The sequence below is a fragment of the Triticum urartu genome, chromosome 6A (genome assembly GCF_056163025.1).
Source record: "Triticum urartu cultivar PI428250 chromosome 6A, HENAU_Tu73, whole genome shotgun sequence".
Taxonomy (NCBI): Eukaryota; Viridiplantae; Streptophyta; class Magnoliopsida; order Poales; family Poaceae; genus Triticum; species Triticum urartu.
In genome coordinates this window covers 582782972-582855060 of record NC_141878.1, presented here as the reverse complement: position 1 = coordinate 582855060, position 72089 = coordinate 582782972, and the positions used below count along the sequence as shown (strand labels likewise).

Sequence of the window (72089 nt, the reverse complement as noted above, 5' to 3'; positions counted from 1 at the left end):
CTTATGAAGGGTAAATAGAAGTTGACAAATCACGTTGTGGCTTTTACGCAGGTAAGAAAACGTTCTTGCTAGAACCCTATTGCAGCCACGCAAAACTTGCAACAACAATTAGAGGACGTCTAACTTGTTTTTGCAGCAAGTGCTTTGTGATATGATATGGCCAAAGTTGTGATGAATGATATATATGTGATGTATGAGATCATGTTCATGTAATAGGAATCACGACTTGCATGTCGATGAGTATGACAACCGGCAGGAGCCATAGGAGTTGTCATTATTCTTTTATGGCCTGCGTGTCAATGGAAACGCCATGTAAATTACTTTACTTTATTGCTAAACGTGTTAGCCATAGTAGTAGAAGTAATAGTTGGCGAGCAACTTCATGGAGACACGATGATGGAGATCATGGTGTCATGCCGGTGACAAGATGATCATGGAGCCCCAAGATGGAGATCAAAGGAGCTATATGATATTGGCCATATCATGTCACTATTATTATTTGATTGCATGTGATGTTTATCATGTTTTGCATCTTGTTTACTTAGAACGACGGTAGTAAATAAGATGATCCCTCATAATAATTTCAAGAAAGTGTTCCCCCTAACTGTGCACCGTTGCGACAGTTTGTTGTTTCGAAGCACCACGTGATGATCGGGTGTGATAGATTCCAACGTTCACATACAACGGGTGTAAGACAGATTTACACATGCAAAACACTTAGGTTATCTTGACGATCCTAGCATATACAGACCTGGCCTCGGAACACGGAGGAACGAAAGGTCGAGCATGAGTCGTATAGAAGATACGATCAACATGGAGATGTTCACCGATGATGACTAGTCCGTCTCACGTGATGATCAGACATGGCCTAGTCGAGTCGGATCATGGTTCACTTAGATGACTAGAGGGATGTCTAATCTGAGTGGGAGTTCATTAATAATTTGATTAGATGAACTTAATTATCATGAACTTAGTATAAAATCTTTACAATGTGTCTTGTAGATCAAATGGCCCACACCAATGTTGCCCTCAACTTCAACGCGTTCCTAGAGAAAACCAAACTGAAAGATGATGGCAGCAACTATACAGACTGGGTCCGGAACCTGAGGATTATCCTCATAACTGCCAAGAAAGATTATGTCCTAGAAGCACCGCTAGGTGAAGCACCATTCCCAGCAAACCAAGACGTTATGAACGCCTATCAGTCACGTGCTGATGATTACTCCCTCGTTCAGTGCGGCATGCTTTACAGCTTAGAACCGGGGCTCCAAAAGCGTTTTGAGCAACACGGAGCATATGAGATGTTCGAGGAGCTGAAAATGGTTTTCCAAGCTCATGCCTGGGTCGAGAGATATGAAGTCTCCGACAAGTTCTTTAGTTATAAGATGGAGGAAAATAGCTCTGTCAGTGAACACATACTCAAGATGTCTGGGTTGCACAACCGCTTGACTCAGCTGGGAGTTAAACTCCCGGATGACGCGGTCATTGACAGAATCCTTCAGTCGCTTCCACCAAGCTACAAGAGCTTTGTGATGAACTTCAATATGCAGGGGACAGAAAAGACCATTCCCAAGGTATATTCAATGCTGAAATCAGCGGAGGTGGAGATCAAAAAGGAACATCAAGTGTTGATGGTCAATAAAACCACCAAGTTCAAGAAAGGCAAGGGCAAGAAGAACTTCAAGAAAGACGGCAAGGATGTTGCCGCGCCCGGTAAGCAAGTTGCCGGGAAGAAGTCAAAGTATGGACCCAAGCCTGAGACTGAGTGCTTTTATTGCAAAGGGAAGGGTCACTGGAAGCGGAACTGCCCCAAATACTTAGCGGACAAGAAGGCCGGCAACACTAAAGGTATATGTGATATACATGTAATTGATGTGTACCTTACCAGTGCTCGTAGTAGCTCCTGGGTATTTGATACCGGTGCTGTTGCTCATATTTGTAACTCAAAGCAGGAGCTGCGGAATAAGCGGAGACTGGCGAAGGACGAGGTGACGATGCGCGTCGGGAATGGTTCCAAGGTCGATGTGATCGCCGTCGGCACGCTGCCTCTACATTTACCTACGAGATTAGTTTTAAACCTCAATAATTGTTATTTAGTGCCAAGTTTGAGCATGAACATTGTATCTGGATCTCGTTTAATTCGAGATGGCTACTCATTTAAATCCGAGAATAATGGTTGTTCTATTTATATGAGTGATATGTTTTATGGTCATGCTCCGATGGTCAATGGTTTATTCTTAATGAATCTCGTGCGTGATAATACACATATTCATAGTGTGAATACCAAAAGAATTAAAGTTGATAACAATAGTCCCACATACTTGTGGCACTGCCGCCTTGGTCACATTGGTGTCAAGCGCATGAAGAAGCTCCATGCTGATGGACTTTTAGAGTCTCTCGATTATGAATCATTTGACACATGCGAACCATGCCTCATGGGCAAAATGACCAAGACTCCATTCTCCGGAACAATGGAGCAAGCAACCAACTTATTGGAAATCATACATACTGACGTGTGCGGTCCAATGAGCGTTGAGGCTCGCGGAGGATATCGTTATGTTCTCACTCTCACTGATGACTTGAGTAGATATGGGTATGTCTACTTGATGAAACACAAGTCTGATACCTTTGAAAAGTTTAAGGAATTTCAGAATGAGGTAGAGAATCAACGTGACCGAAAAATAAAGTTCTTACGATCAGATCGTGGAGGAGAATATTTAAGTCACGAATTTGGCACACACTTAAGGAAATGTGGAATCGTTTCACAACTCACGCCGCCTGGAACACCTCAACGTAACGGTGTGTCCGAACGTTGTAATCGCACTCTATTGGATATGGTGCGATCTATGATGTCTCTTACTGATTTACCGCTATCATTTTGGGGATACGCTCTAGAGACAGCCGCATTCACTTTAAATAGGGCACCGTCTAAATCCGTTGAGACGACACCGTATGAATTATGGTTTGGGAAGAAACCTAAGCTGTCGTTTCTAAAAGTTTGGGGATGCGATGCTTATGTCAAGAAACTTCAACCTGAAAAGCTCGAACCCAAGTCAGAAAAATGCGTCTTCATAGGATACCCTAAGGAAACCATTGGGTATACCTTCTACCTCAGATCCGAAGGCAAGATCTTTGTTGCCAGGAATGGATCCTTTCTAGAGAAAGAGTTTCTCTCGAAAGAAGTAAGTGGGAGGAAAGTGGAGCTTGATGAAGTACTGCCTCTTGAAACGGAAAGTAGCGCAGCTCAGGAAAATGTTCCTGTGGTGCCTGCACCGATCAGAGAGGAGGTTAATGATGATGATCAAGATACTTCGGATCAAGCTCCTGCTGAACTTCGTAGGTCCACAAGGACACGTTCCGCACCAGAGTGGTACGGCAACCCCGTCCTAGAAATCATGTTGTTAGACAACGGTGAACCTTCGAACTATGAAGAAGCGATGGCGGCCCCGGATTCCAACAAATGGCTAGAGGCCATGCAGTCCGAAATAGGATCCATGTATGAAAACAAAGTATGGACTTTGACAAACTTGCCCGATGATCGGCGAGCGATAGAAAATAAATGGATCTTTAAGAAGAAGACGGACGCGGATGGTAATGTTACCATCTATAAAGCTCGACTTGTCGCTAAGGGTTATCGACAAGTTCAAGGGGTTGACTTCGATGAGACTTTCTCTCCCGTAGCGAAGCTGAAGTCCGTCCGAATCATGTTAGCAATTGCCGCATACTATGATTATGAGATATGGCAAATGGACGTCAAAACGGCATTCCTTAACGGCTACCTTAAGGAAGAACTGTATATGATGCAGCCGGAAGGTTTTGTCGACCCTCAGAATGCTAACAAGGTATGCAAGCTCCAGCGATCCATTTATGGGCTGGTGCAAGCATCTCGGAGTTGGAACATTCGCTTTGATGAGATGATCAAGGCATTTGGTTTTATGCAGACTTATGGAGAAGCCTGCGTTTACAAGAAAGTGAGTGGGAGCTCTGTAGCATTTCTCATATTATATGTAGATGACATACTTTTGATGGGAAATGATATAGAACTTTTGGACAGCATTAAGGCCTACTTGAATAAGAGTTTTTCAATGAAGGACCTTAGAGAAGCTGCTTATATATTAGGCATCAAGATCTATAGAGATAGATCGAGACGCCTCATCGGTCTTTCATAAAGTACGTACCTTGACAAGATATTGAAGAAGTTCAATATGGATCGGTCCAAGAAGGGGTTCTTGCCTGTATTGCAAGGTGTGCGATTGAGCACGGCTCAATGCCCGACCACGGCAGAAGATATAGAAGAGATGAGTGTCATCCCCTATGCCTCAGCCATAGGATTTATTATGTATGCCATGCTATGTACCAGACCTGATGTAAACCTTGCCGTAAGTTTGGTAGGTAGGTACCAAAGTAATCCCGGCAAGGAACACTGGACAGCGGTCAAAAACATCCTGAAGTGCCTGAAGAGGACCAAGGATATGTTTCTCGTTTATGGAGGTGCCGAGAGCTCGTCGTAAAGGGTTACGTCGACGCTAGCTTCGACACAGATCTGGATGACTCTAAGTCACAAACCGGATACGTGTATATTTTGAATGGTGGGGCAGTAAACTGGAGTTATTTCCCTTGCGAAGGAGCCCAGGTTTCACAGGAAGACCAGGCATATCAAGCGTCGCTTCAACTCCATTCGTGAAAGTGTTCAAAATGGAGACATAGAGATTTGTAAAGTACATACGGACCTGAATGTGGTAGATCCGTTGACTAAACCTCTCCCTAGAGCAAAACATGATCAACACCAAAATTCCATGGGTGTTCGATTCATCACAATGTAACTAGACTATTGTCTCTAGTGCAAGTGGGAGACTGTTGGAAATATGCCCTAGAGGCAATAATAAAAGATTATTATATTTCCTTGTTCATGATAATTGTCTATTGTTCATGCTATAATTGTGTTGTCCGAAAATCGTAATACATGTGTGAATACATAGATCACAATGTGTCCCTAGTGAGCCTCTAGTTGACTAGCTCGTTGATCAACAGATAGTCATGGTTTCCTGGCTATGGACATGGGGATGTCATTGATAATGGGATCACATCATTAGGAGAATGATGTGATGGACAAGACCCAAACCTAAGCATAGCATAAAGATCATGTAGTTCGTTTGCTAGAGCTTTTGCAATGTCAAGTATCATTTCCTTAGACCATGAGGTTGTGCAACTCCCGGATACCGTATGAGTGCTTTGGGTGTGCCAAACTTCAAAACGTAACTGGGTGGCTATAAAGGTACACTACGGGTATCTCCGAAAGTGTCTGTTGGGTTGGCACGAACCGAGACTGGGATTTGTCACTCCGTATGACGGAGAGGTATCTCTTGGGCCCACTCGGCAATGCATCATCATAATGAGCTCAAAGTGACCAAGGGGTTGGTCACGGGATCATGCATTACGGTACGAGTAAAGTGACTTGCCGGTAACGAGATTGAACAAGGTATTGGGATACCGACGATCGAGTCTCGGGCAAGTAACGTACCGATTGACAAAGGGAATTGAATATGGGATTGATAAAGTCCTCGACATCGTGGTTCATCCAATGAGATCATCGAGGAGCATGTGGGAGCCAACATGGGTATCTAGATCCCGCTTTTGGTTATTGACCGGAGAGGCGTCTCGGTCATGTATGCATGTCTCCCGAACCCGTAGGGTCTACACACTTAAGGTTCGGTGACGCTAGGGTTGTAAAGATATGAATATGCAGTAATCCGAAAGTTGTTCGGAGTCCCGGATGAGATCCCGGATGTCACGAGGAGTTCCGGAATAGTCCGGAGGTAAAGAATTATATATAGGAAGTGTTGTTTCGGCCAACGGGAAAGTTTCGGGGTCACCGGTATTGTACCGGGACCACCGGATGGGTCCCGGGGGTCCACCGGGTGGGGCCACCCATCCCGGAGGGCCCCATGGGCTGAAGTGGGAGGGGGAACCAGCCCATAGTGGGCTGGTGCTACCCCCTTGGCCCACCCCCTGCGCCTAGGGTTGGAAGCCCTAGGGTGGGGGGGCACCCCACTTGCCTTGGGGGGCACTCCACCCCCCTTGGCCGCCGCCCCCCTTGGGAGATGCAATCTCCAAGGGCCGGCGCCCCCCCAGGGGCCTATATAAAGGGGGGGAGGGAGGGGGCAGCCGCACCCTTGCATCTTGGCGCCTCCCTCTCCCCTGCTACACCTCTCCCTCTCGCGCAGACGCTCGGCGAAGCCTTGCTGCGGTGACAACTGCATCCACCACCACACCGTCGTCCTACTGGATCTTCATCAACCTCTCCTCCCCCCTTGCTGGATCAAGAAGGAGGAGACGTCATCCGCTCTGTACGTGTGTTGAACGCGGAGGTGCCATCTGTTCGGCGCTTGGTCACTGGTGATTTGGATCACGGCGAGTACGACTCCATCATCCACGTTCTAGTGAACGCTTCTGCTCGCAATCTACAAAGGTATGTAGATGCAATCTGAATACTCGTTGCTAGATGAACTCATAGATCGATCTTGGTGAAACCGTAGGAAAATTTTCGTTTTCTGCAACGTTCCCCAACAGGATGCCACTGTTGGGGAACGTAGTAATTTCAAAAAAATTCCTACGCACACGCAAGATCATGGTGATGCATAGCAACGAGAGGGGAGAGTGTGTCCACGTACCCTTGTAGACCAGAAGCGGAAGCGTTAGGACAACGCGATTGATGTAGTCGTACGTCTTCACGATCCGACCGATCAAGTACCGAATGCACGGCACCTCCGAGTTCTGCACACGTTCAACTCGATGACGTCCCTCGAACTCCGATCCAGCCGAGTGTTGAGGGAGAGTTTTGTCAGCATGACGGCTTGGTGACGATGATGATGTTCTACCGACGCAGGGCTTCGCCTAAGCACCGCTACGATATTATCGAGGTGGATTATGGTGGAGGGGGGCACCGCACACGGCTAAGAGATCAAGAGATCAATTGTTGTGTCTATGGGGTGCCCCTGGCCACGTATATAAAGGAGTGGATGAGGGGGAGAGGGCCGGCCCCGATGGCGCGCCCTGGAGGAGTCCTACTCCCACCAGGAGTAGGATTCCTCCCCTTCCAAGTAGTAGGAGTAGGAGACAAGGAAGGGGGGGAGGGAAGAGAAGGAAGGAGGGGGCGCCGCCCCTCCCCCTAGTCCAATTCGGACTCGTCATTGGGGGGGGTGCGGCCTGCCTCTCTCTCTCTCTCCCCTAAAGTCCAATAAGGCCCGTATACTTCTTCCCCCGTATTCCCGTAACTCCTCGGTACTTCGAAAAATACCCGAACCACTCGGAACCTTTCCGATGTCCGAATATTTTCATGCAATATATCGATCTTTACGTCTCGACCATTTCGAGACTCCTCGTCATGTCTCCGATCTCATCCGGGACCCCGAACTACCTTTTGTACATCAAAACACATAAACTCATAATATAATCGTCATCGAACTTTAAGCGTGCGGACCCTACGGGTTCGAGAACTATGTAGACATGACCGAGAGACGTCTCCGGTCAATAACCAATAGCGGAACCTGGATGCTCATATTGGCTCCCACATATTCTACGAAGATCTTTATCGGTCAAACCGCATAACAACATACGTTGTTCCCTTTGTCATCGGTATGTTACTTGCCCGAGATTCGATCGTCGGTATCTCAATACCTAGTTCAATCTCGTTACCGGCAAGTCTCTTTACTCGTTCCGTAATACATCATCCCGCAACTAACTCATTACTTACAATGCTTGCAAGGCTTATAGTGATATGCATTACCGAGTGGGCCCAGAGATACCTCTCCGACAATCGGAGTGACAAATCCTAATCTCGAAATACGCCAACCCAACAAGTACCTTCGGAGACACCTGTAGAGCACCTTTATAATCACCAAGTTACGTTGTGACATTTGGTAGCACACAAAGTGTTCCTCCGGTAAACGGGAGTTGCATAATCTCATAGTCACAGGAACATGTATAAGTCATGAAGAAAGCAATAGCAACATACTAAACGATCGAATGCTAAGCTAACGGAATGGGTCAAGTCAACCACATCATTCTCTAATGATGTGATCCCGTTAATCAAATGACAACTCATGTCTATGGCTAGGAAACTTAACCATCTTTGATTCAATGAGCTAGTCAAGTAGGGGCATACTAGTGACACTTTGTTTGTCTATGTATTCACACATGTATTATGTTTCCGGTTAATACAATTCTAGCATGAATAATAAACATTTATCATGAAATAAGGAAATAAATAATAACTTTATTATTGCCTCTAGGGCATATTTCCTTCAACAGCAAGCTCCGACGTAACAGACACAAACGCCGAAGCAATGGTGATAATACCGACGACACAATAGTCAACGCTGGATTCAGCGGTTCCAAATCCGGCCAGCGGAAGAAACCGTACAAAAGAAACAATCCAGGACTGTCCAGCTTGGACCGCATACTCGATTTACCGTGCCAGATTCATGGCACCCCAGACAAACCAGCCAATCATACCAACAGAGATTGTTGGGTTTCTAAACAGGCCGGCAAGTTAAACGCCAAGAACAAGGAAAAGGGATCACAAAGCGAGGACGATGACGAGGAGCCCCGGCAACCGAACACAGGGGGACAGAAGAAGTTTCCCCCTCAAATCAAAACAGTGAACATGATATATACTACACACATCCCCAAAAGGGAGCGCAAGCGCGCACTTAGGGACGTCTACACGATAGAGCCAGTCACCCCAAAATTCAATCCATGGTCGTCATTCCCGATCACCTTTGATCGTCAGGATCATCCGACTAGTATCGTTCATAGCAGTTCAGCTGCACTGGTCCTCGACCGAATAATTGATGGATTTCACCTGACACGAGTCCTCATGGACGGTGGTAACAGCCTCAATCTACTCTATCAAGACATAGTGCGCAAAATGGGCATTAATCCATCACGGATCAAGCCAACAAAGACTACCTTCAAAGGAGTCATACCAGGTGTAGAGGCCCGCTGTACGGGCTCAATCACACTAGAGGTTGTCTTCGGATCCCCGGACAATTAACGAAGCAAAGAGTTAATCTTCGACATCGTCCCATTCCACAACGGTCATCATGCACTGCTCGGACGGACCGCATTTGCTCGGTTCAACGCAGTGCCGCACTATGCTTATCTCAAGCTCTAGATGCCCGGTCCATGTAGCGTCATAACGGTCAAGGGAAACACGGAACGCTCCCTCCGTACAGAGGAGCACACCGCTGCCCTAGCAGTAGAAGTACAGAGCGGCCTCCTCAAGCAGAACCCTAATTCGACTGTCGAGCCCCCGGACACCACTAAGAGGGTCCGAACTACCCTGCAGCAGGACAGCTCGGCTCGTCAGGAGCTCAATTATCAATTCGGCCTCCGTCTCAGTCCCGATCAAGTGGTGGCATTCATATCGTGCGTACATAACTACGCACTCAAAATTCCATGGGCATAGACAGAGGCGTAGCTAGCTTGTGATCCACAGCACGGCTCAACCGGCACCGGATACACACATACTTTCACTTTGCCTCTTTTCCCCTTTTCAGGTTTCAATCCTGAGGACTCCATCTGACAGCCTGATCACCGGTCCTTGATGACCCACAAGTGTAGGGGATCTATCGTAGTCCTTTCGATAAGTAAGAGTGTCGAACCCAACGAGGAGCAGAAGGAAATGACAAGCGGTTTTCAATAAGGTATTCTCTGCAAGCGCGGAAATTGTAGGTAACAGATAGTTTTGTGATAAGGTAATTTGTAACGGGTAGCAAGTAACAAGTGTAAATAAAGTGCGGCAAGATGGCCCAATCCTTTTTGTAGCAAAGTACAAGCCTGGACAAACTCTTATATAGAGAAAAGCGCTCCCGAGGACACATGGGAATTATCGTCAAGCTAGTTTTCATCACCCTCATATGATTCGCGTTCAGTACTTTGATAATTTGATATGTGGGTGGATCGGTGCTTGGGTGCTGTCCTTACTTGGACAAGCATCCCACTTATGATTAACTCCTATTGCAAGCATCCGCAACTACAAAAGAATTATTAAGGTAAACCTAACCATAGCATGAAACATATGGATCCAAATCAGCCCCTTACGAAGCAACGCATAAATTAGGGTTTAAGCTTCTGTCACTCTATCAACACATCATCTAGTTATTACTTCCCAATGCCTTCCTCTAGGCCCAAACAATGGTGAAGTGTCATGTAGTCGACGTTCACATAACACCACTAGAGGAGAGACAACATACATCTCATCAAAATATCGAACGAATACCAAATTCACATGACTACTTATAGCAAGACTTCTCCCATGTCCTCAGGAACAAACGTAACTACTCACAAATCATATTCATGTTCATAATCAGAGGGGTATTAATATGCATAATGGATCTGAACATATGATCTTCCACCAAGTAAACCAACTAGCATCAACTACAAGGAGTAATCAACACTACTAGCAACCTACAGGTACCAATCTGAGGTTTGGATACAAAGATTGGATACAAGAGATGAACTAGGGTTTGAGAGGAGATGGTGCTGGTGAAGATGTTGACGAAGATTGACCCCCTCCCGATGAGAGGATCATTGGTGATGACGATGGTGATGATCTCCCCCTCCCGAAGGGAAGTTTCCCTGGCAGAATAGCTCCACCGGAGCCCTAGATTGGTTCCGCCAAGATTCCGCCTCATGGCGGCGGAGTTTCGTCCCGAAAGCTTGCTTATGATTTTTTCTCGGATGAAAGACTTCATATAGCAGAAGATGGACACCGGAAGCCTGCCAGTGGGCCCACGAGGCAGGGGGCGCGCCCAGGGGGGTAGGGCGTGCCCCCCACCCTCGTGGCTAGGGTGTGGGCCCCCTCTGATGGATTCTTTCGCCAGTATTTTTTATTAATTCGAAAAATAACTTCCGTGAAGTTTCAGGACTTTTGGAGTTGTGCAGAATAGGTCTCTAATATTTGCTCCTTTTCCGGCCCAGAATTCTAGTTGCCGGCATTCTCCCTCTTCATGTAAACCTTGTAAAATTAGAGAGAATAGGCATAAGTATTGTGACATAATGTGTAATAACAGCCCATAATGCAATAAATATCAATATAAAAACATGATGCAAAATGAACGTATCAACTCCCCCAAGCTTAGACCTCGCTTGTCCTCAAGCGAAAGCCGATAACGATAAATATGTCCACATGTTTAGAGATAGAGGTGTCGATAAAATAAAATACGGACATGAGGGCATCATGATCATTCTTATAACAGCAACATATACGAATATTGTCATGTGATTTCTTATAGTAAAGTAACAATCTATTCACAAGGTCAAGTATGAGTCAGAAACTTCATTGAAAACCAACAAACTATAATCTCAGTCATTGAAGCAATTGCAATTTATCATAACATCAGAAAGAGTCTAAAGAGGTTTTCAGCAAGTCCACATACTCAACTATCATTTAGTCTTTCACAATTGCTAACACTCACGCAATACTTGTGGTTACGGAGTTTTAATCGGACACAGAGAGAGGGGCTTATAGTTTCACCTCCCAACCTTTTACCTCAAGGGTAATGTCAACAATAATAGCCCATGCTAACTTACATCCAATTGGATATATATATCAGGATCATTCCAACACAATGTGCTTGCCAAAGGATAAAATGTAAAAAGGAAAGGTGAAGATCACCATGACTCTTCATAAGGTAGAAGATAAAAGTAAAAGATAGGCCCTTTGCAGAGGGAAGCAGAGGTTTTCATGTGCTTTTATGGTTGGATGCACAAAATCTTAATGCGAAAGAACGTCACTTTATATTGCCACTTGTGATATGGACAATTATTTTGCAGTCCGTCGCTTTTATTTCTTCCACATCACAATATCGTATAAAGCTTATTTTCTCCACACTAATAAGTCATACATATTTAGAAAGCAATTTTTATTGCATGCAACGATGACAACTTACTTGAAGGATCTTACTCAATCCATAGGTAGGTATGGTGGACTCTCATGGCAAAACTGGGTTTAAGGGTATTTGGAAGCACAAGTAGTATCTCTACTTGGTGCAAAGAATTGGCTAGCATGAGGGAGAAAGGCAAGCTCAACATGTTGGATGATCCATGACAATATACTTTATTTCAGATATAAGAAAACATAACCCATTACGTTGTCTTCCTTGTCCAACGTCAACTCTTTAGCATGTCATATTTTAATGAGTGCTCACAATCATAAAAGATGTCCAAGATAGTATATTTATATGTGAAACCTCTCTTTCTTTATTAATTCCTATTAATTGCAACAATGACCAAAACTATGTTTGTCAACTCTCAACAACTTTTAATCATCATACTCTCTATATCTGAAGTCATTACTCTCCATAAGATCAATACGATCTATTTGTTTCTTTTTATTTTTTCTCTTTCTTTTATTCACTCAAGATCATAGCAAGATAATCAAGCCCTTGACTCAACACTAATCTTTATTAAATATAGCTCACAGACTCGATTACAAAGAAAGATCATAAAGGAAAACTCACAACTAGATCATGCTAAACTTTATTCTACTAGATTAAGATATTACCAAAAGGATCGAACTAAGAAAAACAGTAAAGATAGGAGTGTGATGGTGATACGATACCGGGGCACCTCCCCCAAGCTTGGCAGTTGCCAAGGGGAGTGCCCATACCCATGTGATTATATTTCCTTCTTCGGAGGTGGTGATGTGACATTCTTGGCAACGAAATTCCTCAGAATACGATTATCTTCCTCAAGCTTGTTGAGTTGCTGCTTGAGATCCATTATCTCCTTACGGAGCTTACCCGTGACAGTTAAAGCTTCTTGCACCCATGGATGTTGCATAGCTGCGGGAGAACAAGTAACACTCTTCTTCATATTTTCATAAGAAAGAAATCTAACATTTGAAGGGATAACCGAGTTTGGATTAGCCGAGCTCTGTAGTTCCACCATTGTGAATCTGGCCCGGTAGCGAGAAGTGACTTCTTGATCCTCCTCCATGGCATCTATCCTGTTCAAATCGGCCTCCATCTCTTCCTCCGTTGCTGGCCCAAAGAGGTCAGCATCGCTGCTTGTTCCTGGTCCCGGTGTCGGATTAGACACTCGACTCTCCCCGACCGACTCTTGAGAAGACATCTTGCTCTAATCTGCGGCAGAAACACCTCGAAACAAAAACAGAGGATATTTGCGTGATACGAGAGTCGAAACCTTCGGGAGATTATATAATGAATTTTTACCGACCAAAAGAAGTATCGTGCAAGAAAACGGAGTCCGGAGAGAGCACGAGGTGCCCACGAGGCAGGGGGCGTGCCCAGGGGGGTAGGGCTCGCCTCCCACCCTCGTGGGAGCCTCGTGTCCTTCCCGGACTGCTTCTTATTTTCCTATTTTCTTAAATATTCCAAAACGGAGAAAAATTTCCATTAGAACTGTTTTGGAGTCGGTTTACTTACCGTACCACATACCTATTCCTTTTCGAAGTCTGAAACGTTCTGGAAAGTGTCCCTTATGTATTCCTCTGGGGTTACGGTTTCAATAATATTAGTTTCAACATTTATTGGATTACCTGAGATATAATGTTTGATTCTTTGGCCGTTTACCACCTTCGGATTTGTGCCTTCGAAGTTGTTGATTTTATGGCACCGGAACGATAGACCTCCTCGATAACGTAAGGACCTTCCCATTTAGAGAGAAGTTTTCCTGCAAAAAATCTTAAACGAGAGTTGAATAGCAACACATAATCACCTACATTAAACTCACGCTTTTGTATCCTTTTGTCATGCCATCTTTTAACTTTTTCTTTAAATAGTTTGGCATTCTCATAGGCTTGGGTTCTCCATTCATCAAGTGAGCTAATGTCAAATAGCCGCTTCTCACCAGCAAGTTTGAAATCACAATTGAGCTCTTTAATAGCCCAATATGCCTGATGTTCTAGTTCGAGAGGTAAGTGACATGCTTTTTCATAAACCATTTTATACGGAGACATACCCATAGCATTTTTATATGCAGTTCTATAGGCCCATAATGCATCATCAAGTTTTTTGGACCAATTCTTTCTAGATCTATTAACAGTCTTTTGCAAAACTAATTTGAGCTCTCTATTGCTCAATTCTACTTGACCACTAGACTGTGGGTGATAAGGAGATGCAATTCTATGATTAACATCATACTTAGCAAGCATTTTACGAAAAGCACCATGAATAAAATGTGAACCACCATCAGTCATTAAATATCTAGGGACTCCAAACCTCGGAAAAATAACTTCTTTAAGCATCTTAATAGAGGTGTTATGATCAGCACTACTAGTTGGAATAGCTTCTACCCACTTAGTAACGTACTCAACAGCAACGAAAATATGTGTATACCCATTAGAGGAAGGAAACGGTCCCATATAATCAAAGCCCCAAACATCAAATGGTTCAATAACAAGTGAATAATTCATAGGCATTTCTTGACGTCTACTAATATTACCAATTCTTTGACATTCATCACAAGATAAGACAAACTTACGGGCATCCTTGAAGAGAGTAGGCCAATAAAAACCGGATTGCAATACCTTATGTGCAGTTCTATCTCCAGCATGGTGCCCTCCATAAGCCTCGGAGTGACACTTGCGTAGGATCTGTTCCTGTTCATGCTCAGGTATACAACATCTAATAACACCATCAACTCCTTATTTATAAAGATGTGGGTCATCCCAGAAGTAATGTCTTAAATCATAGAAAAACTTTTTCTTTTGCTGGTATGTGAAACTAGGTGGTATAAATTTAGCAATAATGTAATTAGCATAATCAGCATACCATGGAGCAGTACGGGAAGCATTTATGACAGCTAAATGTTCATCAGGAAAGCTATCATCAATACGTAGTGGGTCATCAAGAACGTTCTCTAACCTAGACAAGTTATCTGCAACGGGGTTCTCAGCTCCCTTTCTATCAATAATATGCAAATCAAATTCTTGTAGCAAGAGAACCCATCTAATAAGTCTAGGTATAGCATCTTTCTTTTCCATAAGATATTTAATAGCAACATGATCAGTGTGAATAGTAAGTTTAGAATCAACAATATAAGGTCTGAACTTATCACAAGCAAATACAACTGCTAAGAATTCTTTTTCAGTAGTAGCATAATTTCTCTGGGCACTGTCTAGAGTTTTACTGGCATATTGGATAACATTTAATTTCTTATGAACTCTTTGCCCTAGAACAACACCTACAGCATAATGCTACCTCTTGAGCACTGGTTGGTTTTCCCTTGAAGAGGAAATCGTGATGCAGCAAAGTAGCGTAAGTATTTCCCTCAGTTTTTGAGAACCAAGGTATCAATCTAGTAGGAGGCTATGCGCGAGTCCCTCGCACCTACACAAAACAAATAAATCCTCGCAACCAACGCGATAAGGGGTTGTCAATCCCTACACTGTCACTTACGAGAGTGAGATCTGATAGATATGATAAGATAATATTTTTGGTATTTTTATGATAAAGATGCAAAGTAAAATAAAAGCAACGGAAATAACTAAGTGTTGGAAGATTAATATGATGGAAAATAGACCCGGGGGCCATAGGTTTCACTAGTGGCTTCTCTCAAGAGCATAAGTATTTTACGGTGGGTGAACAAATTACCGTTGAGCAATTGACAGAATTGAGCATAGTTATGAGAATATCTAGGTATGATCATGTATATAGGCGTCACGTCCAAGACAAGTAGACCGACTCCTGCCTGCATCTACTACTATTACTCCACACATCGACCGCTATCCAGCATGCATCTAGAGTATTAAGTTCATAAGAACAGAGTAACGCCTTAAGCAAGATGACATGATGTAGAGGGATAAATTCATGCAATATGATAAAAACCCCATCTTGTTATCCTCGGTGGCAACAATACAATACATGCCTTGCTGCCCCTATTGTCACTGGGAAAGGACACCGCAAGATTGAACCCAAAGCTAAGCACTTCTCCCATTGCAAGAAAGATCAATCTAGGAGGCCAAACCAAAATGATAATTCGAAGAGACTTGCAAAGATAACCAATCATACATAAAAGAATTCAGAGAAGATTCAAATATTGTTCATGGATAAACTTGATCATAAACCCACAATTCATAGGTCTCAACAAACACACCGCAAAAGAAGATTACATCGAATAGATCTCCACGAGAGAGGGGGAGAACATTGTATTGAGATCCAAAAAGAGAGAAGAAGCCATCTAGCTAATAACTATGGACCCGAAGGTCAGAGGTAAACTACTCACACTTCATCGGAGGGGCTATGGTGTTGATGTAGAAGCCCTCCGTGATTGATGCCCCCTCCAGTGGAGCTCCGGAACAGGCCCCAAGATGGGATCTCGTGGGTACAGAAGGTTGCGGCGGTGGAATTAGGTTTTTGGCTCCGTATCTGATCGTTTGGGGGTACGTAGGTATATATAGGAGGAAGGAGTACGTCGGTGGAGCAACGTGGGGCCCACGAGGGTGGAGGGCACGCCCAGGGGGGTAGGCGCGGCCCCCTACCTCGTGGCTTCCTGCTTTGTTTCTTGACGTAGGGTCCAAGTCTCCTGGATCATGTTCGTTCCGAAAATCACGTTCCCGAAGGTTTCATTCCGTTTGGACTCCGTTTGATATTCTTTTTCTACAAAACTCTGAAATAGGCAAAAAATAGCAATTCTGGGCTGGGCCTCCGGTTAATAGGTTAGTCCCAAAAATAATATAAAAGTGAATAATAAAGCCCAATAATGTCCAAAACACAAGATAATATAGCATGGAGCAATCAAAAATTATAGATACGTTGGAGACGTATCACATAATCACTAGCATCACACATAATTTCAAAGGGTAAATTCCAATCAGGTGGCTGAACGATCGGTGCAGAAATCAAAGCTTTCTTAAGTATTTCAAATGCTTCTACACAATCATCATCAAAGACAAAAGGTATATCTTTTTGTAATAGATTAGTCAGAGGCCTAGAAATTTTAGAGAAGTCCTTAATGAACCTCCTATAAAAACCGGCATGACCAAGGAAACTTCTTGTACCTTTGATGTCCTTGGGACACGGCATCTTTTCAATAGCATCAACTTTAGCTTTATCAACTTCAATACCTCTTTGAGAGATTTTATGCCCCAAGACAATTCCTTCATTAACCATAAAGTGGCACTTCTCCCAGTTCAAGACAAGATTAGTTCCTTCACATCTCTGCAAAACTCGATCAAGGTTGCTCAAGCAATCATCAAAAGAGGATCCATAAATGGAGAAATCATCCATGAAAATATCACAAATATTTTCACAAAAGTCAGAGAATATAGCCGTCATGCATCTTTGAAAGGTGGTTGGTGCATTACATAAACCAAAAGGCATACGTCTATAAGCAAAAGTACCGAAAGGGCAAGTAAAAGTGGTCTTTGCTTGATCCTCAGCTGACATAGGTATTTGAGAGAAACCAGAGTAACCATCTAGAAAGCAAAAAATGTGTATTTTTGGATAATCTTTCTATCATTTGATCAATAAAAGGCAAAGGGTAATGATCCTTTTTAGTAGCTTTATTTAATTTGCGAAAATCAATTACCATCCTATAACATGTAATAATTCTTTGCGGGATCAATTCATCTTTATCATTAGGACCGATAGTAATACCTCCCTTCTTAGGGACACAATGGACATGACTTACCCACTGACTATCAGCAACGGGATAAATAATACCTGCCTCAAGAAGCTTTAATATTTCCTTTCTTACCACTTCCTTCATCTTAGGATTTAGTCATCGTTGGTGATCAATAACTGGTTTGACGTCTTTCTCCAAATTTATTTTGTGTTGGCATAGAGTGGGACCAATGCCCTTTAGATCATGAAGAGTATATCCAATAGCAGCACGGTGCTTCTTCAGAGTTTTGAATAATTTCTCTTCATCTTTCTCTGAAAGGTTAGCACTAATAATAACAGGATATATCTTCTTTTCATCAAGATAAGCATATTTAAGAGTACCAGGTAATGGTTTAAGATCAAACACGGGATCGCCCTTAGGTGGAGGAGGATCCGCTAGGATTTCAACAGGCAAGTTGTGGTTCAGAATGGGTCCCTGTTTAAATAATACTTCATCTATTTCCCTTATTTCATTCTTAAACATATCGTTTTCATGGTCAAGCAAATATTGTTCTAAAGGATCATTAGGAGGCACGGCAATAGAAGCAAGACCAATAATTTCATCTTTACTAGGCAATTCCTCATCACGGGGTTGTCTACGAAATTTAGCAAAATTAAACTCATGAGACATATCACCCAAACCAATTGTAACAATATCCTTTTCGCAGTCTATCCTATCATTAACAGTGTTCAAGAAGGGTCTACCGAATATAATGGGACAAAAGCTATCTTGTGGGGAACCAAGAACAAGAAAATCAGCAGGATATTTAACTTTCCCACACAAGACTTCAACATATCTAACAATCCCAATTGGTGATATAGTATCTCTATTGGCAAGCTTAATTGTAACATCAATTTCTTCTATCTCAGCAGGTGCAATATCATGCATAATTTCTTTGTATAAAGAATGAGGTATTGCACTAGCACTAGCACCCATATCACATAAGCCATGATAACAATGATCTCCTATTTTAACAGAAATAACTGGCATGCCTACCACATGTCTATGTTTATCTTTAGCACCAGGCTTAGCAATTATAGCAGTTTCCTCACAGAAATAAATAACATGCCCATCAATATTATCAGCCAAGATATCTTTAACCATAGCAATATTAGGTTCAACTTTAACTTGCTCAGTGGGTTTGTATGTCCTAACATTACTTTTGTTGACTACAGTTGAAGCTTTAGCATGATCGTTTATTCTAATAGGGAAAGGTGGTTTCTCCACATAAGCAGTAGGAACAACAAGATCATCATAAGTGATAGTCTTTTCTTCAACTATAATAGGTGCAACTACTTTTACTTCAATGGGAGGATTATATTTAAACCACTTCTCCTTAGGGAGATCAACATGATTAGCAAATGATTCATAGAAAGAAGCTACTGTCTTAGAGTCAAGTCCATATTTAGTGCTAAATTCACGGAAAGCATCGGTATCCATAAATGATATAACACAATCAAACTTAGGTGTTATACCTGACTCTTTACCTTCGTCGAGGTCCCAATCTTCAGAGTTGCATTTAATTCTTTCCAATAAATCCCATTTGAATTCAATAGTCTTCATCATAAAGGAGCCAGTACAAGAAGTATCGAGCATGGATTGATTATTACGAGAAAGCTGAGCATAAAAATTCTAAATAATCATTTCTCATGAGAGCTCATGATTGGGGCATGAATATAATATTGACTTAAGCCTCCCCCAAGCTTGAGCGATGCTTTCTCCTTCGCGAGTCCAAAAATTATATATATAATTACGATCACGATGAACAAGATGCATAGGATAAAACTTCTGATGAAATTCCAATTTCAATCGTTTGTAGTTCCACGATCCCATATCATCACATAGCCTATACCATGTCAATGCATCTCCCTTCAAAGATAAAGGGAAGAACTTCTTCTTGATAACATCATCGGGCATACCTGCAAGCTTAAATAATCCACAAACTTCATCCACATAGATTAAATGTAAATCGGGTTGCAATGTTCCATCTCATGTGAAAGGATTAGCCAGCAGTTTCTCTATCATACCCGAAGGAATTTCAAAGTAGACATTTTTAGTAGGTTCAGTAGGTTGAGGAGAAACTATTTTCTCTACTGGTCGGGGTGAAGATACCCCGAACAAGCCCCTCAAAGGATTACTTTCCATAGTAACAAGTGACAGTAAATTTCAGCACACTATGTAAATTTTTCCTTACCAAATTCCACTTACCAAAGGCGCTTCACTCCCCGGCAATGGCGCCAGAAAAGAGTCTTGATGACCCACAAGTGTAGGGGATCTATCATAGTCCTTTCGATAAGTAAGAGTGTCGAACCCAACGAGGAGCAGAAGGAAATGACAAGCGGTTTTCAATAAGGTATTCTCTGCAAGCACTGAAATTGTAGGTAACAGATAGTTTTGTGATAAGGTAATTTGTAACGGGTAGCAAGTAACAAGTGTAAATAAAGTGCAGCAAGATGGCCCAATCCTTTTTGTAGCAAAGGACAAGCCTGGACAAACTCTTATATAGAGAAAAGCGCTCCCGAGGACACATGGGAATTACCGTCAAGTTAGTTTTCATCACGCTCATATGATTCGCGTTCGTTACATTGATAATTTGATATGTGGGTGGACCAGTGCTTGGGTGCTGTCCTTACTTGGACAAGCATCCCACTTATGATTAACTCCTATTGCAAGCATCCGCAACTACAAAAGAAGTATTAAGGTAAACCTAACCATAGCATGAAACACATGGATCCAAATCAGCCCCTTACGAAGCAACGCATAAACTAGGGTTTAAGCTTCTGTCACTCTAGCAACCCATCATCTACTTATTACTTCCCAATGCCTTCCTCTAGGCCCAAACAATGGTGAAGTGTCATGTAGTCGACATTCACATAACACCACTAGAGGAGAGACAACATACATCTCATCAAAATATCGAACGAATACCAAATTCACATGACTACTTATAGAAAGACTTCTCCAATGTCCTTAGGAACAAACGTAACAACTCACAAATCATATTCATGTTCATAATCAGAGGGGTATTAATATGCATAATGGATCTGAACATATGATCTTCCACCAAGTAAACCAACTAGCATCAACTACAAGGAGTAATCAACACTACTAGCAACCTACAGGTACCAATATGAGGTTTGGATACAAAGATTGGATACAAGAGATGAACTAGGATTTGAGAGGAGTTGGTGCTAGTGAAGATGTCGATGAATATTGACCCCTTCCCCATGAGAGGATCGTTGGTGATGACGATGGTGAAGATTTCCCTCTCCCGGAGGGAAGTTTCCCCGGCAGAACAGCTCCGCTAGAGCCCTAGATTGGTTCCACCAAGGTTCCGCCTCGTGGCTGCGGAGTTTCTTCCCGAAAGCTTGCTTATGATTTTTTCTCGGACGAAAGACTTCATATAGCAGAAGATGGACACCGGAGGCCTGCTAGGGGGCCCACGAGGCAGGGGGCGCGCCTAGGGGGTAGGGCGCGCCCCCACCCTTGTGGCCAGGGTGTGGGGCCCCTCTGATGGATCCTTTTGCCAGTATTTTTTATTAATTCCAAAAATAACTTCTATGAAGTTTCAGGACTTTTGGAGCTGTGCAGAATAGGTCTCTAATATTTGCTCCTTTTCCAGCCCAGAATTCCTACTGCCGGCATTCTCCCTCTTCATGTAAACCTTTTAAAATAAGAGAGAATAGGCATAAGTATTGTGACATAATGTGTAATAACAGCCCATAATGCAATAAATATCAATATAAAAACATGATGCAAAATGGACGTATCAGTCCTCTTGAAGGATAAACGTACCAAGACGGCAAGAAATACAGACGTATGCGGGACTTCTAAGGTGGTTTTGTTAACGATCACTCTACCTGTTTTCAGGACCCACATGCGGCTCTCCCTTGGTTTTTGGCATGTTAAATAGCATGTTGCTTATCGCACTACTTGTATCAACGCGCCTTGATGCATTAATCAAATAACAATGGAAACAGTTCGCGGCCCAAGCTTAAGGGCCCCAGCTTACTATGTTTGCACCCTTTCTGTTTTCCTGCCTTTTTTTCTTTTCCTTTTTCTTTCCCTCTTGTGGGTAACCTTATCAAATAGCACTCGTACACTTTGTTACGTTCTACATTTTCCAGTTGCTCTATAGCGCCCCACATTACGGCACAAAGTCCAAACACTTTGTACATTATAGTTTGGCACCCCTAATTTAGCACTATATGCATTGGCTCCGAATCATGTCTTTGGTCAATAGTTGGGTTGCTCGGCTCCTGTGCTTGCTACCTTACGTTCCACTGTATCGGCTAAGGTAGTAAAGGCAAAACTACTGTGATTGTGCCTTGGTTTATCCAAATGAGCACCTCAGTAGAGAAAGCCGAAAACTGACTGTCATGATACGGCGAGAGCCGGTCAGCTGTTCGGAGGTCGCAAATCATTGGAGGTTTCTTCCGCATTACGCGAAGGATCGGCACTTCCTGATCGGGCGCCTATAGCACTCTAGTTCGGATACTAGGGGCTGCGCCAACATTTTTATTTTGTCAAACTCATATGGCTAAGTGAGGGCGTTCAAGCCGCACAGTCTGATTGCCTGGTTCGTTGCGCTAAACAACTCCTTCAAGGACCATATAATTGGATCAAGAGTGTTTAGATTCCATCCCGAACACCCCCGTACTACCTATGTGGGGGCAGAAGCCGACGACTGGCCAACCCTCAGATTTCACACAACACGGTCGCACAGGAGGTAAAAAAATTCAAAACATAAGAACCATTATATTACATAACCACTTTGTCTCATTATACAAGGCAGAGCCAATTCGAATATATTCATTCAAATATGATGTCTTGCGCACTCTGCATCGCTACAATGCGGGACCCCTCCAGAACGTCCTCGAAATACCGCTCAGGTGTGCGGTACTCCTTGCCTTCGGGCGGCCCCTCGGTCACGAGCTTGATGGCGTCCATTTTCGCCCACCACACCTTGACTCGTGCGAAGGCCATCCGCACGCCCTCGATGCAGGCTGATCGCTTGACAACGCCAAGCCGAAGACAGGCATCCACCAGCCGCTTCACAAGGCCGAAGTAGCTGCTGGGTATAGCTTCGGCTGGCCACAGCCGGATTATTAAATCCTTCATGGCCAGTTCGGCCACCTTGTGCAGCTCGACCAGTTGTTTTAGCTGATCGCTGAAGGGCACCGGATGTTCTCGCGCAAGATATTGCGACCATAACTCCGCAACATCGGACACACTGCATGGAAGATCCACGAAGGCCCCTGGAGAACTCCGAACCCGGGTTAGTAGAAGATACTTCCTCTCCACATACTTGCTTTGCATACTAAAAGCTTTACCCGCCACGATCTTCCTGACCTCCTGGATCTCCTGGAGGGCGCCCCAGGCCTCATTCCGGGCCATTTCGGCGCTTTGACGAGCCTTGGCGAGTTCAGTTTCTTGAGCCGACGTGTCGCGCTCCAAGGTCTTGCACTTCCTCACCGCATCCTGGAGCTCTTGTTGGACCTCACTGACCCAGGCCTTGAGCTTCTTACGGGCGGCCTGCTCCTTGACAGCCTTCCCCTCGGCTTCGGCCAGGGCCTTTTTCAAGGCCTCGACCTCGGTAGTGGCTCCTACACATATCATGACACTTCGGTCAATATATATCATGATACTCTCTCCCGAATAGACAACGGGTTATTACATACCTTGCTTCTCTTGGAGCTGCCTCTTCACCTGGCTGAGCTCCTCCTCGGCCTGCTCCAGTCTTTGCTTCAGTCCGGAGACTTCGACAGTATGCGAAGCCGCGGCCAGCAGCGACGCCTGCATGTTCATTTCAGACATGTTTAGTTAGTTTCCTGCAATAAGGGATTGATCCTCTGTCCGGGTTTTCTTTCCGAACAGCGGCCAGTGTCTCAGGGGCTACTGTCTGTATGGGGATTTTCTCTCTTTTTGCTGCTTACCTCAAAACCCGTCAGCAGGCTGTGGCAGGCTTTGGTTAGTCCGGTCTTGGCAGACTGAACCTTCTCAATCACCGTACCCATAAGGGTACGGTGTTCATCCACAATGGAAGTGCCTCGTAGCGCTTCTAGCAGATTATCCGGTGCCCCTAGATGGACAGGGGTCTGATACGTCTCCAACGTATCTATAATTTTTGATTGCTACATGCTATATTATCTACTGTTTTGGACATTATTGGGCTTTATTATCCACTTTTATATTATTTTTGGGACTAACCTATTAACCGGAGGCCCATCCCAGAATTGATGTTTTTGCCTATTTCAGAGTTTCGCAGAAAAGGAATATCAAACGGAGTCCAAACAGAATGAAACCTTCGGGAACGTGATTTTTAGGAAGATTATGATCCGGGAGACTTGGACCCAACATCAAGAAAGAAAGGAGGAGGCCACGAGGTAGGGGGGCGCGCCCTCCACCCTCATGGGCCCCCTGTTGCTCCACCGACGTACTCCTTCCTCCTATATATACCTACATACCCCCAAACGATCAGAGACGGAGCCAAAAACCTAATTCCACCGCCGCAACCTTCTGTACCCACGAGATCCTATCTTGGGGCCTGTTCCGGAGCTCCGCGGGAGGGGGCATCCATCACGGAGGGCTTCTACATCAACACCATAGCCTCTCCGATGAAGTGTGAGTAGTTTACCTCAGACCTTCGGGTCCATAGTTAGTAGCTAGATGGCTTCTTCTCTCTTTTTGGATCTCAATACAATGTTCTCCCTCTCTCTCGTGGAGATCTATTTGATGTAATCTTCTTTTTGCGGTGTGTTCGTTGAGACCGATGAATTGTGGGTTTATGATCAATATTATCTATGAACAATATTTGAATCTTTTCTGAATTCTTTGATGTATGATTGGTTATCTTTGCAAGTCTCTTTGAATTATCAGTTTGGTTTGGCCTACTAGATTGATTTTTCTTGCAATGGGAGAAGTGCTTAGCTTTGGGTTCAATCTTGCGGTGTCCTTTCCCAGTGACAGCAGGGGCAGCAAGGCACGTATTGTATTGTTGCCATCGAGGATAACAAGATGGGGTTTTTATCATATTGCATGAATTTATCCCTCTACATCATGTCATCTTGCTTAAGGCGTTACTCTGTTTTCATGAACTTAATACTCTAGATGCATGCTAGATAGCGGTCGATGAGTGGAGTAATAGTAGTAGATGCAGGCAGGAGTCGGTCTACTTGTATCGGACGTGATGCCTATATACATGATCATACCTAGATATTCTCATAACTATGCTTAGTTCTGTCAATTGCTCAACAGTAATTCGTTCACCCACTGTAAAATACTTATGCTCTTGAGAGAAGCCACTAGTGAAATCTATGGCCCCCGGGTCTATCTCCATCATATTAATCTTCCAACACTTTATTATTTCCTTTGCTTTTTACTTTGCTTTTATTATACCTTGCATCTTTATCACAAAAATACCAAAAATATTATCTATCATCTCTATCAGATCTCACTCTCGTAAGTGACCGTGAAGGGATTGACAACCCCTTATCGCGTTGGTTGTGAGGAGTTATTTGTTTTGTGCAGGTACGAGGGACTCACGCGTAGCCTCCTACTGGATTGATACCTTGGTTCTCAAAAACTGAGGGAAATACTTACGCTACTTTGCTGCATCATCATTTCCTCTTCAAGGAAATCCAACGCAGTGGTCAAGAGGTAGCAAGAAGAATTTCTGGCGCCGTTGCCGGGGAGTCTACGCAAAAGTCAACATACCAAGTACCCATCATAATCCCTTATCTCCCGCATTACATTATTTGCCATTTTCCTCTCGTTTTCCTTTCCCTCACTTCACCCTTGCCGTTTTATTCGCCCTCTCTTTTCCGTTTGCCTTTTTCTCGCTCGCTTTTTGTTTGCTCGTGTGTTGGATTGCTTGTTTGTCACGATGGCTCAACATAATACCAAATTGTGTGACTTTACCAATACCAACAATAATGATTTCCTTAGCACTCTGATTGCTCCTCTTACCAATACTGAATCTTGTGAAATCAATACTACTTTGTTGAATCTTGTCATGAAAGATCAATTCGCCGGCCTTCCTAGTGAAGATGCCGCTACTCATCTAAATAGCTTCGTTGATTTGTGTGATATGCAAAAGAAGAAAGATATTGATAATGATATTGTTAAATTGAAGCTATTTCCTTTTTCGCTTAGAGATCGTGCTAAAGATTGGTTTTCGTCTTTGCCTAAAAATAGTATTGATTCTTGGAACAAGTGCAATGATGCTTTTATCTCTAAGTATTTTCCTCCCACTAAGATCATCTCTCTTAGAATTGATATTATGAATTTTAAGCAACTTGATCATGAACATGTTGCACAAGCTTGGGAGAGGATGAAATTAATGATACGTAATTGCCCTACTCATGGTTTGAATTTGTGGATGATTATACAAAAAATTTATGCCGGATTGAATTTTGCTTCTAGAAATCTTTTAGATTCGGCCGCGGGAGGCACTTTTATGGAAATCACTTTAGGAGAAGCTACTAAACTCCTAGATAATATTATGGTTAATTATTTTCAATGGCACACTGAAAGATATACTAATAAAAAAGTGCATGCAATAGAAGAAATTAATGTTTTGAGTGGAAAGATGGATGAACTTATGAAATTATTTGCTACTAAGAGTGTTTCTTCTGATCCTAATGATATGCCTTTGTCTACTTTGATTGAGAATAATAATGAATCTATGGATGTGAATTTTTTTGGTAGGAATAATTTTGGTAACAACGCGTATAGAGGAAACTTTAACCTTGACCTCTGGGCAGTTGCCTTCTGCAAGCCTTTCAAATACCGGAGAATGCTAGAGCGCGTTGATGTCATTGTGAGAACCGACCATGCCGAAAAAAGAGTGTCAAATCCAGAGATCTAGTGAAGCCACGGCCTCTAGTATGATAGCGCAAGCTTTCACTTACCCCCTATACTGCTTCTGCCAAGCAGATGGACAATTCTTCCACTTTCAATGCATACAATCTATACTACCAAGAATACCGGAAAAGCCTCTAGTTGGGGCGGCCTGGGCAGCCTCTAATCGGCCGGAGCTTGGTTCTGGCAGCGAGGGGGAGGCGGGGTGAGTGGGGCTAGCCGAGTGTTGGCTGCAGATGGGGGGAGAGGGGGAATGACCAATGTGCCACCGACTAGCGGGCCAGGAGAGGACAAGGGCAGACATCGCACACGGGCTCAAATTTGGGCTGAAATGGATTGCGCGCAGACAAAAAAAGGAAGTTTGTCCGTTTGGGTCGGTGCGTTGAGCCACGATTTGTGTCAGTTTCAACCCAAACAAACACACACAGACAACTTACGTTGGCGTGTTGGAGTTGCTCTAAGGGTGGGGGTGGCCTCGTCATTCGCGACCACTATGGCGCCTCCCGTGTTGGAGCGAGGAGCGTTCCATTTACTCCCTCCACCTTGCAGCCCGAGCTTGTAGAAATTTTAGCCTGCCACAGGGCAGTGCAGCTGGCAATGGAGACGGATGTCCGGAAGCTGGTGGTTGAGGTGGATAGCACGGCTGTGTTGCTAATGTTGAACGACCAGGAGAGAAATCTTTGTGCTCCGGGTCTTATAATTCAAGAGATTAAAAAGATATTAGATTCAGTGCTCGGGCTCATTTGCACCCGGTGAATAGTAAATTCAAAAAAATCTATTTTTTTGGTGGAAGTTGTTTCATTGTGTGATGTTCTTGTCAAATTTCAGCTTGTTCGAACATACGAGGAGCTCATGAAAAAAAACACAAAATCAGTCAAAGTAGTACGTGAATAGTAAGCTTCCTTACAACCTTAAAATTTATGTTTTTTACTGAGAGCTACTGAAATGTTCAAACTCCTTAAAATTTGCCATGAACTTCAAGCACATGAGTAGCATAAAAAAACAGATCTTTTTACTATTTTAAACTAATTTACTATTCACCCTTGGGTGCATCTGCACCCAAGAGCCAAAACGTTGCGCCTGAGATTAAAGCCTTGCTCAAGACACGTGAAGAGGTGAAAGCGCAATGGATGCGGCGATCAACTAATGGGGTAGGTCATGTTTGGGCGTCTGGTGCACTGCGGGCTCCTCACGCGCCGCCATCTACTCCTCGTGGCAAAATTTCGTGTTTTGACCCTTTAGTCAAAAAAAATCGAGATCTGACCCCCGATTCATTTTTTTAAATCTGACCCTTTTGCTACTGTCACATGGCTCGGCAGTAAGGTCAGGCAACCAACCGCCAGAGGTACTGACGGTGGCATAGACGGCCCACAGTTGTTTCCTAACGGCCAGCGCACCACCCTACCGCCACAGGTCTTGGCGGTAGGTTATTGGACCCTACTGTCGAGCACCCTGGCGGTAGGGTCCTGGGGGTTTTGCGTTGCAAACTTGCCATAACTGAAAACCACAGATCCCTGGCGGTAGGTTGTGATATCCTACCGCCAGGGGGTTGCGGTAGGGTCCTGTGCTTTTGGGATTTTGCAAGTTTTAGTGATTGTTTCTTTTGTAAAGTTTTATCACAGGAAATAATACAGTTTCACAAATATGCTGTAACAAGAATATATATTTAAGAACCTTAAATATGCAGAGCTCACACAATATAACATGTATCACACTTGAGTAGTTTCACAAATAGCAAAATATGAGCTCACATATTAATAAAGGTTCCACATAGAAAATATCAAATGGTTACACATAGTTTTACAAATAGCAAATAGCAAACTTGTCCACATAGTTTGGCAACACCAACTAACGCAAGTAGTTTCGCAAACGGTTCAACAAGTTCTTCAGACAAGTTTAGAGAGCGTGCAGACATCTTCAGAGCTCCTCGTATGTTAGCCCTGGCCGTGGAGACAGAAACGGCAGCGGGTCCACCGGTTCAGGCAGAGGCGGAACGCTAGTTGGCATCCGATCTACCAAGCACTCCCACCTCGCCTTGCCCGCTGGAGTTCTTCCCTCCGCCCTTCCCCAGTTGATGATCTCGAACGCCGATGCACTTGGGGGCGGAATCCTGGCTCTTTCCTCCGCATTGCTCTCGAAATAGATTCTGCGGTCCAAATTGCGCAACTCCCAGTCGGCGTGCTGCTTGGCAGCTTCAATGCACCCTTCCCGACGGACATGGGAGAAAGTTGGATCTGCCTCCATCTCTGCCTTCACACTCTTCCACTCCTTCACGCTCTGCGACCAACACTTTTACATCACCGAGGATCCGTTTTTCCCTCTCCTGCCACCGCATTGCCCTCGTCGCCTCTAGGACCTCGTCTGAGACAGATCCCACCGACTGCAACAGCTCAGGGAAGGACTCGTACACGTACAGGAGCGGCATGGCGGACGGGATGTGCTGGAGAGGAGTGGCAGGAGCGGGCGGTGCTTGCTTCATGGTTCCGTACCTAAACATATGGATGCATCACACAAAGGTTCATCACCTCCAAAAAAATCTAAACCTAGGAAATATGAGTTAATCTTTCAATAAGCATATTAAGATTTAAATCATTCCTAGGCTACAAAAAATGACTCAAACTAAATCATTCCTAGACTACAAATAAATATGAGTTCAATCCTTTAATAAGCATATGAGGGTTCAACTTTTTTCCTCCAACTACATCCACTACTTGCATCATAGCATATCAAACTGCATCATCATATCACAACAGATTCCTCCAACATGCATCATATAAAAAAATCCTTAAAAAATATGAACTAGGGTTCATCTTCACACTACCATACCAACTAGTGACTAGAGTTCATATCTAACACAATATAACATCTAGAATCAACCTAAATCAATCATATGGTTAAAAAAAATTAATCTAGTTCAGAAAGAGAGTAATTTGAATCCAATAATGCAACGAATCGGAAACTATTTGACTCAAACGAATTGGAGGGATTGTAGGAGCTTACTTTTGTCGTTTCGGGGAAGAAGATCCGACGGGGGGGGGAGTGGAAGAGATGAGAGAGGAGGCGAGAGGAAGAAGAACTTTGTTCTTCGGGCGGCTGAGTGGGGGGATAAGGGGGCGGGGAGGGCGGCCCGCGGCTTATAACTGCCCAAACCCTACCGCCAGGGTCCTCGACGGTAGGATCACCCTACCTACCGCCAGGACCAGCGGCGGTAGGGTGGGACGGAGGGGGACAGCGGCCGTTTGGGCTGCTGACATGGATTAGTTTCCTACCGCCGAGCCCCTTGGCAGTAGGCTATGTAATCCTACCGCCGAGCCCTCTGGCGGTAGAAAAAAGGGTTAGATTTCAAAACAAAATCGAACAGGGGTCAGATCTCATTAAAGTTCAACAAAAGGGTCAAAACACGAAATTTGTCCACTCCTCGTCTCTTCTCTAGTACTCCCTCCGTCCGTGAATAAGTGTACTTCTAGCTTTTATCTTACGTCAAAGTTTTAAAACTTTGACTTACTTTATAGGGAAAAGTAGCAGCATTTATGACACTACATTAGTATCACTAGATCCGTTTTGAAATGTACTTTCATAATATATCAATTTGATGTCATATATGTTACTACTCTTTTGTATATAGTTGGTCAAAATTTTAAAACTTTGACTTAGGACAAAAGCTAGAAGTACACTTATTCACGGACGGAAGAAGTAGCCACGTTCCTTAGGTGCGCATCGCCTCCCACAATATCCCAGGGCTTGATCTATAATCGGCCCACACAATGTCCCACAATGCGCATCGCCTGCCGTAATGTACAAAAAAAATAAAGCATACGAAAATATGCAGCAACCAGATTAGTTCTTTCTTTGATCAGGCAACCAGATTAGTTCTGGTCGGCCCACATTTTCCAACAGGCATCCAAATATGGCTGCTTAAACATGGCTGGCTTTGGTTGTGTGTTAAGCCTGCATCGATTCTTTAAACATGGCTGGCTTTGGGTAGTTAGCAACGGCACTTTCAGTTTACAGTCATAGCCAAGAAAAGAAAATGTAGGGTGAAGGAAAGAGAAGAGCAGCTGGTAAAGTGCAGTATCTGCTTCTTCGACATGAATACACGAACATCTTCCTACATCTCTATTATTATCTATCCTTGTTCCGGCTGATCTCTGTTCTTTACGGTGTGCAAATCATAGAGGGCAGGTGTCCGTTCTTCTCAGTTTACAACAGTGCTTTCTGCCCTTTACGAAACATCTTATTACAAAGTTGGAGCACAATCACTTCACTTAATTATCTATCAGTATATATTGAAAAAGGAATTAATCAAATCTGGCAAAAGGAAGGGAATTGTACGTCCATGTTGAACTGAAGAATGTGCATGTCAGGTCTATATGCTAACTTGATACACTATCTGCCTGAATTGGAGAAGGCTCTGCGCCATAATCGATGCCACCGGTTCCATTTCCTCTACTATAGTAGTTGTACGTATATCGGCGACGGCAGTCTGATGAGATGATTTGCGGTGTCCGATGCGCCGCTGCTGCTGCCGAAGGGAGGGCGCGGGCACCGGAGCCGATCTGGTGGCGCCTAGCAGAAAGGTAGTCTGGCCTCGCAGCGGACTGGGTCATGGTCAGACCAACTTGATGGACCAGACCAAGTTGTGCTGTTTTCTGAACCAATTTTTTTTTTGAAGCAAGTTGTGCTGTTCCCTGTTGGTGAAAGAGGAGTCAGATAAATGTAGATAGAGGAGCAGAGAAAGGAACAGCTACCCGCCAGTGGCAGAGGTGGGCGCTCGTGTCTGTCGGTCGGTCCGTCCGGTGGGCGTCAACAGACCACCATGTTGAACCAATCACATTCCTTGTTGCATGCCAACACACAGCTACAAGATGGCCCGGTTGGTTAATTTAATTTAAACTTAACAACGGTAAGAGCAACTCTAGCCCGTCGACCCGGACGCCTGTTTTGTCTATCTTTTGTTCCTTTGCGTCGGCTGAATGGACACGAGCTTGTTTGCGTCGGCTGAACGGACACGAGCTTTTTAGGTCGGCGCGTGCATCCAACGCTGATCCGACCTATATTTTTTAAACATGAACTTAAAAAAAAGCAATCACGTTTAAACTTAAACTTAATTAAATATTAAAATCGGTCAGTCGCTGATCAAAGTCTACATTTACATTACACATTAATTAAACATAAAATTAAAAAATCCACGTCGTCATGCACGCTGTTCTAGACATCCTTGTCGTTCAAACCAACGTTCGTGAGGTTGACCAGCTCCGGCGCCAGGCTAGCCCACGGGAATACCGCCTCACAGGCCCTGGCCACGTCGCCCTGCTGCACCGCCGACTGGGCTGCTCCGGCGCTGGCACGACGCTCCTCCTTGTCCTTCTGGCGGCGCTTCTCCTCCTTGCACTCCCTTTGCATGCGCCGCTCGCCGTCGGCGCTCCTCCATCAGCGCGCGCTGCCTCCAATGTTCAAGGTACGCGGCCTCTTGCGCTGGCGCCGCGCCAAGCCAGACGCAGGGGGCGCTGACCCACTCGCACAGCTCGCCGGTCAAGATGTAGTGCTCAGTCGACTCCGTCGGCGGCGGCTCGGCCTTAGGTGTAGGGGGTGAGCCTCGACGGCGACGGTGGCACCACGCAATCACCGGCCGCAGAGAGGACGAGGGCCTCCGCTCGCCTCGTCTGGTTGTCCGCCTCCGCCTTGCGCCGCTCCTCCTCGATGGAGGTCTGCATGGCCGCCTCTAGTGCCTCCAGGTACGCAGCCAGCTCCTCCTCAAGCTTGACAATGGGGGACGGCGGAGGGTTGTTGTGGTGCTCCTAGACGCGGCGGCGTTACTCCTCATGCTCGAGAGCAAACCACACCTCCCAATTAGGGGAGTTTGGCGCGTACGCCAGCATCCGACGCTGCTCCGGCGTGAGGAGCTCCCGCCGCCTGCGCACCTCCTAGATGTGCGCCCGCTGCAATCACGGCACCGGGATCCGCTGCGGATCCAAATGCCAATCGTGCGGCAGCGTGACGTCTGGGTACGGCACTGGTTGCCTGTACAGCCAGTGCCACCGCGCCTGGTGCACCGGAATGTGCAGGCGCTGCCTGGCGGGGTGGGTAGGCGGCGGCGAAGGAGGAGGAAGCGTCGGGGGTGAACTTCCCCTTGCTCTTGCCGGAGCCGTTGAAGAAACCCATGGCTAGGGTTTGGTTGTCGCCGAGGAGGGAGCACGCGGGGAGGGGAGTTAGGATTGGACAGGCACTGGAAGTGGATGGAACCTTAAGATGCATTTTCAGTGATCCAGGTCCTCTGATTGATTCATGTGGTGCTTCATCTCCCAAGAGATATCGGGGTCCATGGACGTGATTGGGCACCCAGCTTTTTCTTTTTCTTTTTGAGGGAAGGGCACCCAGCTTTTTTTATTCTTTTTGAGGGAAGGGCACCCAGCTGTGTTGGTCAGAGGTGAATCTCGAGCGTCATCCCAAAAACAAAACAGAGGGAGCAAGCACGACCCCATCTTCGGAAGTGGCAAGGGACAGACTGCCGTCAAAAGAAGCAGGAGCATCTCTGATGCTAGCAATCACCAGTTTGGTAACTGCGGTCCGGTCCAGGTCCTTGCCCTGGGGTGGGGCGTCTCCTCCGTAGCAGCGTACCATACACCACGGACGGCTGCGCCAATCACAGCGCTCAACATGCCAATGCCCTGCTCCGGCCCAGACGGAGGCACAGCCACTCGCTGTTGCTTCTGGGGTACTCCGTGGTAGCGATTCTCTTTGCAAAAGTCTTTTTTCCTTTTCACCAGTCATAGCACTAAATAGTTTATTAACCATCTTTCGAATGTGTGGTTGTTACTACCACCGTTTTCTCGCCGGAAGCTTGATCCTGATTGATTGATTCTCTTTCTTTGAAAAATAATGCATCTTCTTGATTACCAGCTCAACGTAAAAAGCACATCACAATCATGTTTTGCGCCACAAACCATCACACGGTTTCTCCACGCTCGACCATGGAAACTGGCTGCACCCGGCGTCTGCACCCCTAGCCTGCCGGCGACGGAGTTCAAGGCGCGCCCGCGATAAAGTTAGTCGCACATGTGCCCGCCGCTCACGCAGGGACGAACCTCGCCGCGACAGCACGCACCGCTCAAGAAGAACCTTCCAGTACCTCGCGACCATGTTGAACCGGATACACTCTGTTCCAGTGGTGAGCCGTAGTATACGTATACAGGAAACAAAAGAATCAAATTTCCATTCAAAAGTCGTTTTCCAGTCCATATATTGTAGGGTCATAGCGTGCAGTTACTCGTGCATCCTAATTGGATGGAGCAGCATACGCAGATTCGGCTGTGTCGTCTGCCACCGGTGCAGTCCCAAGATTGGCATGGTGAGCTCTGACCGAAGACAACGCGGCCATGGCCGGCAACGGCTCGGGCGCTACTTGTGGCTAGCCATGCTTGCTCCCGTTGTCCGGAAGCCATTTGTTGTGCTCCAACTATCGTTATGTGTTGCATGCCACAACCTCGTCCTCACAACTCACAAGGCACCAACCTCAGCAAACTAGCAGGAGAGTGGAGGCGACAAGCGAAGAAACCGTGCGTGAAAACTCACGAGGCAGCAACCTGTGCGAGTTAATTAGCAACTCTCGCAAAGGGGATCCTCGAATCGTCCGCAATACCATGCGGTCCAGACACGGTTTGACATCCAATACCGGACTGTATCGTTCCGTCAAGCGGTCCTGATGTATTTTTTTCGGTAAATCTGACACAAATATGGGGGCTTTGTGGGAGTCCGGACAACAGCCACATAGGCCTTCGACACACCTGGCTCACCTAAAACCCTTCACGGCCCCCGTGACTCCATCCTCCCTATTTTCTCCCCTCCGTTCTTTCTCTCTTGCCTTCGCTACCGCTCCACCACCCTGGCCGCCACGCCACACCCCTGCCGGAACTCTATGTCTCCGTCACCTCCAGCGATCCATCCGGGATCCACCCCACTTCTCCTTCGTCGTCCTTCAACCCCTCTCCTCCGACCGACCCGCCAGGTACAATCTGCTACTGCTATGCTCACCATGCCCGGCAACTGTTCAATGAATTGCCAGAGCTGAAAAAATCATTCCTTCTTCTTTCAAGCAATGGATTCCAATTTAGAGTACACAAACAAGCGCTATGTCGAGTCGTCCAACAGCTCGCCCGACGAGGAGGACTACACAGATTTGGAGTACACACACGGGCACTATATTGAGTCGTCCGACGGCTCGTCCGACGGCTCGTTCGAGGAGGACTACACATATGAGGCTGCGATGATGCGATCAGTAATTGAAGACGTGGAGCGTGCGCAGGGGCATGTTCTCAGTTTCAAGGGATCGATCAAGGTTCATCAAGTGCTCAACCGCAACAGGGCACACGGCCATTTGACACTGATGGACGACTACTTTGCCCGTGGTGCACTCTCCGCTGACCATTTTCGCTTGCGTTTTCAAACGTGCAAGACTGTCTTTCATCATTTGTACCATGGCGTCCGGTCCTATGATAACTATTTCGCTTTGAAGAAGGACGTCGTTGGAACGATTGGGTTCTTTGGTAACCAAAAGTACACGGCCGCACTCCGGATGCTTGCATATGGCACGACCACTGATTTATGGGACGAGTACCTATGGATGTTTGAGAGCACATGCAGAGATACTATAGTCGACGTGTTTGGACCTCAGTACCTGAGAGAACCAACTGTGGCAGACACTGAGAGGTTCTTGGTAATCTCAGAAGCAAGAGGGTGCCCAGTTTTTCCTGGATCTCTGACTGCATGTATTGGAAATGGAAAAACTGTCCGAAGGCTTTACAAGGGCAATATCAGGATCAGGTTAACAAGCCCATGATCATTCTTGAAGCAGTTGCATCACATGATCTTTGGATTTGGGACGCTTTAATTGGCATGCCTGGGTCTCACAATGACATCAATGTGCTGCAGCGTTCATCATTGTTTGCGAGACTAACTGAAGGAAAAGTTTCTCCTTGCCACTATATTGTCAATGAACATGAGTACAAAACATGGGTACTATATGGTTTACGATATGTATCCTCCATGTGCTACCTTTGTTAGCACCATCTCTACCCAGTTGGCCAGAAAAAGTCTCACTTTGCCAAAGACAAGAAGCAGCTAGAAAGGATGTCGAGAGAGCATTTGAAGTTTTGCAAGGTCGTTTTGCAGTTGTTTGTGAACATGCTAAACAATGGATCTGGAGACCTTATGGAAGTTGATGACATGTTGTGTGATCATACACAACTTGATCGTCAATGATGAGGGTGAGGGCGCTGTCGCAGCTCTAGAATTTGAAAACATAGGTGATCCTACCGAATTTCTAGACCAGAATGCGGCCACATTTAAGAGTTTATTCCATAAAAAAATTTGGCATCGACCAACTCACGCACAATTGAAGGGAGATCTGATTGAGTATCTATGGTCGGTTAAAGGGGACAACAATATTGGAATGTAATATTTATTTTTCTTTTTAAATTTGAACTACTGCTGCATGCGGCTATTTGAACATTTGTACTCTATGTATGCTGCTATTTGAACATCTGAACTCTATGTATGCGGCTATTTGAGCGTGTGGACTTCTAAAAAAACCAAGGATGCTAGATGTATGCAGGCAACTTTGGATGATCGTCTCTCACATCCGTGACCGCGAACTGAATCCCCATGCCCGCGGACAACGGGTGCAGGAGGAAATTTGTGGGTCGGTGTTGGAGATGCTCTAAGGAGTTAGAGCGTCTACAATCAGGCTCCTCAAAACCCCTCATGGTGGCACCTATCCTATGAGTGTTGGACAGATTGATTCATTGTTGCACATGGTTGCATGATGCCTCTTCTGTAGAGCACGCTGCAAAAATATTTTGAACGGTCACGAGGAAGGGGTTTCCCATCTGAATACATTGCTCAAAAAAGTTGTCAAAACGAAGAGTTACCCCTTCAATTTTCGTTGATCCCTCAAGACACTTCTACTCATAGATGTGGGCTGTCGTAAGGGATCACAATGTCAAAATTTTGCAAGCAGCCTAACGCACCGCACTGGCATGTATACCGAGGGCACGGCAAAACTCAAAAGCGTCCACAATCAACAAGTGTAAGTAAGCACAAACCTTAACTGGAAGCTCCGCCACGGGATCGGGACGATTAACAAGTTGGAGAGACATCTTGCGCCATCAAGGAGCATGCACATGGGTTTTAGACAACAACAGTTGTTTCAAACCTATCCCCTCCGTTTTAAAATAGATGATCCAACTTTATACTAACTTTAGTAAGTGATTTCCTCATCGGCTCTATTTTTGTTTATCCATCGATATTTGATTTTTTTTTCATACATACATGTTTGAGGTAAATCCACCACCGGCCCTAAAGCTATTCGAGGTGTGCCACTTTAGTCCTAATAAAACTATGAAAACGAACATTTGAGTCCTACTTCTTTCTAAAGCCTCGTTGGATACATTGCAATACCCCCCACCGCCGGTCCTAAGCTCGCCGGAGCAAAGTCTGGCCTCCAGCCGTGGCACTTTTGACATTCGCCACATCAAATTAAAGAGCCACGTTGGAAAACAGCCTCGCCCTTGCTACTCTGCTTCTCCCGCACACGCACGACTCAGATGCAACTGCAGCGGTGGCGGACGGCAGAGGTCGCCGAAAGCAGGCGGCCGGTGGAGGCCGCCAGAAGCAGGCAACCGTGCTGCGGGTACTTGGCGCGGATGGCTCCACAACGGCGAACCCCCGGTGATCCCCCACCAGTGTACGGTACGAACCCTAACCCTGATCCTCTCTCTGAATCTTTGCCCAAATCCTTCCCCAATCTCTGGGAATATTTGATCTTTGGTCCAATCTGTGCTATTAACTGGTTATGTGGTTGGATTGTACTCCTAGGGTTTGTCCTGCTATTGCCTGGTTTTGGTATATCGTCTTTTGCTTCAGAGTTTGAACAAAAAACTCTGAATGTATGGCTGATATGACACTGATATTGATACTGGAGACATGTTAATTTGGAAACACATGATATATGTATGTGTGCAAGACCATTCTCTGTTAATTATATGTGACAAATTTAAAAAAAAATCACTGACAGGACCAATGGAAGAGTGATTCTCTGTAGAGATTAATCATGCTGATCTATTTTGCGGTTCTCGAATGAACAACACATATTTCGATGGCCTGGTTCATCACTTTGATGGTTGTGAGGTAGAGACTTGGTCGCCATTGTGGATAAATCATTTTGTGGGGGCAGCTTGGGCATGATCCAGCTAGCGCGCGTGATAATTAAATCACTATCTACGCTTTAATTTGTTTCCTCCACTATTAAACAAGTCAACTGGTAGCGCGCGCGATAAGCACGTCCTCTCCTCCCACCTCCACTTCTGCTGTTCCTGTTCCTCCCCCTCCCGCCTGAGCACTCCGGGGTTGAACCCGCTGGCGGTGGTCATTTTTTCTTTGCTGGAATTGCTGCCGGTCGGCGGAAACGACTGCTACGAAGGCGCGGAATATCGGATCCGGCATTTCCTGCATCGCCCGCCGTGTGCGTGACGTCGGCTGTCAAGTACACCGAGCCCGGGGAGAGAAGGTAGGCTGCTAGTTCCTCCTCCACCCTGTCATTAGACGCGGAAAGCTTGGAGCTTATCTTTGTTCAGGTTACCAATTGCTCCTTGCAACCAGGCTGACCAAGTATCGAATGAGATAGTAGTAACTCCCTTCCCTTGTGCTGAAAGAATGACATCAGAATTAGTATTACATTGTTGCAACACCGCAATGTGAACTGTAGACAAGACTGTAATTTTTTTGATAGGTTTTGCAATTTTTTATCTTGTGATAAGTATATTTATACTATTAACACTTGTTAAGTTATAAGGCTGCCTTACAGCAGTGTTAAAGATCCTAATAACAGCAATAAGTTGCCTTGCATTGCTGTTAAATATCCTACCAATACTTCTTTTTTACTGCCAATATGCTAACAAATGGTTGTCTTAAACCTGTGTTTAGTATCCTATAGCACTAATAAGTTGCTTTAAACAGTGTTAAATATCATAACAGTACTGATAAGCTGCCTTAAACTAGCGTCAAATATCCAAACATTATTGATAATTTACCTCTTGGTTAATACGTAAGTTAGTGCTTTTTAATTCCTTATTGTTGCTGTTGTGATATTACAGTGATCTACCAATCTAAAATAAATTTACGAATATCTAGGCTTACAGATTTTTGGTAATGACTTAGGTAGGATGTGTTTGGTTGGAGAGATAAATAAGGATGGGTTAGGATCTTCCCGGTTTTATTACAACATTTTTCATTTTGATTTGTTTTATTTAGATTTGTAGCATCAACTTTTCATTTTTGGACTAAACTGCACGTATTGACCAAATATACCAGCATGGGAATTTCTTGCGTGTAACAAAGAATTATTCATACAAAAATAACCTGAACCTCCTTTCTTTTAAGTGTTTCTCTTAATTAATGTTGCATCAAAACAGAGGGGAAAAAGTTTTTGCATTCTCTCGCTTACAAAAGAGAGATGGCATCAACCACCGTCAGATTCAATGCACCCCTCTCTATTTTCATGCTACTGATAACTGATTGCACCTCCAGTACATCTACAGCCTCATCTTCTTTGAGATTTTCTGGATTATTCTGACCTTTTTCTGTGACTTCATATAGCCTCGGCACCGCTAGATTTTCCAGATTTTATTTCTGTTATACAATTATCAGCTATAAATTGCAAAAGAGTACACAAGAGACAAATTTACATGATAATAATTGTTACTATTCTTTGGTATTGGGATATGGTTTTTACAACAATATGTGCTTATTGACCATCATTCTTTATGCATTAAAACTGGGAACATAACATGTATGATAGAGTTTGTATTGCAGCTTGGAGTGTACCTAGAATAGGCTTAGCTAGTATCCCTTCTGTGTAGGCAAGGTTTTCTTGTCTATATGGTGGAAAGCTTTATGTGTTCTAGGAGGATCTATTCAAGACAATGGTATTTGTGTCGATGTATTCATTGTGTATTTGTGTGATGAAAGCTTCTTTAATTTTTAGGTTGCCAACTATTATCAACATGGTTGTGTGAAATGGAGCATTGTACGATCAACGGATCAAGTGTGTTCAGGTTGTTGTAAGCGTTTTCAGGTCAGTGTTACTTGAACTTTCAGACACAGATGCAGATATATATTTCCTTGTATTCGTTGTTGGATGGATACCAAATACAACACTGTAATAGTAAATCTAAGGTGGTCCATTGATAAATATGATTTTACTAAAGGAGTGCTATGTTGCTTTACATGAGTTTAGAATATAAACATGCTCATAAACTTACAAGAAATGCAAAGAGAATATGTGGAAACTGATGACATGAAGCATAAAATAAATTAGCGACTCTTGGTTGCTTTCTATTGTTCATAACATTGCACATTCGCACATGAGTGTCTTCTAGGTGCTGGTATACGCTTATTTTTTGTTTATTGATTTGGTTAGTGGATTAGCTTATCAATGGAAGTGCTCTTAGTTTTGGTTACTAGAAAATACATCTGAATCTAGCCAGGTTTTCCAATTTCGTACTGTGGCGGCTTATAGATAGTTGAGCAAACGTATATACAGCTTTCCCTAAATCTGGCACCTTTAGTGTGGGATATCTAATATGATAGGTGCCACCATGAGTGCTGGACAGATTGAGTCATTGTTGCACTGGTTGCATAATGCCTTTTCTGTGAGTAAATAGCATAAAACTACTACTTTACAGGCTAGGGTTCCAAAAAACTACCGGTTTTTAATTTTTCGCTGATAACTACCAAGTCAGGGGTTGACTGTTTCAAAAAACCCTAAACACTCGTTCCTAGCGATTTAAACCGTTTTATGACAGATCGGGCCCACTCCTAAACAATCCGTTTGTTTGACCGTTTTGTTTGACAGTTAACTTACATGTGGGACCCACATGTAAGTTGCCTCTTGTTCCTCTTATCTTCTCTTCTCTCCTTCTGTCTCTTTCTTCTTCCTCTCCCCTACAACCACCACCCACCGACGGCAAGGAAGAACGCCGCGCGGAGGAGCAGCCGCATCGCAGGAGCACGGGCCGCACCTTGGCCAGGGGCTCAGGCCGTCGCGAGCCGCGCGCCATGGCCGGGAGCGCGCCGAGGAGCAAGGGCCGCCTCCAGCTGCGCCATGGTCAGGTGCTCGGGCCATCGCGAGCCGCGCGCCATGGCCAGGAACGCGCGAGGAGCAAGGGCCCCCGCCAGCCGCACCATGGACAAAGGCTCTGGCCGCCTCCAGCGCCGCGCAATGGCCCAGGAGCAGCGGCGGTTGTCGGCAAGGAGCTCCTCCACCTAGCCCGTCGCGAAACGAGGAACACTCGTTCCTAGCGGCGGCCTTCGCGACGAGGAACGACTAGAGAACCCCGCCTTCGCGACAAGGAACGCGGCGGCCGCGCCGCCTTCTTTCGCTTGGCCGCGACCAGGCCGCCGGCGAGCTGCCTGCGCCGTTCCTCAGAGAGCAGTCAGGGACCCGATTGCTTTTTTAGAAAACAGCCAGGGACCCGATTGCTTTTTTAGAAAACAGCCAGGGACCCGATTGCTTTTTTAAAAAAGTTACAGGGACCTCATTGCTTTTTTAAAGAACTTACAAAAATACTGACATATGGGCCCTACATGTAAGGTAACGGTCAAACAAACGGTTCTCTTACATGCGGGTCCCAACTGTCATAATCATGATTAATTTTAAAGCATTCTATGATTAGGGTTTTTTGAAACAGCCAACCCCTGACTTGGTAGTTATCAGCGAAAAATTAAAAACTGGTAGTTTTTTAGAACCCTAGCCTGTAAAGTAGTAGTTTTATGCTATTTACTCCTTTTCTGTAGAGCACGCTTCACATGGGTTTTCAAACAACAACAGTTCCTTCAAACCTAAGTGATTTCCTTAGCGGCCTTTTTTTGTTTACCATTGATATTTGATTTTGTCTTTCTCATACATACATATCTCTTAGATAAATATTTGTTTGTTATTGTGTGATGGGTAGCATGTTGAGATAGCTGCTACTGTTGCAGTATATGTACTTGATTTTCCCTATGCTATAGATCTGGAAGCATCTAGGTTTTGTGATACTTGCTTAACAAAGAGAATTATGAGCTCCTTCATAAGAGTAAACCAATACTGCATCCGGATGAGGAGCAATAGTGTGCACACTAGCCATTTTGAGCAGGTGTAATTGTTGCTATTTCCACTACTTATATTGTTTCTTTGCCCTTGTGAAACGTATATAATCCTTTACTATTCTTCTAAAATATCTTTGGACTTAATTCTTTTGACAGAAAATTGTGTTTACTATTCCTGCTAACACCTTTAATTTATCAATTAAAAGAGAGATCAATTTCTATATTTACTGAAACCCCAAAGTGTGTTATGTATGTACACATTGAGGTGCAAACTACATACAATATGCAATAACTATATGATGCCATATATGGGTGATCATTATTGTACCATCGTTAACCCTTGCGGTTGTAGCAAAACACCATCCCATCAGTATCTCCTTTCTCTAATTATGTGCTTTCCTAATTCAGGTCCAAGATGATGCTAGAGATCAGTGATTTTATCATCCTCTGGTAGTTGGCACCAGTCTGTTGCATCTATGACTAAAGTGCATCATTGTTTATCTTCCCATTAATCTTCTTCTGGAATTGTGGGTGCTTTCAGGTTGAATATTGGTACAAGTCTATAAATTCCAGTCTGCTAGCCAACTTCCTAGATTTAAGTTTACATGTATATTTGATTCAATTTTTTCTAAGAGGCGGCAGTTTTCAACCTACTAGGTTTAAGTTAGAGGGCCCTTGATGTTATTTATTTTACAATATTGTTATATTTTACCAGACTTTGTAAAGATAGTTTGCGGTTGTCTGTTGACCTGATTGTACCAAGCTGGTATGACATAGTTCTCACGTTGAACCATTTCTGTTGTTAAATTCTTAGAAACTCCTTAGCATCATTGGTGGCAATATTTATGCAGCATTACAAAAGTATGAGGCTCGCTATTAGCTAATAACAACATAGAAGATTTTTTAAAAGCAATCAGAAAAAAGGTTGCGCCTTTTATGCTTCTAGTAGTATTCCTACTTACTATAAAATCCACCTTTGGACTTTTGGTGTGGTAACTAAGTATGATTCTTGTTGCTTAGAATTAAATTCGTTTTACACTTTCATATTACACTGTCATATTATGCAACTAGTTAACTCTACAAAGCATGACTAGGTACTCCTTGGGCAATATGATGGCTACAAGGATGATCGTACAGTGCCAAATGTGTCCAACAAAGCTATTTCTGCATTAATTGTACCGTGGTTACACAATGAGAGATGGGAAGATATATTATTTTTCTTCCAAGGCGCTCCTTACCATTCTGACTGGTAATCTTTTGTTGGCACACCTTTTTTTTCATCTATCCGTGTTGCAAGTATGCGATGTGCTGTTCCATCCCTCTGTTGGGTAATATGTTCTTTGCACCATTTCACTGCAGATGACTTCTTTAGAGCTTGTTTGGCAATACCTATCGGAGAGGTTGGATATTTGTGCTAAATCTGAACCGATTTGCCAATGGCCAGGTTTGGACTTTGGAGTGAACATCTCCAGCGGCTTACATTAGCAAACACCTGGTTGTCTTTGAGAAGTGTGGTTTGGTTAGGTTACGTGGCAGAAGATAGCTTAGAGGAAAGGAGAAGCTTTGGCTTCAACATGGAGAGGAGAGTTTGCTGCATTGCAACTATCTGAGATCATAACAGGCATTTAGGCCTTGTTTGATTAAGATTTAACCCATGTGGATTTGGCTTCGACGTGGGTCTCGATTTGGTTGTTTACAACTGCTAAACCTTGACGACCAGGACCGGATGTTGCAAATACAATGGATTTATGTTTTGTGCTTTCGTCTCGGTTTGGATGTTTAATTTGTCTTGTTGATTATTGGAGATTTGTTGTATTGGTGAATGGTGAGATACACCTCCTGTAGCAGTAATGTTCCTGAAAATGTACCCTTTTTGAGATGAGAGATTGAATGCTTTTGATTAAAGTTTGTTCAATTGTTGTTGACCAATTTTTTCGTTTCCTGTCCGTGTGGCTTTAGTAAAATTTGGCTAAGCTAGGCTAGGCTAGAAATGAAGCTACGCTAAGCTGTAAGCTTGTAAATAAGACAAGATGTTTTTTGACATTCATGCATTGCTTTGAAGTAGTAGTTGAAGCAAGAAAGATGAGAAACAAGCAAACCACACATAAAAATTATGGCAGATAGTAGATAATTAGCACAGCACAAAGCAAATCAAACAAATAAAGAGGGGGCTTTCTCACAGTAGAGCAGATTACGATGAATAAGTCTTAACAAGATAGGTGCATGGGGGCATCCTATCCAGTCACATACATTCATGCATGTCAAGTCTTAAGAAGATTTGGTTGTGGCATTACAGCCAGCTGCGAATTCAGAAGTAACAATACATAGGAGTAACAGCATGTGGGCCATTACAGCAAACCACCAAAATAAAAGCCGAAAGAGTAACAGCGGGCTCTTGGGTTGAATGGCGAGTCTCTGAGCTTGAATGAGATCCGATCATTTGGTGTCGACATTGGCGCTGGCCGCAGCAGTCTTGTCAGCAGCTCCCTCCTCACCTGCATTCACGGATTATCATTTTCCTATTCACCACAAGAAAGAAACCATTCCAAGAGCATTTGTACAGTAGTACTACACTATACTCTAGTCTAGTCTACAATTGCAGGAGTACTGTACTGTCACCGCACAGGAGTCAGGAAACCATCAAAGCCCTACTCTAGTCTACAATTGCATGCGCATGCTGTGGGTGACATTGCAAGCTAGTAGTAGTCTCCAGCTAGCTAGCTAGTAGTACTAGTAGTAGTATCTCTATAGAGAAAGGACAGAGGGAGGGTACCTAGGCCATCGATGAGCGCGTCAAGCTTGCGAAGTCTCTGCATTTCCACGACCTCTTTGGCCGCATCATGTACCACGCACCCCTGGATGTACTGGCCCAGCCAAGATGAGATGGTGAGGAAGACGGCCGCTCCGGAACCCAGCAGCCCGTAGGTGATGGAGGACCGATTCTCCTTGGCTCTCACGCTGTTCTTCCTGCAACCAACAAGTAAAAGTGGAGATTAAGCTAACAATGATCCACCCTAGTCGAGCAGCTAGCAGGAGTAGTGCAGGCAAAAGAATCCTACAGATTCTCCCTCTCCAAACGCGCAAGCTCCTCAAGGAGCTTCGTGTCCACGTCTGACAGCTTGTTGTAGACATCCAGCAGGCGCCCAGTCTCCTTCAATGCGTCTCTCCTGAGCTCTTCCAGCCCCGTCGCCCTGCGGATACATCGGTCAGGACTTAAGAAATACAAAAGGGACATCCTTTGCGCGAGCGCGAGGACAGAAGATCTTTCGCTCTACGAGAGGGAGGAGAGGTTCGTCGTTCTTACCCTCCGCTGCCGCCTGAGTTGCCCGCGGAGCCGCCGCCCGCCATCCTGCAATGCCATTGTGCACGTCAAGAACAGAAAAAAAATGGCCTTTTGCAGTACACGAGAGCAGAACGAGATAGATGGACAAGGAAGGATTGATGGATTCTTCCGATCCTCTGAACCGGAAGACCCCCACGGGAGATCGGCCCTTTGGCACCCAGACGGCGGCATCTTATATGCGTAAAAGTGGAGAGCCAAGGTTACCTCCCACCGGAGTTTGACGCGCCGCCGGTCGCCACCCCGCCTCCGCCGGTCGCCGCGCCGCCGGATCCGGTCGTCCTGCGACGTAATGTTGGTCAAGTTCAAATCTTTTGCCCCGAGATAAAAAGGAGCGAGGAGAGGAAAGGAGAAGAGAAAGACCTGGCTCCGCCGGAGTTGGCCGCCCCTCCGGTCCCGCTGCCTCCGCCGGTGATCCCTGCCCCGGTGCCGGTGCCGGTCGTCGACATCCGTCGCGCCCTGAACAACAACAAGACCATGAGCACGCAGGAAAGAAAGAGCAAGAAGAAGAAGGAAAGAGGGCGAGCAGCAGACGTACATGGCGATGCGCTTGCGGAGGAGTGGAAAAAGGGCGTTCCGGAGGGAGGAAGCGGCCGCCATTGCTAGGGCAGAGGAGGTGCCGGTGTGGGTGGGGGTAGGTGGGATGGATTGGGATGGGCGAGGGGAGGGGCTGCCTGCTTTATACCCCCGGGCCACCGTCTCCTCTCAAAAGATTTTCCTTTTTTTTGAACTCTACTCCATACAGCAACTCCCTTGGATACCCCGCCCGCCGCTCAAATCTCAAATCAAACAGTGGTCAAACTCAATTTTTCGCTTCAGTCCATCTCCCTCCTTTTCTTTTCTTTTCTTTTGGCGGATGCTAAGCCATCAAACACGCCACACACACTTCTTAAATTATCTCCTCGGATACTCATTTTCAAAACCTTAAAACCATACCGAAATTCATTTTTTTTAAAAAGGAGGATGACCCCCTGCCTCTGCATCTGGGCGATGCATACAGCCACTTTATTAATTATTCTTACAAGACCTTACAAAGTAATACTCCCTCCGTTCCTTTTTACTCCGCATATAAGATTTATGTATAGTCAAACTTCACCAACTTTGACCAAATTTGTATAAAAAAATATCAACATCTACAATATCAAATATACATAATATGAAACTACATTCCATAATGAATCTAAAGATATCCCTTTGGCGTTGTAAATATTGATACTTTTTTCTATAACTTTGGTCAAAGTAAAGATACTTTGACTTCAGACAAAAGTTATATGCGGACTAAAAAGAAACGGAGGGAGTACAATAGTAAGACTAAAACCGCCGTCTAAGCACCTCTATCCAGTTGATGAAGGGCGCAGATAGTCTGGGTCTAATACCAAACAGACATCGCAGCAAAACCTAACATCTAAGACCTGATATCCCATCCAGGACGCCTGCCGGGCATGGGTCTCACCGGTCCGGTGTGCACTCAGAGGCCGCCGCCGCCAACTGCCACCGCTCCATCTTCAGAACTGTACTGATGCATCAACCTTGCTCGGTCCAGCTATCGTCGACGCCACCACGGCGCCCAACGGCACCTCCTCCCTGCACGCAAATAGCTGAGCACGTCGCGGTCGCCACTGATACACCTCAGCACCATGCTACCAAGTACCACCAGCCAACACAGCTTGAAGCCCTTGGAGGATCTGTCGTGCGTAGCACCTGCCGACCAGGCATGACCAAGCGAAGCACCTGTCGTTCAGGCATGACTTGACATCTCCACCGAAGCTCCGTGCAAGACGAAGCCGCTCCACCTCCTACCTCTGACTTCCAGCGCTGCTCCACAAAACGACGCTCCCAAGAGAGAAACGACACCGCAGTGCCGCCACCGTCCGGTCTGGAACACCAGATCCTAGGGTTTCTTCCGGAGCAATACGAGCGGGTCGACGGTAGTCACATGCCGATGCCTTCATCAAGGTAACGACGTGGAACGCCACCATCGCCCGCCGTCGACTCGGTTTTCACCGGCAACTACGTCTCCCCGACTCGCAGCTGGTGCCAGATGACGAATCCCGAGATCCGAACACCCAGCCTTAGGCCGACCACCTATAATGGAAGAGATGACCACCACCGCTGGCTGCACCGGTCAGAACAGATCTGGACGGAGGTGCCACCGACGAGACCACCAGGCCCTCCATGCCGCCGTCGCCGATCTGAAGGCAGCGTGCACGCCACCGCAGCCAAGCCGGCCGCCACCGACTGCAGCCGTCGCCGCTGCCTGAAGGGCCATCCGCAGCGCCCGCAGCCCTGGCCTCCGCCGTGCCAAGCCGTCGCCGTCCGAGGACGGGCCGGCCTCCCGCCGCCTGCCGCCATCCACCGTGCCGCAGATTCCAGATCGGTCGCGCCACCAGACGCCTTGGGGTCCGCCCCACCCCGAAGACGCGCGAGAGAGGAGATCCACTACAAGAAATATGTCAACTTATGACCTTCTGTCAGTGACCCTCGAAGAATTGGTCATAAATTTATGACCATTTTAGACCAATTGGTCAAAAGCTGTTCAGGGGGCTTCAAACCCTAAACCATTGCGACCATTTTGGTCAGAAAGGTCGTAATTTCCTTACACGAAATGGTCACAAAGCAAACAGTGCTAGTCCGCTGACTTATTTCTAGTTGTTAATGACCAATATAGATGGTCATAGCCTTGTAGATTGTGGTGGGTTGTGATGACTGGGCGCCATCTCATCAGTTTTGCCTATGTGTCATGTCCATGTGGCAGTTTTTGCCCTAGGTTGTGAAGCAACCTATATTCTATCATTCCCAAAATTCCCAAAAAAAATCTCATAAATTCTTTGGGGCATATCTTCATCAAATATGTAAAAATCATTCCTTGCCTAGTTCAAAACTAATTCATCAATATTCATTTTCCTATTCTGTTCACAACAACACTTTATGAAGGAAGTGCTATTTATATATTCTTGATTGCCCTCAGAAATTTTGGGCACTCTTTCCTATCCAAATCATTACCGCATGACAAAATTCAGCTCCATTTGCCTAGCAAATCTTCCTCGGCAAATTTCCAAAGTTTTTGTCCACCTAGAAGCATTGTGAAGGAAGTACCTTTTTTATATCTCTAAATGACATGAAATTTATACAGTTCCTTCATATGCCTAAATTATCACCCTCCTACAAATTGCAGCTCAGTCAAATCATCTATGTGAGCCCAGGTTCAATTTATATTTTATGGCCAAATTGGCACGTTGCAAAGCAAGTGTTATATAGACCCCTCCTATTACCCTCAAACTTTTCAGGCACTCTTCCATACCCAAATCATTGCCACATGATAATATTCAGCTCAATTTTCCTAGTAAATCTTTCTCGGGAAATTTCCAAAGTTTCTACCTCGAGAGAAGCTTTGTGAAGTAAGTACTAGCTAGGCTTACCCAAATGATCTGAAAATTTACCAACGCATGACCACACCTAAGTAACTTACCTGCACCAATTTTGAGCTCATTTCATTCATCCAATCTCTCTCACTAGTTTTCCCAAGTTTCTGTCCATAGAAGAGTATTGTGAAGGAAGTACCACTTTGGCATGTCCAAATGGTATCAATTTTCTACAATGCTTTCCTATGCCCAAATAACCATCCTTCACAAAATTTCAGCTCACTCCATTCATTATTTTGAGCCCAGCTTCAACATTCATATTTTTGTCCAGCGTGGTACTTTGCAAAGCAAGTACCACCTAGGATCCTCCTTTTGAGCTAAAAATTTGTGAAGACATTCTCCTTAGTATATGATCATCCTCAGCCAAAACTCACGCCCATTGGCCATGTGCATTTCCCGTACCGCTAATCAAACACTTGGCTGCTAATTCATGTTTGAGCATCGATCAGTCTCCTCGTGAGAATCTTATGTTGTAATTTTCTTCCTAGCACCTACCTGGGGAGTGCCCAACCCAGTAGACATGTCTAGGCCACCCAGAACACATGGCAACGCCACGGTCACGCGGTGACCACGCGGCGGGCATGCGAGTTTACGCGCTCTAGAGATGGGGCCCTCGGCCACCGCCCAAACCTCGACGTATCGCCACCAAACCATGTATTTATGATTAAATAGGTACTTATGTTACTATAAATGATTTTTGGAAAAAATAAATAGCAAACTATGAGGCAGCTGCAGTTCAAATTTGACCCGCTTCCAACTGAATCGGTGGAAATTTGTCTTTTTCACGAGAGGTGGATCAAAACTTTTTACGCCCAACCATTTTGTCAATTGTGCATTAAATATGTCCTAGTATTTTAGAAAATTTATTTGGTCCAATTTTGCAACAATTATTTGGTCGTTCCTTCACAAAAAAATCTCCTTTCAGGCACTCGGAAAATGACAAATGGTTTTTTCGTCCAAAGAAAATGAAAACTTCCTTAGGCAACATTGTTTGTCATTCCAATATGCACCCTTGTGCACAATATGAGATTATTTGAACAAACTATGCCACGAATGTGGCCATAAGATTGATCATTTGGCTTGAAAGCCATGAATCTTCACAGATGATAGCTCATTTCTGAGAACACTTTTTAAAAATAATTGCCATATTACAAGTTTGTTATTTTTCCTGGGAACTTGGCCACATATAATGACACAATGCGAAGGTTACCCAATTTTTGATTTTTTTTCGAATTTTTTATGCCCGTTTCAAAATGTGATCAAAACGGCGGGAATGACGGTTCCTAGCTAGTGGTTGAATCTTGGAATTTTTTTGGTATTTCTCTGATTAAATAGATACTTATGTGCCTAGAAATGATTTTTGGAAAAAATAAATAGCAAACTATGAGGCAGCTGCAGTTCAAATTTGACCTGCTTCCAACTGAATCGGCAGAAATTTGTCTTTTTCACGAGAGGTGGATCAAAACTTTTTACACCCAACCATTTGGTCAATTGCGCATTAAATATGGCCTAGTATTTTAGAAAAATGATTTGGTCCAATTTTGCAACAATTATTTGGTAGTTCCTTCACAAAAAAACCTCCTTTCGGGCACTCGGAAAATGAAAAATGGTTTTTTCGTCCAAAGAAAATGAAAACTTCCTGAGGCAACATTGTTTGCCATTCCAATATGCAACCTTGTGCACAATATGAGATTATTTGAACAAACTATGCCACGAATGTGGCCATAAGGTTGATCATTTGGCTTGAAAGCCATGAATCTTCACAGATGATAGCTCATTTCTGAGATACACTTTTTTAAAATAATTGCCGTATTACAAGTTTGTTATTTTTCTGGGAACTTGGCCACATATAATGACACAATGCGAAGGTTACCCAATTTTTTGATTTTTTTCGAATTTTTTATGCCCGTTTCAAAATGCGATCAAAACGGCGGGAATGACCGTTCCTAGCTAGTGGTTGAATCTTGGAATTTTTTTTGGTATTTCTCTGATTAAATAGATACTTATGTACCTAGAAATGATTTTTGGAAAAAATAAATAGCAAACTATGAGGCAGGTGCAGTTCAAATTTGACCCGCTTCCAACTGAATCGGCAGAAATTTGTCTTTTTCACGAGAGGTGGATCAAAACTTTTTACACCCAACCATTTGGTCAATTGTGCATTAAATATGGCCTAGTATTTTAGAAAATTGATTTGGTCCAATTTTGCAACAATTATTTGGTAGTTCCTTCACAAAAAACCTCCTTTCGGGCACTCGGAAAATGAAAAATGGTTTTTTCGTCCAAAGAAAATGAAAACTTCCTGAGGCAACATTGTTTGCCATTCCAATATGCACCCTTGTGCACAATATGAGATTATTTGAACAAACTATGCCACGAATGTGGCCATAAGATTGATCATTTGGCTTGAAAACCATGAATCTTCACAGATGATAGCTCATTTCTGAGCACACTTTTTTAAAATAATTGCCGTATTACAAGTTTGTTATTTTTCCTGGTAACTTGGTCACATATAATGACACAATGTGAAGTTTTCCCAATTTTTTGATTTTTTTTCAATTTTTTATGCCCGTTTCAAGATGCGGTCAAAACGGCGGGAATGACCGTTCCTAGCTAGTGGTTGAATCTTGGAATTTTTTTGGTGTTTCTCTGATTAAATAGATACTTATGTACCTAGAAATTATTTTTGAAAAAAATAAAAAGCAAACTATGAGGTAGCTACAGTTCAAATTCTACCCGCTTCCAACTAAATTGGCGGAAATTTGTCTTTTTCACGAGAGGTGGATCAAAACTTTTTACACCCAACCATTTGGTCAATTGTGCATTAAATATGCCCTAGTATTTTATAAAATTGATTTGGTCCAATTTTGCAACAATTATTTGGGAGTTCTTTCACAAAAAAACCTCCTTTTAGGCACTCGAAAAATGGAAAATGGTTTTTTCGTCCAAAGAAAATGCAAACTTCCTTAGGCAACATTGTTTGCAATTCCAATATGCACCCTTGTGCGCAATATGAGATCATCTGAACAAACTATGCCATGAATGTGGCCATAAGATTGATCATTTGACTTGAAAGCCATGAATCTTCACACATGATAGCTCATTTCCGAGAACACTTTTTTAAAATAATTGCCATATTACAAGTTTATTATTTTTCCTGGAAACTTGGTCACATATGACGACACAATGCGAAGGTTTTCCAATTTTTTTGATTTTTTATGCCCGTTTCAAAATGCGGTCAAAACGGCGGGAATGACCGTTCATAGCTAGTAGTTGAATCTTGGAAAACTTTTGATGTGGGGGAGTGATGCATGGCGCCGCAGGCTACCGGGTAGTGGCCACCGCTCATGCACACGAGGATGGTGTCGCAAGGTCGCCGGGGGTTGCAGTAGAAGGTGGTGCGGCAATAGTCACCGATGATGCAACATAGCATCATCGCGGACCGCCGGTGCTGTGATCCAACATTGTCGGGACCGATGGAGTTTCAATGAAGCATTGTCGGGTCGCCAGTGTTGTGATATAATATCGTCGGGGGTCGCCAGAGTTGCAACGAAGCCTCCCCGAGTTAGTCAATGGTATAATATTTTTGAAAATGAAGTGGTGCCGTTTTGCAACAAATATTGGATAGGTTATTTGTATGGATGAGAAAATATATAAGAGAAAAAAAAGAAAAGAAAAAACAATTGCATAAGCTTAATCATCATTGGTGGAAACATGTGTGCCATGGATCGATGACATGGCACACATCCATCCATCCATCTTTTCATCCCACATCCATCCATTCATCCACCCACCCACCCACCCACACCCACCCGTTGTGTCCCACCAACCCACCCCGCTGTGCCCGATATGCGGAGAGAGAGAGAGAGAGATCTCCTCCCCTTCCAGATCACCGCCGCCACCTCTCCTTCCCCTTCCCGACAACGCCAGATCCGCGCGCCGCGCTCCCTCCACCTCCCACAGCAGATCTAGCGCCCTGCAGCCTCGGCGTGGCGGCCGGCTGGCTCGCCGGCGCGCGCGTGCTTCGATGCGCGCCGCTCCGTCGAGCTGGCCGGACCACGACGGCATGCGACCTAGGGTTTGCGGGATCCTCGGACGGCCGCCGTCCACCTCGCGCTGTAGGGACGGGTCCGTCGTCTCCTCGGAGGAGGGGACGGCCATGTTCGTCGTGCTCCACCCTTGCAGTCTATCCCGGCCTCCTCCTCTGGCATCTCCGCGAGGGCGCCCGACACCAGGCAGGCCGTCGACGCGCCGGACCTCAAGGCCGGTCGTGCTGCTCCTTTTGCGTGCGTCCTTCCCCGACAACGTCCCCATGGCTAGGGTTTCAGATGCGATGGCGCCTCCGTCGATGATGCGTCTCTGGTACGTCCCCACATGTAGCTCAGCCCATTCATCTTGTTTTTTGTTCTTATCTTCTCAAGCATGTGTTCTTGCGCGCAGCACAAGAACGTGGAGAAGATCAGGGACGGGGCCACCAACGAGACCATCGCGCTCAAGAAGATATGCCTCCAGCAGGAGGACGATGGCGTCCCCTCCACCGCCATCCGCGAGATCTCCCTCCTCAAGGAGATGCAGCACTAGAACATCGTCAGGTACCCCTCCCCCTTCCCATCTCTCCTCCCCAGCATCAGGGTTTGGGCTGGATTTGGCCGCCGCGGAATGGATGGACTGACTGCTGTTGTGTTGTGCAGGCTGCAAGACGTGGTGCATAACGAGAAGTCTCAAGTCTGAACAATAGTGCACTTAACAATATCTGCCAGGCTATTAGACGCTCCACTTCATCCTTTTTGTAGACAATAAGAATTTTCAATTCATAGAAATGCCACAGCTGGGATTGGCAGTCCAAACTTCAGAGAAAATTATGGTTGCAGTCCCTTTTGAGCGTGTTAGATTTTGATTTCCAGCGTGCAACATTTTAACTGGATTTTAACTCCAACAATATGCAGCCATGTAGGCTCGTTAAGAATGCCAGCTTATTTGATTCCTTGCTTGGGCATTCGTACTCCGTTCTGCCCTGAGCGGGGCATGTTACACATACCTACTTGTTCTGCAATAACCAATGAAGTTGTATTATTGAGTGAGTTTAGAATCATGGATGCAGACAGTTTACAGTTGGTTTCTCTGTGCATTATTATTTGAGTTCGAAGCCACGGATGCAGACTTTTTTTAGTTGGTTCTCAATTGGGTCTGAATAAGTTAGGCTCTGTTCTGCATCATCAATTAATGAAGTTGCTCTGCAACAATTAATTATGCTGGTACCTTGGTGAAGGAACTAGTATTGGCATTATGCTGGAACATTGCAGAAAACAACTTCTTTACATAGAAAACGTTGAAAAAATAAAATGTGCGAAAATCTTGAACGGGTTTGGGTATGTTTTCAGCATCTCTGTATTGCACTAGTAATTCATCAATGATTCTTAAGTTCTACCTGTGAGCACCAAATGTTTGGGAACTCTTTTGTAATTTGGTTAATCAGCATTTGTATTGTACCACTTCCTGGTTGCCGTATCAAATATTATACCATTGCACTATTTAGTTACTTTTCAAAGTTGTGATAAATATAGTTCTTTTTTACTTTCAAGATAGCATCAAATTCATGTCTTCCATTTTTCTCATCTACGCTGCGTGTATATATAGAAGCACCGTTTTAGTTGCTCTGTAGGTTATGAGTAGAACTCAACTAGCTAATTAACAAGTGAACTCACTATGCATTTGCTGAATCCATATTTGGAAAGTTCACTGACCCTGCTACTATAACAAACTGCTGGTGGTGGCTCTTTCCCAGGTAGCTCAAGGTGAAGAAGGCCATCGAGAAGGGCAACACCGACGGCGCCCAGATCCATGCCGAGAATGCCATCCGCAAGCGTACCGAGCACATGAACTACCTCCGTCTCGCCTCCCTCTTATGTAATCTTCTTTTAGGCCTTTCGAGATAGAGTTCTTTAGCTGACATGTTTAGCAAATGCTGCAGTGCTTATGGTTTAGTTTTACACCTGCATAAAAATGAATGGCTGCTACTGTTTCTAGTTTTAGGTTTGGATGAGATGCATGATTGCATGCTTGTGGTTCTGTCACTACAATCTATACTACTGCTACTACAATCTATACTAATGCTATTGTCATATCCTGGTTATTTTGTTGCTATCAATATTTGTCCCATGTTTTGTTTCCTTGCATGCTTACTACTACAATTGTGCAATATGTTCATTCATTTGACAAAAATCTCTTATGCTGTTGACTTAGCTTGACCCAGAACAGCAGCATCCTTGATGCGACTAACCTTCACCTCGTTCTTTCCCTCGCAGACTCGAAGGAGGCTGTATGCAAGGCACCAAGGTGCATGGTGCTCGCAAGCGACGAACGGAGGCTGTTCGACATCGGCTACACAAACCACCATTGTGAGCTCCTACCTTTGCTATGCTACAACCATGCTTTGTTTCATGGGTTAGTTAGGATTTTGATGCTTTTTGCGCTGTGGTTGAGTCCTTGCTGACTGTTGTGTCGATGATCAAGTGTTGTTGCCTCATTCGGCTATTTTATTCACTGCTGGTAATTAGTAGTATTAGAGTGTTGCTGGTTCATTAGGATGTGGCTGAAACCATTGGATGGCCTTCCTGTACATGTTATCCAGCATTAGTACTTGTCCCATTTTTTGTTTCCTTGATGGACATGCATGTTATGGTCCCATTTTTTGTTTCGGTGCTGGACATGCATGTTATGGTTCAAGTGTCGATGATGTCTAGTAGATAGTTTGCTAGCTATATACCTGCTGCTGATTGATGCTCTTGTGGTCTCCTAGAATCATATTATACTATATGTAGTGTTCTTGTGGTTCTATGAAGATGCATCACAAACATCTAGGTCTTTAAAGTTGACTGAATCTGTTGCTTTATCATATATTTGGTCCGTAAATCTACATTTCTATGAGATCTCTTTCACTATATAATTTTTTGATAGTCCAGGAATAATCTAATAATCTAATGCTGGTAGTCTATGTGTTCACTCTTTTACAGGAGCTCCAGGTCTATGAAATTTGAAGTTCGAAGCCGTATAGCCCTACTCAGCAAAGAGTTGTCTCTATGTTTGACTGTAATAGACTGCAAATATTGTAATATTGTAACAGTAGGCATATTGGGGTTGTAATAGACTATCTACAGATTGTAGTAGACTTGGTGTTACTTGATGAACTACATTTGTACTGTTCCGTCTGAAATATTGATTATGTATGATCAATCTAACGAGTGAGAACAATTTAAGATGCACCTTTGTAATATTGTAACAGATTGTAAAAGACTAGTGTATGCTTGAAATAGTGATTATGTATGTTGAAAAGATGTGAAATGGAAACTTGACCCGTGGGTACCACTTGTGAATAAAATCTGAGCATTTTTGAAATTTCTGACATGTGGGACTGATGTATGGCATTATGACTAGTGGGACCAGCGCTAAAATATAATGATTGAAAATAGAAAATAAATGATTGTAAGAAGGCTAAGGCCCAAAAATAAAGACGCTGAAATATTGGGCTTGGCCCATGTAGCCCACAAGAATTGACTTGGAAAAAATCTAGAATTGTTGGGCTAGGCCCATGTAGAAAACCGAATTGGGCCGGGCTGAATCTTGTGCCACATCAGCTTGCCACGCTGGATGCCTACGTGGCCTGGGGGAAGTTGCTAGTGACCAAAACGCCACCGTAGGAATATTTTGGTCGTAAACGTCTTCGACCATTCCAGAAGAAAGGTCGCTATAGTCAGTTTACGACCGCCAGCTTTTGACCTTCTGTTTTTGGTCACAAAAAGGTCGCAAATGGAAATTTGTGACCTTTCAGTGACCAATAATGGTGGTCACAAGTTGACATATTTCTTGTAGTGATCTCCCGCCACCGCCGTCGGCCCCCGGGCTTAGCCCGGCGGCGTCTTCCGGCGGCGACGGAGGGAGGGGAGGAGGGAGTTTGCGGCGGCGGCGGCTAGGTTTCTGGCCGCCCGAGTCGCCCTAGGGGGAAGACGACGCGGGGCGGGGCAGGGTGTCTACATGCATCCATACGTTGTAGTCCATTTAAAATATCTAAAAAGACTTGTATATAGGGACGGAGGGAGTAGTTATCAATGATTTGGCTGATTCACAGTCCATCGCGTCTGTGGTTTGCATACGTACTCCTCCTAATACCGCAAGAGATTAAGGTGTCAGGCTCCCGTTAATCCCATTCTGTAAAAATCAAAGGTGTGTTGCGTGGCTCGGCTGGATTTTGAGGCTCCAGATAAGCGCGGCATGCCGGCATCCAATCCAATGCAGCATCCCAACCTGATGCTTGGTTTTGTCCGGGTGCGAAAAAACTGATGGTCTCTCTGCTGCACAACATGGAGGGACGGAAGACGGACAAAAGCTAAAGCAGCTCCCCTCTACCCTGCACCACTACTAGTACGCAGCTAGTACCACTCCTACTCTCTGACGATGTGTAAGAACTGTACTTTTGCGTGTGGTGTGGGCATGCAGCTACAGGACATTTGATTTGGCTTGGCGTGGATGAGGCCAGCGCGTGCAGGCCAAATTTCATGTTTTGACCCTTTTCGCATAGAAATTCAGGATCTGACCCCTGTTGGAAAGAATTTTGGGATTTGACCCTTTTTTCTACCGCCACGAGGCTTGGCGGTAGGATTACTTAGCCTACCACCAGAACCTGTGGCGGTAGGATACTTATCCACGTCAGCAGCATTAACGATCTCCGTCGCCGTCCGTCCCACCCTACCGCCACATGCCCTGGCGGTAGCCTGTCTGATCCTACCGCCGGGGATCCTGGCGGTAGGGTCTAGGGCACTTATAAGCCGCGGGCCGCCCCACCCCTCCCCCTTCTCCCCCAACCAGCCGCCCCAAGAACAGAGGAGTTCTTCCTCTCGCCCCTTCTCTCATCTCCCCCACTCCTCCCTTTGATCTTCGTTGTTTCTTCACCATTTTTGCGGATCGAGATGGCCCGGAAGAAAGCAAGGTAAGCTTCTTTGACCCCTTCAATTAGTTTTAGACAAATAGCTTCCGATTCGTCGCATTGTTTGATTCAAATCACTCCCATTTTTGAACTAGAATTAATTATTTTGAACCCTAGGATTGATTTAGGTTGATTCTAGATGTTATATTTTGTTAGATATGAACTCTAGTCACTAGTTGGTATGGTTATGTGAAGATGAACCCTAGTTCATATTATTTTTGGAGGATTTTTTTATATGATGCATGTGTGGAGGAATTTGTTATGATATGATGATGCATATTGATATGCGATGATTCAAGTAGTGGATGTAGTTGGAAACAAATGTTGAACTCTCAAAATGAACCTAGGTTTAGATTTTTTTTTCAAGGTGATGAACCTTTTGTGCGATGAATCTATATGTTTAGGTACGAAAGCTTGGAGCAAGCACCGCCGACTCCATCACCGCCTGCTCCTCCCACTCCTCTGCAGCAGATTCCGTCAGAGATGCCGCTCCCGTACATGTACGAGACCTTCCCCGAGCTGCTGCAGCCGGTGGGATCTGTCTCAGACGAGGTCCTAGAGGCGACGAGGGCAAAGCGGTGGCACGAGAGGGCAGAGCGGATCCTCGACGATGTCGCGGGTTGGTCGCAGAGCATGAAGGAGTGGAAGAAAGTGAAGGCAGAGATGGAGGCAGATGCAAGTATCTGCCGTGTCCGCCGGGAAGCGTACATTGAAGTTGCGCAGAATTACTCCAACTATCTCCTGAGCAATTTGGGTCGGAGAATCTACTTCGAAAGCAATGCGGAGGAGAGAGCCAGGATGCCACCCCAAGTGCATCTGCGTTCGATATCATCAACTGGGGAAGGGCGGAGGCGAAAACTCCAGCGGGCAGGGCAAGGTGGGAGTGCTTGAACGGTCGGATGCCGACCAGCGTTCCGCCTCCGCCTGAACCGGTGGATCCGCTGCCGTATCTGTCTCCACGGCCAGGCCTAACATACGAGGAGCTCTGAAGATGATGATGTCTGCCCGTTCTTCGAAATTATCAGCAAATCGTCTTATTAGTTTGTCTTGTGTCTTTCAATTATGTTCTCGATGAATAATGAAACTATGTACCTCTTGTAATGCCTTTTGTTCATTATCAATTCATTTTGAACATTAAGTTAACTTCATGCCATTTGTTCTTGTCAATATGAGTATACTTTCATGGTAAAAGAAATGACTATATACTTTCATGATAAAAAACATGTGTGTGTACTTCAAGTGTTATTATTGTGTATGTAATGCCATTTGTTTGAGATCTGTTTTTTAGCCTCTATATTATTGATGTGAAAAGAAACAAGCAATTAAACTTGAATGTGTAAAACACAGGACCCTACCGCCAGGGACCCTGGCGGTAAGGTCACACAACCTACCGCCAGGGCACTTCGATATTTTGTTACAGAAACTTTCATAGGCAAAACCACCTACTGCCAGGGGTTCTGGCGGTAGGTTTAGATAGGCTACCGCCAGGTCCCCTGGCGGTAGGTTACTTATCCACATCAGCTCGGGCAAACGGCTACCGTTCCCCTTCGTCGCACCCTACCGCCACGGACCCTGGCGGTGGCCTGTCTAACCCTACCGCCATAACCCCTGGCGGTAGCGAAAGGGTCAAATCCAGAAATTCTATCCAACAGGGGTCAGATCTTGAATTTCTATGCGAAAAGGGTCAAAACACGAAATTTGGCCGCGCGTGCATGCACAAGCGACCATCCTCCATTTGAGTTGCATACACAACACAATCGTACGAAAGAAGGGATTAATTGTGACTTTCAAGGAAGGGATTAATCAGGTATACAAACCAACAACACTACATGCGCCTCACGGTTCCTTTATGTGATCCCTGACTTGATAATTTCTTTTTTTGTATATACCACGGTTTCCTTCGCTTCTCGTCACCCTCAAATTATTAACAAGTATAAAAATATCTTCAAATAGAATTTATCACGATAGAATGAAAATGCCATAACATTCTTTTTTCTATGGTGAGTGGTGCCTCGAACAAACTCTTCCCTTCCCAGCTCCGACGGTGAGGTTGTCGATTCACCTTCATCTGCTTGCCATTCGGATAGCCGATTGCAGGGAAGGGAATCTTGATGCATCGCCTTCAGCTAGTAGTTTAAGTTAAGGATTATTATGTCCTTGTGCAATAAATCAAGGGACACAACATCCGACTGATTTCCCACTCCCACCAATGAAATAGAGGATGCTCCAAATTCACTACCCACGAGCGCATATTTAGAGGCTTACATGGCTGATATCGAGCTCGCTCCAATCCAATCGCCTCATGCGGAATGGAAATTTCACCCCTTCTTCCTCTTTCTCCCTCTCTAGTGTGCCCATATTTTCCACGATAGCATTTTCGACCAGAAAACGAACCCCTTTATGGTTGTCGGTCGCCTGCCTAGCTATCCATTAATGGTTGGTTGTGTCCATTCCCTCCACACCCACCTTGCGCCCCATGGCCCATGACAATAGAAGGATGGAACACCCTCAGCCACTTCTCTACTCCCCTCTCTGACAACTACCCGTCAACAAATTCTCCCCCTCAATGGAATATTGCCCAAGGCGGAACCCCCATGGCCGCCAACATCAAGCAACCCCCTCCCCTGCGGCTATAAAAGGATGGCACACCCTCCTCCATTTCTCTACTCCCTCTGGCAACTCCCCATCAACATCTCTCCTTCAATGTTGCATCTCCTGAAGCGAAACTCCCATGACTGCCAACATCAAGCAACCCCCTACCCCTGTGGCTGTAAAAGGATGGCACACCTCTCCGGCAACTCCCCATGCACATCTCCTCTCCCTCAATGGTGCATTGCCCAAGGCGAAAACACCCATGACCATAGACATCAAGCAAGCCCCCTCCCCCATCCATCGAACAACAATGGTAGGAGGAGGACTGTGGACAATGAGGAAGTGGAGTGGACAGATTTCAAGTTCACCTTCGAGGTTGCTCGGGAGTTAGATGCGGAATGTGACTTCCCCTGATTCCGACGATGGTAGATGGCCGCTATGGGACGAGGCCGCCCTGGCCTGTTTCAACGCCATCGAGGCTCACTAGTGCAGAACCGGGCAATAGCACCGGTTCGTAAGGCCCTTTAGTGCCGGTTTAGGAACCGGCACTAAAGTTTCGGCACTAAAGGCCCCCCCTTTAGTACCGGTTTAGCACGAACCGGTGCTAAAGGGGAACTACGTGGCATGAGCCAGCTCCGGGGGCCGGGAGCCCTTTAGTACCGGTTGGTAACACCAACAGGTACTAAATGGTTGTGGGTTTTTGTTTTATTTTGTATTTTTCAATTAAATTTGTGTTATCAATTTAATTTAGGATTGTTTTACGTTATAATGAGTTGTAGTCGTCATCATCATCATCATCATCGCATATTAATAAATAAATAAACTCTAGCTAGCTAAAAATCATCATAGTCGTCTAATTACCACTATTTAATCATCATAGTCATTACCGCTAGCTATCTAATCATCATCAACGCTGGCTAGCTTAAAGAGGAAACATCCACTTTGTAACAGAAGCAAAGATGTCATCAAGTTCAACATAATCATCACCAACATCGAAGTTCAGGACACGGACATGAGACAAGTACTAATTAAGAGCATGAACTAGTAGCTACTGATCCTGCTGCTCCCTCTTAGGTAGAATAGCATAGAACATGTATAGCTCTCCTGATTCATCATACTGGAGAATGCAGATGAATCTGTCTCCTAATCTTGGGTTGTGCTTCTCCTTGCTGCCCCCTAGTACTTCTCTGCGATCGTTAACAATTTTGCTCCAATCTTTCACTATTAAGCATTCTTCGCTTTCAGAAATCCTGAATGCACTCATGTGCAATGTAGGAAATCTTGGTCGTAAGCTAACCATTGACATGCGACCTTTTGTCTCGATCCACTGAGGCACAACTGTCATCGGAAGTCCCTGTTGAAGAACATCGTATAGTAATTAATATACTAAGCAATGAAAGTTTAGCTTCAAAAATAATGTATGCAAAAGATGCACTAATTAAGGACAAATATTTAAAATCTTACCATCTTTCGATTATAGATGTGACCGTAGTTCAATACGATCACCATTGGTCGCACGTTTTGAGTACTAACATTTCTAAGTTTAGGAAATTTTTTTGTCTTGACAGTATTAAGATCCTCAAGCCATGAAACATAATGACTTATCTCCTCGCAGTTTAGTTGAGCCCCGGGGCAGTAGTAGGTCCTGTCTACCAAGCGCCGGACATGTTTGCTTGAACCGAAATAAGCTGACAATACAAATTAGTTGTCAACTATTTTTGAATAAACTGTATCAAAGACATAAACATATGCATGCATGGTTGAGAAAAACTCACCAAATGGTAGAACTGGAGGCGTTTGCACATCGACCCAGATGTCTATATTACCTTCAATATCATCTTCCGGACGAATATCAAAGGTGATAACCATATCAGGCTCAAATGCATAAGCCTTACATAGTGCTTGCCAAGTTTTGCATTCAAAATGGGTGTATGTGTCTCCATTATATAATTTGACGTTGAAAGTATACCCATGCTCCGTCTTCAAGTAAACTCTCTTTACCTCCATATCATCTATAGCACTAAAACCTATCTTATCCAAGACAAAATTTCTTGCATGGCAGGGGATGCGCTAGTAGAATAGTGAAAATTTAAAATTATAAGTTGAAGCAAATGAAGCATAAGTTTTGCATTCAAATAATAATTGACAAAGTGACTTACTGTATCAACTTCGAATGTCTCATCCAGCTTGATGCTGAAGAGCCTACCATCAACAAGGAAATTTTGGTCGCACAGGCCGCGCTGGTCTTCACAGTGTTCGCACGTAATGACATCTTTTTCGTCGTCAGATGACATTTCCTATGTTCATATAGGTGAAACATTAAACACCTATATCTAGCCAAATATATATTCATCTAACATTTGACATTAATATATCTAACTATATATTCAATTGACATTACTATATATTTAACTTTTTTATCTAATTCATCTAACATTCGACATTAATCTAACATTTATATAAACTTAAAATATATAAAAAATTAAATAAACAGAAAAACTCATTAACAAATAATATTTTAATTAGATCATCAAATCTCAGATACCTAAATTTTCTTACTAAAAATAAACTAGTTATATTAATTATTCAACTAGTTCAAATCTCATATACCTAAATTTTCTTACTAAAAATAAACTAGTTATATTAATTATTGAACTAGTTCAAATCTCATATACCTAAATTTTCTTACTAAAAATAAACTAGTTATATTAATTATTGAACTAGTTCAAATCTCATATACCTAAATTTTCTTACTAAAAATAAGCTAGTTATATTAATTATTGAACTAGTTCAAATCTCATATACCTAAATTTTCTTACTAAAAATAAACTAGCTATATTAATTATTGAACTAGTTCAAATCTCATATACCTAAATTTTCTTACTAAAAATAAACTAGTTATATTAATTATTCAACTAGTTCTAATCTCATATACCTCAATTTTCTTACTAAAAATAAACTAGTTATATTAATTATTGAACTAGTTCAAATCTCATATACCTAAATTTTCTTACTAAAAATAAACTAGTTATATTAATTATTCAACTAGTTCTAATCTCTAGTTCGACAATTTTTCTATCTAGCTAGCTAATTCATCTAACATTCGACATTAATCTAACATTCGATCATCTAATTAACTTTTCTAAAAAACAGAAAATAAGTAAAAAAAATGTGTGTGTGTATGTGTGTGTGTGTATGCGTGTGTGGTATATGTGTGTGTGTGTGTGCGGCCGCCGCCGCCCCATACGTACGAGCGGGGGCGCCGGCATACGGGGCGGGGGCGGCGGCGTACGGGGCGGGGGCGCCGGCATTCGGGGCAGGGGCGCCGGCGTTCGGGGCGGCGGCGGAGACGGACGGCGGCGCGCGGCGTTCGGGGCGGACGGCGTGGCGCGGCGGCCGGGTACGCGCGAGGAGAGAGCGAGATACGTACGGACGGCGGCGCGGGACGACGACGGGACCGTGGCACGGGACGACGACGGACGGCGGCGCGCGGCGTTCGGGGCGGCGGCGGGGACGACGACGACGACGACGGGCGGCGACGACGGGAGCGGCGCGCGAGAGGTTGACGAAAGAAGTGGGGAGATGTAACTGAAATTTCGTAAGTGCTGTATATATAGGGTGAGCCTTTAGTACCGGTTGGAGCCACCAACCGGTACTAAATGCCTACTTTGGCCAGGCAAAGAGGCGGGAAGAGCAGGCCTTTAGTACCGGTTTGTGGTTCCAACCGGTACTAAAGGGTGGTCTTTAGTACCGGTTGGAGCCACCAACCGGTACTAAAGGCCTTGCGCTGCCACCCCAAAGTTTAGTCCCACCTCGCCCGGCGAAGGGCAGCCGCACTGGTTTATAAACCCAGCCGCGGCTACCTCTTCGAAGTCCTCTATATAGCAGGCTTCTGGGCCTAATTAATTAGGGCGCGCTGCCCTGTGAGTCTGCTGGCCCTTCTGGGCCTGCATTTGCACACCCTAGGTCTGGCAGGCCCACTGAGCAGCGCGCCAACAATTTTTTTATATAGTTTTTTCTTTTTTGCATTACTTATTTTCTTCTATTTATTTTTGAGTAGTTTTTTATATAGTTTTTTCTTTTCTACATTATTTATTTTCTTCTATTTATTTTTGAGTAATTTTTTTGTATAGTTTTTTTTATTTTCTGCATTATTTATTTTCTTCTATTTATTTTCTTCTGGAAATTGAATGCTGCATACCATGCCAAGTTTCAACATTTTCAGGATTCATTTTGTAGTGATTTTCAATTTCACGGTCATTTAGCTCTCTAAACAATTAGGTAAATGACCGAAAAACAACAAATGATGTCAGAACATGTTGGAAATTGATGACGTCGCTTTAAATGCTGCATACTGAACACAAAAGAAGTCCGGAGTTCAAATAAGTTTAAAAAACATTGAAGTGGCCATGTAACAGATGAGTTCTCGTCCGAAACCCTGATACTCCGAAAGTGTTTGTCCAGTTTGTACACGAAGTGCGTCCAGTTTTTGCCGTGACCCTCTCTACTCTTTCGCGCATGCTATGCGGGTGATATGATGATACCATGCCAAGTTTCAACATTTTCAGGATTCATTTTGTAGTGATTTTCAATTTCACGGTCATTTAGCTCTCTAAACAATTAAGTAAATGACCGAAAAACAACAAATGATGTCAGAACATATTGGAAATTGATGACGTCGCTTTAAATGCTGCATACTGAACACAAAAGAAGTCCGGAGTTCAAATAATCTTAAAAAACATTGAAGTGGCCATGTAACAGATGAGTTCTCGTTCGAAACCCTGATACTCCGAAAGAGATTGTCCAGTTTGTACACGAAGTGCGTCCAGTTTTTGCCGTGACCCTCTCTACTCTTTCGCGCATGCTATGCGGGTGATATGATGATACCATGCCAAGTTTCAACATTTTCAGGATTCATTTTGTAGTGATTTTCAATTTCACGGTCATTTAGCTCTCTAAACAATTAGGTAAATGACCGAAAAACAACAAATGATGTCAGAACATATTGGAAATTGATGACGTCGCTTTAAATGCTGCATACTGAACACAAAAGAAGTCCGGAGTTCAAATAAGTTTAGAAAACATTGAAGTGGCCATGTAACAGATGAGTTCTCTTCCGAAACCTTGATACTCCGAAAGAGATTGTCCAGTTTGTACACGAAGTGCGTCCAGTTTTTGCCGTGACCCTCTCTACTCTTTCGCGCATGCTATGCGGGTGATATGATGATACCATGCCAAGTTTCAACATTTTCAGGATTCATTTTGTAGTGATTTTCAATTTCACGGTCATTTAGCTCTCTAAACAATTAGGTAAATGACCGAAAAACAAGAAATGATGTCAGAACATATTGGAAATTGATGACGTCACTTTGAATGCTGCATACTGAACACAAAAGAAGTCCGGAGTTTAAATAAGTTATTAAAAATAAAAAAGAGGTGCAATGCTGGTTAATTTGCTTCAAGCCATTCGGAATAGTGTAGACTGCACTGCACATAGCTCAGTGCAATCTATGCTATTCCGCAAGGCTTGAAGCTAATCAACATGTAGATGAGCATTGCAACTCTTCGTCATTGTCTGTGCACTGACGACTTATAAACCGCTCATACTGCCTCTCTCTTGGCGAGGTGGGACTAAAAACAGCTTGCCATAACCTCATTAGTACCGGTTCGTGGTACGAACCGGCACTAAATGGTGATGGTGGGGCCATAGCCTGACCGCAGGCTGACACAGCCTCTTTAGTACCGGTTCGTGGCATGAACCGGTACTAAAGGTTCGCCACGAACCGGTACTATTGATCACCGCCACGAACCGGCACTAATGTACACATTAGTGCCGGCTCTAATTCAAACCGGCACTAATGTGCTTCACGTTTGACCCTTTTTCTACTAGTGGCTCGCAATGCTACATTTCTTGCCGGCCACAGTTGTCAACGATGACACATGACCGAAGTGGGACGAGACCACCCCAACCCATTTCCATGCATTTGAGACATGCAATGCCACAATCCGCGCCGATACGTACGATGCCGGCAAGTCCCGTTGTCGCCGACGTAACTAGTCCCAATGCAACTACTTTTGTTAATGTTTTATATAGTTGTATGCTCAAAATCGATTTTGAAGATGATGGATATACCAATTTTGCTAGAGTTAGAGTTCAATTTTTTTTGCTAGAGTTGCTCTTAAATCCTTGATTGAAATGAAATTGGTGGAGGAAGTAATATGTTGAAATTGGTGGGGGAAGTAAGATGCAAGATTGGTGTGTGCTTAGTGCTCATGATGTATAATTTGTTCATGGCCATGTTAGATTGTGTTTGATGTTCACCCTTAGAGTTAGAGTAGATCACTGGACAGTGGTCAAAATTATCCTTAGTGGAATAAGGATATGTTTCTTGATTATGGAGGTGACAAAAGGGTTCGTCGTAAAGGGTTACGTCGATGCAAGTTTTTGACACTAATCCAGATGATTCTGAGTCTCAATCTGGATACATATTGAAAGTGGGAACAATTAGCTAGAGTAGCTCCGTGCAGAGCATTGTAGACATAGAATTTTGCAAAATACATACGGATCTGTATTTGGCAGGCCCATTGACTAAATTTCTCTCACAAGCAAAACATGATCACTCTTTGGGTGTTAATCACATAGCAATGTGAACTAGATTATTGAATCTAAGAAACCCTTTGGGTGTTAGTCACATGGAGATGTGAACCAATCACATAAAGATGTGAACTATTGGTGTTAATCACATAGCGATGTGAACTAGATTATTGACTCTAGTGCAAGTGGGAGACTGAAGGAAATATGCCCTAGAGGCAATAATAAAGTTATTATTTATTTTCTTATATCATGATAAATGTTTATTATTCATGCTAGAATTGTATTAACCGGAAACATAATACATGTGTGAATACATAGACAAACAGAGTGTCACTAGTATGCCTCTACTTGACTAGCTCGTTAATCAAAGATGGTTATGTTTCCTAACCATGGACAAAGAGTTGTTATTTGATTAACGGGATCACATCATTAGTTGAATGATCTGATTGACATGACCCATTCCATTAGCTTAGCACCCGATCGTTTAATATGTTGCTATTGCTTTCTTCATGACTTATACATGTTCCTATGACTATGACATTATGCAACTCCCGTTTGCCGGAGGAACACTTTGTGTGCTACCAAACGTCACAACGTAACTGGGTGATTATAAAGGTGCTCTACAGGTGTCTCCAAAGGTACATGTTGGGTTGGCGTATTTCGAGATTAGGATTTGTCACTCCGAATGTCGGAGAGGTATCTCTGGGCCCTCTCGGTAATACACATCACTTAAGCCTTGCAAGCATTGCAACTAATGAGTTAGTTGCAGGATGATGTATTACGGAACGAGTAAAGAGACTTGCCGGTAACGAGATTGAACTAGGTATTGGATACCGATGATCGAATCTCGAGCAAGTAACATACCGATGACAAAGGGAACAACGTATGTTGTTATGCGGTCTGAGCGATAAAGATCTTCGTAGAATATGTAGGAGCCAATATGGGCATCCAGGTCCCGCTATTGTTTATTGACCGGAGACGTGTCTCGGTCATATCTACATTATTCTCGAACCGTAGGATCCGCACGCTTAAGGTTTCGATGACAGTTATATTATGAGTTTATGAGTTTTGATGTACCGAAGGAGTTTGGAGTCCCGGATGAGATCGGGGACATGATGAGGAGTCTCGAAATGGTCGAGACGTAAAAATCGATATATTGGACGACTATATTCGGACATCGGAAAGGTTCCGAGTGATTCGGGTATTTTTCGGAGTACCGGGGAGTTACGGGAATACGGGGAAGAAGTATTGGCCCTTATTGGGCCATACGGGAAAGAGAGAGGGGCTGCCTGGGGCAGGCCGCCCCCCCCAGGCCTAGTTCGAATTGGACTAGGGGGAGGGGCTGCGCCCCCTCCTTCCTTCCCTTCTCCCTTCCCCTTCCTTGTCTCCTACTCCTACTACATGGAAGGTTTCCTAGTTGGACTAGGAAAAGGGGAATCCTACTCCCGGTGGGAGTAGGACTCCCCTAGGGCGCGCCATAGAGAGGGCCGGCCCACCCCTCCTCCACTCCTTTATATACGGGGGCAGGGGGCACCCCATAGACACACAAGTTGATCTTCGTGATCGTTCCTTAGCCGTGTGCGGTGCCCCCCTCCACGATATTACACCTTGGTCATATTGTAGCGGTGCTTAGGCGAAGCCCTGCGACGGTAGAACATCAAGATCGTCACCACGCTGTCGTGCTGACGGAACTCCTCCCCGAAGCTTTGCTGGATCGGAGCCCGGGGAGCGTCATCGAGCTGTACGTGTGCTAAGAACTCGGAGGCGCCGGAGTAATGGCGCTTGGATCGGTTGGACCGGGAAGACGTACGACTACTTCCTCTACGTTGCGTCAACGCTTCTGCTTCGGTCTACGAGGGTACGTAGACAACACTCTTCCCTCTCGTTGCTATGCATCACCATGATCTTGCGTGTGCGTAGGAAAATTTTGAAATTACTACGTTCCCCAACAGTGGCATCCGAGCCTAGGTTTTATGGTTTGATGTTATATGCACGAGTAGAACACAAGTGAGTTGTGGGTGATATAAGTCATACTGCTTACCAGCATGTCATACTTTGGTTCGGCGGTATTGTTGGATGAAGCGGCCCGGACCGACATTACGCGTACGCTTACGCGAGACTGGTTCTACCGCCGTGCTTTGCACACAGGTGGCTAGCGGGTGTCAGTTTCTCCAACTTTAGTTGAACCGAGTGTGGCTACGCCCGGTCCTTGCGAAGGTTAAAACATCACCAACTTGACAAACTATCGTTGTGGTTTTGATGCGTAGGTAAGATTGGTTCTTGCTTAAGCCCGTAGCAGCCACGTAAAACTTGCAACAAACAAAGTAGAGGACGTCTAACTTGTTTTTGCAGGGCATGTTGTGATGTGATATGGTCAAGACATGATACTAAATTTTATTGTATGAGATGATCATGTTTTGTAACCGAGTTATTGGCAACTGGCAGGAGCCATATGGTTGTCGCTTTATTGTATGCAATGCAATTGCCCTGTAATGTTGTACTTTATCACTAAGCGGTAGCGATAGTCGTAGAAGCATAAGATTGGCGAGACGACAACGATGCTACGATGGAGATCTAAGTGTCGCGCCGGCGACGATGGCAATCATGAAGGTGCTTCGGAGATGGAGATCACAAGCACAAGATGATGATGGCCATATCATATCACTTATATTGATTGCATGTGATGTTTATCTTTTATGCATCTTATCTTGCATTGATTGACGGTAGCATTTTAAGATGATCTCTCACTAATTATCAAGAAGTGTTCTCCCTGAGTATGCACCGTTGCCAAAGTTCGTCGTGCCCAGACACCACGTGATGATCGGGTGTGATAAGCTCTACGTCCATCTACAACGGGTGCAAGCCAGTTTTGCACACGCAGAATACTCGGGTTAAACTTGACGAGCCTAGCATATGCAGATGTGGCCTCGGAACACGGAGACCGAAAGGTCGAGCGTGAATCATATAGTAGATATGATCAACATAGTGATGTTCACCATTGAAAACTACTCAATTTCACGTGATGATCGGTTATGGTTTAGTTGATTTGGATCACGTGATCACTTAGAAGATTAGAGGGATGTCTATCTAAGTGGGAGTTCTTAAGTAATATGATTAATTGAACTTTAATTTATCATGAACTTAGTCCTGGTTGTATTTTGCAAATTATGTTGTAGATCAATAGCTTGCGTTGTTGCTTTCATATGTTTATTTTTGATATGTTCCTAGAGAAAATTGTGTTGAAAGATGTTAGTAGCAATGATGCGGATTGGATCGATGATCTGAGGTTTGTCCTCATTGCTGCACAGAAGAATTATGTCCTTAATGCACCGCTAGGTGACAAACATATTGCAGGAGAAGATGCAGACGTTATGAACGTTTGGCTAGCTCAATATGATGACTACTTGATAGTTTAGTGCACCATGCTTAACGGCTTAGAATCGGGACTTCAAAGACGTTTTGAACGTCATGGACCATATGAGATGTTCCAGGAGTTGAAGTTAATATTTCAAGCAAATACCCGAGTTGAGAGATATGAAGTCTCCAACAAGTTCTATAGCTAAAAGATGGAGGAGAATCGCTCAACTAGTGAGCATGTGCTCAGATTGTCTGGGTACTACAATCGCTTGAATCAAGTGGGAGTTAATCTTCCAGATAAAATAGTGATTGACAGAATTCTCTAGTCACCATCACCAAGTTAGTAGAACTTCGTGATGAACTATAATATGCAAGGGATAATGGAAACGATTCCCAAGCTCTTCATGATGCTAAAATCGACGAAGGTAGAAATCAAGAAGAACATCAAGTGTTGATGGTAGACAAGACCACTAGTTTCAAGAAAAGGGCAAAGGGAAGAAGGGGAACTTCAAGAAGAACGGCAAGCAAGTTGATGCTCAAGTAAAGAAGCCCAAGTCTGGTCCTAAGCCTGAGACTAAGTGCTTCTACTGCAAAGGGACTGGTCACTGGAAGTGGAACTACCCCAAGTATTTGGCGGATAAGAAGGATGGCAAAGTGAACAAAAGTATATTTGATATACATGTTATTGATGTGTACTTTACTAGTGTTTATAGCAACCCCTCAGTATTTGATACTGGTTCAGTTGCTAAGAGTAGTAACTCGAAATAGGAGTTGCAGAATAAACAGAGACTAGTTAAGGGTGAAGTGACGATGTGTGTTGGAAGTAGTTCCAAGATTGATATGATCATCATCACACACTCCCCTATACTTTCGGGATTAGTGTTGAACCTAAATAAGTGTTATTTGGTTTCTGCGTTGAGCATGAATATGATTTGATCATGTTTATTGCAATACGGTTATTCATTAAAATCAGAGAATAATTGTTGTTCTGTTTACATGAATAAAACCTTCGATGGTCATACACCCAATGAAACAAGTTCGTTAGATCTCGATCGTAGTGATACACATATTCATAATATTGAAACCAAAAGATGCAAAGTTAATAATGATAAGTGCAACTTATTTGTGGCACTGCTGTTTAGGTCATATTGGTGTAAAGCGCATGAAGAAACTCCATGCTGATGGGCTTTTGGAATCACTTGATTATGAATCACTTGATGCTTGCGAACCATGCCTTATGGGCAAGATGACTAAAACGCTGTTCTCCGGAACAATGAAGCAAGCAACAGATTTGTTGGAAATCATACATACTGATGTATGTGGTCCGATGAATATTAAGGCTTGCAGCAGGTATCATTATTTTCTGACCTTCACAGATGATTTGAGCAGATATGGGGATATCTACTTGATGAAACATAAGTCTGAAACATTTGAACAGTTCAAAGAATTTCAGAGTGAAGTGGAAAATCATCGTGACAAGAAGATAAGGTTTCCACGATCTGATCGCGGAGACGAATATTTGAGTTACGAGTTTGGTCTTCAGTTAAAACAATGTGAAATAGTTTCACTACTCACGCCACCTGGAACACCACAGCATAATGGTGTGTCCAAACGTCATAACCGTACTTTATTGGATATAGTGCAATCTATGATGTTTCTTACCGATTTACCACTTTCGTTTTTGGGGTTATGCATTAAAGACAGCTGCATTCACGTTAGAAAGGGCACCATCTAAGTCCGTTGAGATGACACAATCTGAACTGTGGTTTGGCAAGAAACCAAAGTTGTCATTTCTTAAAGTTTGGGGTTGTGATGCTTATGTGAAAAAGTTTCATCCTGATAAGCTCAAACCCAAATCGGAAAAGTGCGTCTTCATAGGATACCCAAAAGAAAATGTTGGGTACACCTTCTATCACAGATCCGAATGCAAGATATTCATTGCTGAGAATGGATCCTTTCCAGAGAAGGAGTTTCTCTTGAAAGAAGTGAGTGGGAGGAAAGTAGAAAACTTGATATGGTAATTGTGCCTTCTCCCTTATTGGAAAGTAGTTCATCACAGAAATCTGTTCCTGTGACTACTACACCAACTAGTGAGGAAGCTAATGATGATGATCATGTAACTTCAGATCAAGTTACTACCGAATCTCGTAGGTAGACCAGAGTGAG

The 72089-nt window shown here is 44.3% G+C and overlaps 2 protein-coding genes, 1 long non-coding RNA gene and 2 pseudogenes across 3 annotated transcripts; 3 read left to right on the top strand and 2 right to left on the bottom strand.

Annotated features, from left to right (window-relative positions):
* Positions 1–28410: 28410 nt before the first annotated feature.
* On the bottom strand, positions 28411–28918 carry LOC147966643 (uncharacterized; annotated as a pseudogene).
* Positions 28919–36961: 8043 nt separating this feature from the next.
* On the top strand, positions 36962–43743 carry LOC125512989 (uncharacterized). Its single transcript, XR_007285630.2, has 5 exons — positions 36962–37239; positions 39533–39622; positions 42046–42178; positions 42732–42886; positions 42997–43743. It is a non-coding gene; the product is annotated as an uncharacterized LOC125512989 (long non-coding RNA).
* Positions 43744–43788: 45 nt separating this feature from the next.
* On the bottom strand, positions 43789–45651 carry LOC125512988 (uncharacterized). Its single transcript, XM_048678036.2, has 7 exons — positions 45516–45651; positions 45341–45436; positions 45185–45259; positions 44942–44986; positions 44697–44828; positions 44411–44604; positions 43789–44132 (listed from the first exon to the last, which is right to left on the bottom strand). Exons 1-7 carry the CDS (start codon positions 45575–45577, stop codon positions 44074–44076), a joined length of 663 nt encoding a protein of 220 aa, XP_048533993.1. The 5' UTR covers positions 45578–45651; the 3' UTR covers positions 43789–44073.
* A 7407-nt stretch (positions 45652–53058) lies between these two features.
* LOC125515374 (uncharacterized) lies at positions 53059–55632 on the top strand. Its single transcript, XM_087530901.1, has 4 exons — positions 53059–53124; positions 54189–54306; positions 54705–54797; positions 55413–55632. Coding segments are annotated over exons 1-4 (279 nt in total). The 3' UTR covers positions 55415–55632.
* Positions 55633–57862: 2230 nt separating this feature from the next.
* LOC147966642 (uncharacterized) lies at positions 57863–58368 on the top strand (annotated as a pseudogene).
* Positions 58369–72089: the final 13721 nt, after the last annotated feature.

Coding starts and splice junctions, on each gene's coding strand:
- LOC125512988 (XM_048678036.2), bottom strand. CDS start 45,577: ATGGCGGCCGCTTCCTCCCTCCGGAACGCCCTTTTTCCACTCCTCCGC. Junction 44,605..44,696: donor CGTTTGGAGAGGGAGAATCT/GTAGGATTCTTT, acceptor TGTTGGTTGCAG/GAAGAACAGCGTGAGAGCCA. Junction 44,133..44,410: donor CGCGCTCATCGATGGCCTAG/GTACCCTCCCTC, acceptor CCGTGAATGCAG/GTGAGGAGGGAGCTGCTGAC.
- LOC125515374 (XM_087530901.1), top strand. CDS start 53,059: ATGGATGGACTGACTGCTGTTGTGTTGTGCAGGCTGCAAGACGTGGTG. Junction 53,125..54,188: donor TGCATAACGAGAAGTCTCAA/GTCTGAACAATA, acceptor TTTCCCAGGTAG/CTCAAGGTGAAGAAGGCCAT. Junction 54,307..54,704: donor CCGTCTCGCCTCCCTCTTAT/GTAATCTTCTTT, acceptor TTTCCCTCGCAG/ACTCGAAGGAGGCTGTATGC.